The 71,001-nt window shown below is 40.6% G+C and overlaps 5 protein-coding genes across 5 annotated transcripts; 3 read left to right on the top strand and 2 right to left on the bottom strand.

Annotated features, from left to right (window-relative positions):
• Window positions 1-1,581: 1,581 nt before the first annotated feature.
• doc2d (double C2-like domains, delta) lies at window positions 1,582-38,789 on the top strand. The gene is made up of 11 exons (XM_033967751.2): window positions 1,582-1,757; window positions 3,464-3,857; window positions 4,839-4,918; window positions 5,336-5,410; window positions 8,934-9,043; window positions 17,086-17,212; window positions 17,421-17,471; window positions 18,244-18,368; window positions 31,935-32,016; window positions 32,206-32,302; window positions 36,091-38,789. Exons 2-11 carry the CDS (start codon window positions 3,482-3,484, stop codon window positions 36,228-36,230), a joined length of 1,263 nt encoding a protein of 420 aa, XP_033823642.1. The 5' UTR covers window positions 1,582-1,757; window positions 3,464-3,481; the 3' UTR covers window positions 36,231-38,789.
• A 39-nt stretch (window positions 38,790-38,828) lies between these two features.
• serping1 (serpin peptidase inhibitor, clade G (C1 inhibitor), member 1) lies at window positions 38,829-42,429 on the bottom strand. Its single transcript, XM_055223641.1, has 11 exons — window positions 42,321-42,429; window positions 42,105-42,149; window positions 41,917-42,025; window positions 41,552-41,707; window positions 41,175-41,477; window positions 40,890-41,111; window positions 40,201-40,344; window positions 39,902-40,105; window positions 39,695-39,834; window positions 39,272-39,494; window positions 38,829-39,185 (listed from the first exon to the last, which is right to left on the bottom strand). Exons 1-11 carry the CDS (start codon window positions 42,321-42,323, stop codon window positions 38,938-38,940), a joined length of 1,797 nt encoding a protein of 598 aa, XP_055079616.1. The 5' UTR covers window positions 42,324-42,429; the 3' UTR covers window positions 38,829-38,937.
• A 524-nt stretch (window positions 42,430-42,953) lies between these two features.
• On the top strand, window positions 42,954-45,361 carry tmem134 (transmembrane protein 134). Its single transcript, XM_033968329.2, has 8 exons — window positions 42,954-43,192; window positions 43,553-43,813; window positions 43,896-43,963; window positions 44,054-44,140; window positions 44,219-44,295; window positions 44,727-44,771; window positions 44,961-45,014; window positions 45,088-45,361. The coding sequence occupies exons 2-8, from the start codon at window positions 43,601-43,603 to the stop codon at window positions 45,168-45,170; spliced, it is 627 nt and encodes a 208-aa protein (XP_033824220.1). The 5' UTR covers window positions 42,954-43,192; window positions 43,553-43,600; the 3' UTR covers window positions 45,171-45,361.
• Window positions 45,362-46,343: 982 nt separating this feature from the next.
• aip (aryl hydrocarbon receptor interacting protein) lies at window positions 46,344-51,364 on the top strand. The gene is made up of 7 exons (XM_033968285.2): window positions 46,344-46,524; window positions 47,935-48,117; window positions 48,426-48,614; window positions 49,123-49,299; window positions 49,376-49,517; window positions 49,717-49,946; window positions 50,031-51,364. The coding sequence occupies exons 1-7, from the start codon at window positions 46,426-46,428 to the stop codon at window positions 50,034-50,036; spliced, it is 1,026 nt and encodes a 341-aa protein (XP_033824176.1). The 5' UTR covers window positions 46,344-46,425; the 3' UTR covers window positions 50,037-51,364.
• On the bottom strand, window positions 50,801-54,268 carry cdk2ap2 (cyclin-dependent kinase 2 associated protein 2). Its single transcript, XM_033968296.2, has 5 exons — window positions 54,185-54,268; window positions 53,417-53,572; window positions 51,876-51,967; window positions 51,560-51,680; window positions 50,801-51,345 (listed from the first exon to the last, which is right to left on the bottom strand). Exons 2-5 carry the CDS (start codon window positions 53,469-53,471, stop codon window positions 51,278-51,280), a joined length of 336 nt encoding a protein of 111 aa, XP_033824187.1. The 5' UTR covers window positions 53,472-53,572; window positions 54,185-54,268; the 3' UTR covers window positions 50,801-51,277.
• Between the last annotated feature and the right edge of the window lie 16,733 nt (window positions 54,269-71,001).

The raw sequence follows: 71,001 nt of genomic DNA on the forward strand, positions 1-71,001 counted from the left end.
CATAAAATCTCATATGTCACCAGGTTTGTAAGCATCCTCACCAAAGGACGACAGTAGCTCAGTTGGTAGAGTGTTTTGGCCAGCATAAACATCATCGATCGAGCGGTCAGATCCACTGAAACACAGGTGGTGGTGCAATTCCAGCTCCCACAGATGAGTACTCTCGTTGTGTACTTGGGCAAGACACTTAACTCTCCTTGAATAGGTGTGTGGTTCCGTGATAAACCGCTTTGAGTTCCTTGAAAGTGGAAAAAGTGTTATATAGAAAAAAAAATCTGTGTGATCAGTTTAATTTATCTTGGTCCAAATAATGGTCCAAAGAAGACATAGCCTGGTTCGCTTCTGAAGTAAATGAGAAAATATTGCACAAAAAAGAAGTTCAGTATATAAAAGCAAAGTATATATTTGATTCATCTGGATTATATTATCTGCTTCTTCCATTATACACCAATATCATCCAGGCTGTTCGTCCTGTTGTATGACCATGATCACATTCAAAAACAACTTAACATTTTCACAAAAATAACCAATATAGCCACAAAAATAATCGGCCTGCCAACATTCAATAACACAGGACCACACTCACCCGCTGCACCGCTATTTCACCCACTGCTGCCCTTCGGCCGACGATACAGGACTCTCAGAACCAACAGAGCATGCTTCAAAAGCCATTTCATCCCCACAGCCATCAACAAACTGAACAGACTGTAGACCATGTCCTCCTGTTCTCTTCAGATATGTTTTGCTTGCTTCTCTGTGTGATTGTCCTTTGAATTGATGTTTCTTTTGTACAACTGTGTAACTGACGAACTAATTTTAATTCAGAGGTGACCCAGCGAACCAGAACCAAAGTGCTTTGCCTTATTGCCGTGACCGCACTGGGCAATGGTGCTGAAAAATATCACCCAGCAATACAGCGAGTCTTTGATTGTGAAGGTGTCCTCTGCGTTTGACCCGTCGCGCACCCGTCAGGACCAGCCCAGAGCGCAGTGACCCCTCTGAAAATTTGAGTAAGGATTTTGGCTGTGATCTCCTCATTGAGCATACTTTGCGTTGATGGGGCAAACTGGAGGAAAAGGAGGAAAGAACATCCCGATCTGGGATCTGGGTCAGAATCAAACCCAGAACCTTCTTGTTGTGAGGAAAGAGGACTAACCACTGAGCCACTGTGCTGCCAGCTGTGCTATAAGCTCACAAATTCAACACAGGCAGGAGTCTTTGCCTAAGTGCTTTTAGTTTTTTAGTTCACAAAGTTCTTGACAATAATCACAGTTAAGTAGAGCTGCAAATAAAATGGAGGCTGATTTTCAAGAAGTGAACTCCACATCTTCACAAATAACATATAATCTCACATTTCTAGTCAGACTCTTGCTCTGACATTTCATTCATAACGGATTGATTACATTTGTATTTTGAAATTAACTCACTTGTTCCTTTTCCCATGTTTTCTTTTTTCTTTTTTTTCTTTTTTCCTCACTGTTTGAGAGTGTCAGATATGCACCGTCTGCAATTCACTGGCTGGGATTTTAAGTGGATACGTCACAACCGAGGCAAAGCGAGAAAGGGAGGGACAGCGGAGGAGCGGGAGAGGAGTGCAGGCGATGAACAGACACAGAAAGAGGGGCAGAGAGAGAGCGAGAGTACAGCGGCGGGAGATATTGACTCCAAGCTGGTCTGCATGCTCCTCAGTGTGTGGAAATCGGAGGACGTGAGAGCGGGCGAGATGCACGACTGGCACAGATGAAGACTGTCTCAGGGTACGTGGTCTCTCTCATTTTAAGCTGTGGTTGCGTGTACTGTTCTGTGTGTGTCCATATTTAGGACGCTTTGACTTTGAAAGCAACATAGTGTTTGACATGTGTAGCCCCGAGAGCATGTCTGTTGTTATTATTATGTAAGTATAATTGGGTAAATGATTGTAAGTGCTAAAAGCTTTTATGTTTGATGTGAGTCAGTCAGACAGAAGTGGAACGTTGAGGTATGTGTCCCAGGAAATGCAAAGTTTAAGGAGTTCAGCCTGCTTGGATATTTTTGGATACCCTCTTGGATCATGATTGCTGTAGATCAAAAGAGTTTGTTTCAGCTTCTGTTTCAGCTGCATGGTGGGATTTGTGTAATTCAGAACAGTGTGTACAAGATGACTTATGGCCAACAAGACGTCAAGTGATCTGGAAAAATATTTCAGAACTTGCCAAAATTAGGAACATCTTCAGCGTCTGATTCATCTTTGATCAGCTACAGCCTGCAGCAGTTGAGTTAAACATTCAATCTCATCAGCTCCTGACTTCTATAATTGAATCGTATACAAAATTTAACAAACAATCATTACGTACTGCAACCTCAATGGCTTGGTTTCCAATTTACTGCTTGTAAGCATCATTGAACACAAAAACATCAGATAATTAAGTGTCGCCACACTAGTTTATGGCATAAGTCGAGTCATTTATGAGAGGTAATCGTCTCAGTCCATTTCAATCCCTTTGATTTCTTCGTTGTGGATTCGGTCAATGCGGTACTACAATTACAAAATCAACTCAAGCCAATTATAAAGAGATGGGATAATAGGTTCTTACTAATATATGAATTAATCAATGAGAGCTAAGAGGGTTGAAATTGTTGATGTATTGTTTATAGTATACAGAGTGTGCTTTACATTTAAGGTTTTGGTGTTTGATAGCATCTAAATTATTAAGGTGAAACTGGCGAGGCTGATGTATGATGCATGATGTTGTTTTATTGTTCATTCCTTTTAAATTCGTATCAATTCTGGTGTTTCTTGCAGTAGTAGAAAGTCTTGCTCAAAGCTGGAGACACTGGGAGCTGTCCTCACTGTGCGATGAGAGTGTGTCATGAGTATACTTTAAATAATACAAACTCACTGCGGCCTAATGGAAGGATAAAGAACAGTCTCTTTTAGTCTGGGGAAGAACCCTGTCAGCCTCTAGATTAGAGTTTGGTTAACTGTTTATTATGTTTCATTAGCTGACAAATATGCTACGGAGTGAAGGCTTCAGCCGTATTATGCAAATACTGTTGAGGGGGCTGCGGATGTGTAAGAAAGAAGAGTGAAAAAAAAAAGATAAGTGTAGGATTAGAGTCAAGTGAGCAGATGCACATTCTGACTTTACTGCAGTACGTTTGCACACTGATTCACACGGTCTGTTCTGCTGACACAATGAGTGAGTCATTTTAAAAGTGCAAATCGTTTTAAAGGAATTCAATTTTAACTTCCTAGAAGTTGTGATTGCGTCACTGCGTCAACCTTCTACTTTCTTTAGAAGTGTTGTGACTGGTCCATTTGTGGACTTGTTCATTTGTTGTTGTTTTCAGATAGTTGTGTCCTTTCTGCACCTTCTGTACCAACTTCACTTGTGATTTTGACAGACAGAGTGATTACTCTTGTGCTTTTGCCCTTTTGTTGTGCCGTTTTTTCATGCTGCTCTTACTCATTCTTCTCTTGCAGCCGCGCTCCAGTGTCCACATGAGTGTTTCCAAAGCTCCTCCACACCCCCCCACCTCCCACCTGGCCCTGCCCCCCTCCTCGTCCTCATCGTCAGCACCCTCCTCCTCCGCCACCTCTCCCTCAGTGGCCGCGCCCCCGCCTTCGCCCGTGAAGATCTCTATGCAGGAGCACTTTGCCATCAACGTGTGCCCAGGGCCCATCCTTCCCATCCCGCAGATCTCAGACTTTTTCCCTCGATTCCACGACTACCCCTGCACCCCCCCACCTCCCCGGGAGAAGAAGATCCTGAAGGAAGAGACTTTCAATGGTGTGACCGGAGGGTTCAAGGATGGAGAGAGAAGAGCAGAGAATGAAGGCGACAAGGAGGAAGTGTTTGACTCTGATGATGAGGACAGTGAGTAGGCCCACACACTAGCACGAAAAACAGCACTGTCATTAAATATCACATTTTATTCATGAATTTGTGTACATTTCTTCTTGAATTAAAAATCTAACTTCCTAAAGTTCTAAATAAATAAGGCTAAACAATATTTACATCAGAGAAAGGGGTTGGAACAATAACTGATGTCAAACTCTCCCGTTAAAATGCCACAGTATCCTGACTGTATTGACAGAGGTCGTTTATTTCACTGGGTCTGTGGAAAAAGTAGCACTCCTCATGGCCCTGAGTTCATGAGTACATTATATTTGGTCATCATATACAAATCTCCAATAATAGTCTTAAGTCTATTTTAGTCGCAGGCCTATTTTAGTGTGAAGTCTATTTTAGTCCATGTGACGTTGTGCCTATATTATCACTGTGGGCTCGGTGACTTTGTTTCGCCCTGATAATTTCGCTAAATTTCTGCATAGCAAAGTTGGGTATTTTTTTTATCATACCGTTTAAATATCATACCGTCTCATTCTTTGGATCAAAGTATTTTTTTTCCGTTTAATTAAAAGCAACCATCTGGCAATAATCTGGAGCATGGTTGTTGATGGTAATTGTTGCTGGATTATCCCAAAAAATGATAATTAGTTTGAGCTAATTTAAACAATTATAGAACTGAAATATTCCTTGTTTTCAAAAATGTCTTCCTCAAGAAAAATAAAGTGTGTTTCCAGGGTAACTGAAGAGCATTTTACTAAAACCATTAGTCACTCCCACATTTGTGTAAAACAGTGACGTTGTAGATTTATCATCCAGGTCTGCAGTGATGCAACACGGGCTTTTCGGTTGCTTCCCGACCAGTAATCAAACCAGACAGATCAATTAATATTAGGTAGCCTAGCTTTAGAAGGCCATCTGCTATCAACATGACTCAGAGCTTTCAAGTGTGCATGAGTGAGTGAGTGCCGTTTACTTCCAGTAATTGTTGTGCTTATGTCTATGCAGCATACTTGGGAACTTTGGAGTTCACCCTACTCTTTGATCAAGACAACAACTGTCTTCACTGTACAATTCACAAAGCAAAGGTACGAAACACTTACACTCTTCACCTCAGTAACTTATTGTATTTGTCTGTTAGACTGAATCACTTTTTGTTGTGCTTCCTTTCATTAGACTCGCTCGCACTGAGTCACTGTTCAGTTGTTTAAGGACATGAACCTTCAATCACATGGCACTGTGATATGTCATTAATTATGTAAAATGTGTATGTGCACTTCCCTCGAGGACGCCACAGAGGAGTGGACGAGAGCAGAGATGTGACATGAAAAGAAATGTCTGGGAGCAGTGATATAACTACAGTAGCCCTGTCATATTCGCTGTCTTTTCCTGACCCTGTCACCGTGTGATGTGTTTTGGGGCTGCATGACGTCACACTGTAGTATAAATGTGTGTAGACTTTTGGTTTTGTGTGTAACACATGTGTGTCCTCCTTTTGTCCACAGGGACTGAAAGCCATGGATTCCAACGGGCTGGCCGATCCATACGTCAAGCTTCATCTTCTCCCAGGGGCTAGCAAGGTCACTGCTCCAGCCTTACCTCAATGGCAATTAGTGCAACATGCTACCAGATTGGATAGCGCGCACTCTGTCCCAGACAATGACACTTTCTGATAAAGATCTGTGGGTTTTTAACTCAATGTATAACCACGAGACCAGCTGAATAGCAGTATGTAGCTAATGTAATGCATTGTTGCAAACCACTGAATCGAGTGCCTTTTTGATTGGTTATTGCTTAATGTGGCTAGTCCAATGCTGTGCCATAGTGAGCACAAGCATGTTCTGGTCTGCTGCTCTGCTCCTGTCTTGTCTTCTGCTCAGTAGATAAGGATTGCTTCGAAAGGCAGGACCTACAGCTATATCAACCTGTTTTGTGGTGTCCGCTGTGCTGAAGGTTGACACAAAACGAGGTAACGATAAGAGGGGTAGAATATTTGACCAGAAAAAGACAGGTTGCCTGTCCTGGGTCCACAGTGCTAACAATAACAATGTCTGGGGATTCTGCGTCCTCCAGCTTCCCTCTGCTTTTGTTCATCACTTTCCTTTTTGCCCACTTTTCCAGCCTATCTGCGTCTGTATCTCACTATCTGGCTGTGACCCTCTGTGACCTTGAAATACCAACAGTGTGCGAATAGAAGGAGGAGCAGACAACAGGGAGGAAAGAGGGAGAGACGGAGGGAGGAAGGGAGGGAGTGGTGAAATGGGGAAGGAGAGAAGGAGAGACGGATGAGAGGAGGACAGCAGCAGGTGGTTGTCATGGAAACAGGGAGGATTGTTACACGGCTCACGTCAACAGGCTCGTGTTGATGGGTGAGCGGGGCGGCGGTGGGGGCGAGCGTCAATGAGTAGGTAAGTACCCATGAACCAGAGCTTGTTAATATCCAGCAGACAAAGCCGCGTCACTCGAAAGTGGGAGTGTGCGTGTATGCAATGGGCAAAAGCACACGCCTCCAACTCTTCAGTGCTGGGATGAGTAAGCTGCCGTGCATTAGACCTTGAGTGTAGACCACAGTGAGGAGATGGATTTCACTTCCACCCTATGCTTTTTGATTTCCATATGCTCTATAGTAAAATATGCAGCGAGCGTGACGACATGGAGAGCAACCCCAGCAGCTCATGGTCATGCATCTATGAATGACACATGAAGGCTGTGAATCAGATCTTCTTAACTAGGTTCCTGCCTTTCACACATGCTGTTTGGTTGGAGATAGTTTAACCGGCCATGGTATGTTAAGTCAAAAGCAGCCATTTTCTCTGGTTTCTAGTTATTTTAAAGGCCCCATGTTATGCTATTTTCTATGTTATAATGTTGTTTTCTCATCACAAACAGACCTGTTTTGTTTCATTCACACATGTTTAACACACAAACCCTGCATATTTAGCGAGTTCTTCTCTCAAACTGAAAACACTCTATTCCACCTTGTGATGTCATCATGTTGTAATACTGTGTTTTTAAACTCCACACACCTTCATTTCTAGAATCATTTGGATCATTTCAGACCTGGAATTACCAATCTCTACTGAACTGAAGATAAATGGAGCTGGTAACTTGAAAACTACCACTTGATGACATCACAAGGTGGAACAGAGCATTTTGAGCTTTGGAGATAATAAAGTGTTACTCAAACATGTGTGAATGAACCAAAACACAAGTCCAGGTCTGTTTTTGATAAGGCAAGAACAGTATGACATGGCTTAAATGTCACAAGAGGCTATTTTCTTAATATAGGAGCTTTAATGTGGCATTAATATAAAACTCTCAAACTCTCCGCACCAAAACATTGCTAATTAATGACCTTCCTTTTCCTCTTGCAATCAGAACTCACAGCCAAACAATAATCCAGCAAATGTGATTGTTACCTTGAGACTGAGACAACTGGCCTACGGGCGTGCTTTTTAAATCAGTGATTGAGATTAAGTGGATTTTGATCTGTTAATTTGTTTTGTTAATTGATTTAACCTAAAAAAATCAAATATCTGCTGCTTGGAGAGTAAGATTTTAACATTTTGAGAGGAACAGAGCAGATAGACTGCAGAGATGTAGCCGACGTGCTTGGTAAAAGTCTAAAGCTCCACAGACGGCACGTGAGGTTTACAGACTTTTCCGACTATTAACGAATCAAAGAACCAACAAAAGGAGACACTTGTTCGCTTCATGGATCGAGCTCTGGAGGAGCTGAGTCTGACTGATAAGCTCCCAAGTTCCCTGCCCAGAACGGAGGATAAAAATGAAACATTGATGGGGAATGTGGGAAAAAGAGGACAGGCATGGCAGCCCAGGCAGAACAATGGGATGAGAGGAGAGGGAAAGAGAGAAAAAGAGACAGAGGGATGCAAGGGGACAGAGCCTGGCCCGGGGCGTTATGTGGCCTGAGTGTGGTGGGGAGGTGTTATCTTCAAAACGTCAGGCCCTGCAAACTGAACTCACAGTTCATTTAAGAATGTTTTAAGAGAAATATGTTAATCGTGCAGTGGTTGGAATGTGGCCTGGTCCTGACAAAAGCTCTCAAAATTATAAGGATCTTGCACAAAAATGAATAAATGTACAGAAGAGAGGTGCTGGTAAACAACATCTTCATTGAAAAGACCATTTAAACTGTCTACTCACTTGTTCCTGTCCTAATAAAATAAGTAGCCAACAGATAAAACATTTGGTCAACTAATTAATGCACCAACTAATGAAGTGACAACCGCTGTACAGCGAAACAGTGATTACTAAAATTGATTTGTGATTTTTTTTTTTTTTTTCTTTTACAATAGAAGTTCTTGCAGTCTATCAGTGAAAAAGTTATTTCGACCTGATGTTTTGGAACAATTACTTTGCTTCTGCCTCTGGCTTTACATGGTTTATTAATCTGCATAATGTTTTTTTTTTTTGGGTTGCTTTTTTATTTTTATTTTTTGCCAGAGGTTTAGATTTTCAAGGTTGAGCTGGGACACTCTTTATTTTGAGTGCAGGGGAGCACATGGAACTGGATGTGGTTGGGAGTTCTGTCCAGTCCCTGAAGAACTTAAGATAATAATGTAAACAGAAGTGAAAAAAATAACAAAAACAAGTCACCCCAGTAAATCTAAACCAATTACGGCAACAGGGACGCAGAAGGCTACAAACCTTATGAAGTCTAAATGTGATCCTATATGATTTTAGGGCATTTTGTTTTCTCTGGGAAGGTTTCATATTTCATTACAATAGTATTATGCAGTTTAATTGGTTGTTGTGCAGCCTTGGTAGAACCTTTATGGGATGCTGGGGTGTTGGGGGCTATAATGTTATGTTTAGGGGCAGCAGCAGACGCACAGGTGAGGGGAAGGAAGCATCCTCTCGTTCTCTTGTGCACCCAGCAGCAGATGTCTGGCATCTCCTCAGGGACGCAGATAAATGATGTTTTCCCTCCCTTTCTCGCTCTACTTCTTTCTTGATCTTTCCGTGTCCCTCACTTTTTCTCATTTTTCATTTCTTCCTATTTCTGATCTATACTGTCCTCTTCTCTTAGTTTTTTTTTTCTTTTGAAGTAAACGTTCCTTTTTTTTTTTATGGCCGCAGGCAAACAAGCTTCGCACAAAAACCTTGAAGAACACTCTGAATCCAATCTGGAATGAAACTCTGGTGTATCATGGCATCACCGCAGCCGACATGACCACCAAAACGCTCAGGTAGGAGCTTGTGTTTATGTTTATTTGTTTATTTATGAGGGATGGTGCACATAAAAACATTAACCTGTACAAAGAGGTAATATGTTTGCGCCAGGTTAGAGCAAAATGTCCAAATTCATCGGTCAATCAGTAAGTAAAACTAGTTCTATTTCGAAATCACCACATACATAACATACTTACATGGTCAGCAATAAGCACTATTCCCTAGACAGTTATCAGGCAAACGACGTGGGCCTGCGCTTCATACTCCAGGTGAGCCGGCTCTTCCCAGTGAGCTTTTCCTGGTAGTTCATTATCGCAGTGTAAGCCAATGGGAGCGAGCGGTTTGATTTGCTGCTTCATCATCTCTATCTGGGTCTTTTTCTTTCCTCTTTTGAAGAAATCGGGGTCACTTATCACCAGGGTTTCTCGATTATGGGAAATTATAATTAGTGCTATTTGGGTCAAATTTGTAATTGCAATTGTAATTTGGAACAGTTAAACGGGCAGAGGAGATATGGACCAGTGGTGTAGAATTATTAATATCAGTTTTTTACAGGGTTTCTCACAGTTCACACATGATACAGGCTCTGGATCATAGTGCAATATCATAATACAGTTGTCGTTCACTATAACATGGTTTACCTTCATGGCTTCGTTGTTTCGCTGTTTTTTTCACAGTGTATGAACGTGTGTTGTGTTGTGCGTCCTGATTGGCTAAGGGACTGTAGACCATTGTCCATCAGTCTCCTCCATGCCGTGTCTCCTGTACAGTGCAGAATGTGTTCAGACAAATTTACATAAATGTTGGATCCCAGTGTGAATCTGAAGTGCTGTATGTTTGCAATTTCTCCCCGACAAAACCCACAATGTCGATGAAACGTTCTGCACCGACAAAGGCGTCTACAAAGGTTTGAACTTTGAGAGTGTTTAAACAAGAGAGAAATGTGAGAAAATGTTAAGGCCTGTGTGAGAAAAGTGTATGAAGTGTGTGGTGAGGGGTTTTACAGCAAAAAACATATAGAATAACTGTAAAAAATAAAGCTGACTGCGTTATTTTTAGAATGTAACGAGGGACCACTCTGGCAATACTGCAGAAAGAAGCGAGAAACACATGCATTTTACAACAGCATTTCTTTGTTATACCTCTATCTACACAAGATTTGTATAAAACACACGTATAATTAAAACCATGAATACATCACATGTGTTACAAGCACAATGAAGGCGTACATGTACAGCATCACCAAAGAAAGTGTCACAATTAGTCAAGATTTTCCTGCTAATCTTTTTATTTATTGTCTTAAAAGTAAAGATTATACAAGTTCCAAGATCCTACACTTTCCATATCTTTCAAATTATCCGACTTGCTCATTTTTGTAATATATTTGAGCCATTATTGCAAACATGACTATACATATATATATATAAATAAAGTTGGATTCACTGCACGACATCCACTTGTAGCTCATCTCTCCTCACTTCAAAACTGGAACATTCAGCGTGTTTTCCTCGCCACATTTGTTACAGGATTTGATGGCATCGGTGTTGATGTTACGAGGAAACATATAGCACTGCACGTCACATATCATTGGAGTGTAAGGTGTGTATGTATCTACATGTCAAGGGCAATCACCGGCAGACCACAACAACAGGCATGGCACCTCCTCTGTACATCGAGAGGGTGCCTGTCCTTGAGGCACAGCGCACGCATGTTCAGAAATAGCATTTACTCTGGTCCAAAAAGAGACACATGTAGAGTGCCGCTTGACGAGGGACCTCTTTAGTGGTTAACTGGAGGATCCCTACTTGACCTCCAGCCAAGGACGCAGCCTGCAGACGCGCACCGGCAGCATGCGCACGGTGGGCAGTGAAAAAGCGGGAGAAAAGGAGGAGGCGCGTCAACCAGGAGATGAAAGAAGAACGAGGAGGATGCCAAGTACAACCTGGCAGAATAATGAATGATACAAAATGCATAGAGGCAGAAAAAGGGAAGAATATGGACTATATGGACAGAATCCAGGGGTCAGGGCACAAACGGATAATGTGATGAATGGAGAAATCTACTTATTTCCGAGATAAAAAAGCCCAGCACTGTGCCAAAGCCGGGTTTACTCCAAGGAGAGCCAAAAGAACTAATGAATGAGGACAGAAAGGAATATGGGAGTGAATAAAGCAGTACGTGACGAGACAAGGGTTGTCAAAAGTATCGAAAATAAGATACTAATTGATGCTAAAACTAGTAACGAAACTAGATACTCATTTGAGCTGCGTGGATACTAAAGACGTCACATTCACAGGACAGAAATTAACTGTTCCTGAATGATCTTGAGCTGTATCAGAGCGAATATAAGACACATAGACGAGTATATACGCCCATGGACCACTATGGAAACTACCTGGACTCTGAGGGATTAAAATAAAATACTATGATTTAATGCTGAAAATAACATTGTATTGTTGAAAGAAAGAAATGTGTATCGTGTCTATTCATTTGCATCGAAATCGAGCTTGAAATGTAAGTGTCGTGACAACACTAGACGAGACAGAGCAGAGCAGACGGTGCAGACAAGTAGAAATAAAACAACCTCTGATTCCTTCTGCGCTCCGATCCCGGCTCCACACAGCAGCCAGTAAATAGACTTTGTTCTCATTACAGCACAGAAAAAGCAGGATACCCCAGAGAGATGTTCGTACTCGCGGGGCTGTGGCCGGTGTGCGTGTGGGCCCCAGCAGGAAGAAGAGCAGGCGATGCTGTGAAGGCTAATACCTGCTTCGCTCTCTGCTTCACTGCTCTCACAGTCTCTCTGCAGACCGTCTGTAGACATGCAGCCTCGGGGCCCATGCGCTCAAAACTTAGATAATGGTGTAATTAGGCTAGTCGGCACTAAAGGACAAAAAAAGCTCATTCAAATAAAAAGAGGAGACAAGTGTATTAAAAATGTCCTAGGACCTACTTTATATAGCGTCAACCTTGTACAGTGAGAGGAGAAGCATCTTTTTGAGCAGGAACATTACCCAAGGCTTTTTTTTTCCCTTTTTCCTTGAGAGGATTACGTAAAAACTGCTGACCGTTTTCGCAGACATCTCTTCTGCTCCAGCGTTTTTCTTTGTTGCATGTGGTATTGTCATTTCTGATGCAATTTGTCTGAAACAGGATGGAAATGCAGTTTGTAGCAGAAGGTCCTGTCACTGACCAAACCTATTGTAAATGTATTCTTTTGCTCCTCGCGTCCATAATCGATCCATATGTGAATCACGGAGCAGCAGAGGGCAATAGTGTGTAGTGGAGAGCTGAAAGTAGAAGTTCTCAGAATCCTTTCAACAGTCTTCTAGTCACTTGAGTCATTAAAAGTTTGTGGGATTGTATTCTTTGTAAGAAAAGACTCTTTTTTCCAGTGGGCGTCAAAAGGCTTGTGTTTACATAAAGTGCCGTACGACTTTTTCTTCACATCCATTCCCTCATTTGCGGTTCCACTGATTATATAAAGCTATTATGCTGTAGCAAAGCGCACTTAATGGCTGAATATGAGTACGCTGCATACAAAAAGCCTCGGATGAATAAAAAGCTCCCTAAGTTGCGTACATGTTCCTCTAAGTTGTTTTCAATAAGCCCGTTCCTGAGTAAAGGTGGGCAGTACTCAGTTACATTTCCATGTCCATTTGACGCTTTTTTCACCTCTTCATTTTTTGTCCTTTTTTTGTCCATTATTTAATATTTCCTTCCAATCCTGAATCAGATGTTACATCCTAACAGTTACTATTTAAGTTACTCTTACTTGAGTAATTTCTTGGACCACTACTTTGTACGTCTACTTGATTAATATTATGTTGAAGTAACCGTACTCTTACTTAAGTACAGTTTTTAGCTACTCTACCACTTCTGTTCCTGAGTGTGCCTGTTTTATTTCTCGAGGCCACTTGGGGTCTCAGCACTCATAAAGGCCGGCCTCGCTGTGCAAACGGACGTGTGCACTCAGTGAAGACTTCACGCTTGGTTTCATACTGACTAATCCTTTAATTGTTGTGCTGGGACTGCTTTAGTTTGTAGAAAGTTCCAGTAAAACAATAAGAATTTCTTCCCATTTTGTACTATTTGATTTTGCATTGCTGATTTAATCCAGTCTGCTGTGCTGTTTTTGAATGCACAACATATGCTGTTCCTGATAAAGGCTCTTAGGACATTTTTTCTTGTTGTTTATTGATTTTTTTTGTTTTTGTTTTTTTCTTTTTGTTTAAACAATCCTCATCTACTGCTGGCTTCACTGGCTTTTGGAACTGTTCTGATGCTGAGCAGTTTGCAGTAAACCCAAAACATCTTGACATGACGTATCCACAGCATATGGTGCTACCATCCCAGGTTCTATTGGGGTTATATTGCTGTTTCTAATCAGTGGGAGCACATGGTACAACTATTACATTTAATACTGTTGCATCCATTGTAATTCAGATGTTTGTGGCTAATCTGTTGACTCAAACTCAAGAGAATGTGCTTCAGTGGGCCGACAGCACCAGTCTAGTCTCTTTGTACTGTTTCTCCCCCTCTCTCTCCATCTCCCCCTGCCACTGTCTGGATTTTGTAATAGACTCTTCAGCAGTTAGGGGATTGGGACAAAGAGGACTTGATTTAGTGGTGAAAGGGCGAGTTAAGATTGGATGCCTTAGGTGAGCTTTAGGTTAGGCTGCTGAAAAGAAAAAGCTCTTTGATCTATCGCTGTTGCAGTTGAAATAGGGAGGAAATCTTTTACTGGCTGTCGAGGCAGATATTGAAATGATGAAAATTGCAGTTTAATGTTAATTGGAAGCATGGAACGCGTCACATTAAAGATACCATGTGCAGTTAAAATACATTTACGCATAGTAGCTTTAAAGCCTCCAACTATTCTTAAGGTTTTATGGTTGTTGTTTTCCATATGGTTGAGTTTTCTTACGCTCTAAAATTGCTTGTTTTTGCAGCTTGAAAAATAATACTTTCAAATCAAAATGCTATAAGAAAGAATTGATTGGTTTTTGGTGTGGGTCCAAAACAAAGTCAGGATTAGGTCAAAGATACTAACTCCAGCACAAACGGTCAATAAGGGAACAATTGATTATTTGCCACAGTGCAATATAAGGGCTTTTGGTCCAATTCACCAATGAACTAGAAGAGTCTTGGGTCAGATGTAGGTCTTAGAGGCTTTACCTTAACAAGGATGTTGATTTTTCCTCTCATCTCCCAATTATCCTTTTGATCCTGTTATGTTTTATTTGTTCCAGTGTTTACACGACTTTTGCATCAGAAGATCCAATTGAGTTGTTATGACATTTTGTGAATCAGGCAGCACAGGTTGACTAGGGTCCACTGGCATCTGTTCAGTTTGGAGAGGATTTCTAAAGCTGGATGTTTTAGTGGGAGAGTACGTGTTAAAGCATCAGAACAGAAGGTGATGAGTTTGGCCAAAAGCTTCATGTGATCACAGGCAAAAACACACAGGTCATGTGACAGCGCTGCCCATGAGTCAGGGGTTATTTGAAGAATCCTCCCAGAGATACTCATCGTTCATGAGCAAAAAGCTGGAACCGGCGCGTCAAACATCCAAATGTCAAAGGAACAGGATGCAAACGGCAAGATCAATGAGAGAGGGAGAGAGAGAGGAGTCAGGAGTGTCCTTGTGGGAATACTCAAACACACAGGGATTTCTGCAGCAGGTGATGGCTCTGATGGAATATTCACCCTCCATTGAATTTCAACAGTGCACTGCGAAAAGGGTTTGACAGAACCACTATAGCAGGAGAAATTATATTGATTCAAGTGGAAGGAGAGAGAGAAAACACAGTCCTGGAGGATCAGTGTTAACTTTCATGAACTTTTACTACATCACAGCGTCAAACCTTAGAAATAGTGTAAATTCGGACTTTTATGGTTGGATGAAGTAGGTACAGTACCACACTCCTGAGTCATCACTATGCATGATGTCAAATGTAACCTCTTTGTAATACGATTACTGACCCAACTTTTCATCCGGAGTTTTGGATTTTTATTTTTAGAAAGTCTCAAAATTGTTAGATTAGCAAATGATTTTATTGATAAGATAATTCAGTGATGACTCATTCAAACTGGGGACTCCTTTTTCTGCTCCAAGAGGATTGTTTGGCTGGATGCTTCAATCCTTTTTTATCACATGAAATTTATAAATGAAAAAGTCAGAATAAAAATGAAAATCACACTTAATAGATCTTAATTATAACATACTTAGCTTCAGTTGTTGTGTTTTTCCACTGGTTCTTACACACCACAAAGCCATTTAGTGTGTGTGTCCTGCTGCTCTCAGTCTCTGGTGTGAAGAAAAACTGGCCAGTGTTACTTCAGCAAACTGTTAGCTCCTAGGGACTTAAAAACTAATAATTTGAAAGAAAAAAGAAACAACAACAAAAAACAAGTTATAATCACTGTTTTCCACACCAAGAGTTTGGATCTATAATGTATGTCAGTCAAACTAACAAAGTACAGTTCTGGGTTCTGGTTCATTAATCGGCTTCACATGGATCACGTTAACGACGGGAGTGCGTGATGTTACACTTTTGCCAGCTGACCTTTAAAGATGTCAAAAGTTATAACTACTTGAGTTGGTAGTTAGTTCTATTCTGGGACAGTGCTAGGTTACGTTGGGTCTTAAGGTCCTCTTCTTGGTTAGGTTCAGTGGTCATCTACAGTGAGGTGGATACAGTGGGTGCAGTGCATGTATTAGAAACTCCTCTGTCAGGCTCTCTGACAGATTGAGGGCATGCACACTGAAGCTGTAAGAATAATCACAATCAAATCGACACCATAGTGGTGGCAGTTGGCCCTGTGCACAACGGCTCCAATCAGAGGGACGGTCGGCACGACCATTTCCAGTGTAATGCAATGTCTATGAGGTTTTTGCAGAGTGGAACTAAAGTACTGACAGATGAGGCAGTGGACAGGGAGCTGTGGGTGGATGTCACTGACAACATTAAACACTTAACAAATGCAGAGAATTTCACCGGAGGACACGTTTGCTTTTGGACAGGTGCGTCTTTGTGTGTCAGGGCTAATGCTAACTTCTGTTAAAACGTTAAATGTAACATAACAAAAAAATATATTTGTTGTAAGGATGAACCAATTATTTTTCAGTGTAGATTATTTCAGTCAGTGCTCTTATTTAAACATTTATTAGACTCAGAAATTAGAATTAGCCCAGACACACAAAGACGCACCTTCATAAACACAAAAGTGTTTCCCCCACATTTGTAAAGTGTTTAACATGTTATCTGTGACATCCACCTGCAGTTTCCTGTCCACTGCCGACCTGTCAGGATTTATTGATTTTAGTGCCACTTGGCGAAAACCTCATAAACATTACACCGGAAATGACCGAGACAACTGTCCCTTTGATTGGAACTGGCCGGCTACAGTTGTGCACAAAGCCAAATAGAAAATTAGAATGGTAATTTTGGTAAGATAATATTCTGCAGAGAACAAAATCCCTTGTCTTCTTCATGGTGTCTAATTGATCAAACCTGCAAACCCTCTTGTTACAAACAAACACTCCTAAATGGGACACTTTTCTTGTTAAAGTTGGCTATGGCTATTATATTTCTTTCTGAAACTGTTTAAAATGGGCACTGTGAACTGAATTACATTTGTCAGAACAATCACAATTCAATATTTTTCTAAAATCCTTCAGCTCTCATAGACACCAGACATTAAAAGGAACTTGTATTATGGCGGTTAAAGTTCAGTATTTTCATTAATAGAAATAATGAAGTTTAAAGTATTTTCTGCTTTAGTTAAGTGAGCAGATGGAGCCACAAACTCAATTATTAAGCGCCCTGTCCCGTGGAAGCCCCTGCCCACTCTGCTGCTCACACAAACCCTCATCATTCATGAAACTGTTCATGTGAAGCCACCAGGACGTCATTCTGTGTTAACACACCGGGCGACTGACTGATTGTTCAACTGCTCTTTAGATATATTTGGCTCTGCCGTCTACAATAATCAGTGACGTGAAGGTCTCATTTATAACTTTCCGTTGACGCATTTTTCTTTTTCCGTCCAATAGGCTCTGCGTCTGTGATATGGACAGGCTCGGACGAAATGAATTCATTGGGGAAGTGCGGGTTGCTCTGAAGAAGCTGAAGGAGGGCGAGAGCAAGCGCTACAACATGGGCTTGGAGAGAATTGCACAGGTGAATTCAATACATCACATACAGAGGAAATGGATTTCTGTCCACGTAACAGCATATATCAAGATGTGTCCAATTGTCTTTGTGGCCCTTCTCCTTGAGGGCAATATGGAATCAATTTGAACTGTTGTGTTATATCGTGCAATGGATAGTCACCTGCAGGCTCTTTAGAGTATATATATGACGTGTTTGTGTGCCTTTGTGATTGCAGAATAAAGAAAGCAACAATCAAACTGTGGAACAGGGAGCGGAGGAGGAAGAGGTAACTGTATTATCTCAACTCTCATGACTGTCATTATCAGTCTTATATAGCAATTTCGACCAAACATAGCAGTGCAATTTCTGCCATTTTCTGTCATTTTCGCACACACAAGATATTCACTTACCTTTAAACACGTTTGAAAGGAATCAAATTTCCACTTGGAGTATGGTTCATTGGAAACATTTGTATAGGTACATGTTGTGTAGTAGCACGACAGCTGAATGTCTTCTATGGCAGCACAAATTCTGATATAGCTGCAAAGAGGGCCAATGATATTCTATTATTTAAACACGACACAGTAAGCCTCAGGATTAATATTTTATTAAGTTTGTGGACTCAAATCAAACAAAAATAATAAGTCTTTTGAGTTCAGATTCTTTGTCCAAAATGTAATCTTATTCAATTGTGTATGAGGGAGTCTTGCATAGTCTTTCCTCTTGTGGCCAGAACTTTTGTGATCTCTCTGATTTTCAGACCAGCGGGTAATAGCATTTTGTTCATGGTTCATAATGCAGCCTTGAAATGAAATGCAGCCGAGGCCAGTGTTATTTTGCAAGTCAGAGATAAGGACTTCTTTAATTACTGACTTCCATTTAAACACACAGCCCAGCCGCACACTCAGAAATCACAGAGGCTTTATTTGCATGTATTATTTAAGCCGATGCATTTTTCATGGCGCGTAAAGAAATGGAGGATTCCCACAGTGTGTCTTTATGAAAGGACAGGGTAGAAGCAGGTGCAGCTTGTCTGATGCTTGTTCCTGTGTTTCTAGCGTGGCCGCATCCTGGTGTCGCTCTGCTATAACACAGAGAAGGGCTGTCTACTGGTGGGGATCATACGCTGTGCCCATCTGGCCGCCATGGACTCCAACGGATACTCCGACCCCTTTGTCAAAATGTAAGTCACGTCACAAAACCGTCCAGCGACTTATCTGGCTAATTGTACCCAGCTGCACACCACTTTGGATTTGGCATCCAGGAAAAAAAATTATAATAATAAAAGATAACGGTGTTGTGGTCTCACTGCTTTACAGGGACTGAAGTATACCCCAATAATATTTCCTGGAATAGAGCACAAGCTCTCACTGTTCACAGCTCTCACAAAGTGGCAGGTCTATTAGTAAGAAGCAGGTGCAGAAATGCTGCAGATGCAGAAAAGTAAACATAATGTAAAGTCATTACTTTTTTAAGTCTTGTATCTTGTAACAAGGAGAGGAGAATCCGACCGATAGTCGAACCTCGGATTCAGGAGGAGCAGTGTGGTTTTCGTCCTGGTCTCGGAACACTGGACCAGCTCTATACTCTCCATCAGGTCCTTGAGGGTTCTTGGGAGTTTGCCCAACCAGTCCACATGTGTTTTGTGGATCTGGAGAAGGCATTCGACCGTGTCCCTCGTGGTGTCCTTTGAGGGGTGCTCTGGGAGTATGGGGTCCGGGGCTCTTTGCTAAGGGCTGTCCGGTCCCTGTATGAGCGGAGCAGGAGCTGTGTTCGCATTGCCGGCAGTAAGTCAGACCTGTTCTCGGTGCATGTTGGACTCCGCCAGGGCTGCCCTTTGTCACCGGTTCTGTTCATTACATGAAGGGGGGCTGGAGGGTGTCTGGTTTGGGAACCACAGGATTTCATCTCTGCTGTTTGCTGATGATGTTGTCCTGATGGCTTCTTCGAGCCAGGACCTGCAGCAGGCACTGGGGCGGTTTGCAGCCGAGTGTGAAGCGGCTGGGATGAGAATCAGCTCCTCCAAATCCGAGGCCATGGTTCTCGACCGGAAAAAGGTGGTTTGCCCTCTCCGGGTAGGTGGTGAGTCTCTGCCTCAAATGGAGGAGTTCAAGTATCTCAGGGTCTTGTTCACGAGTGAGGGAAGGATGGAGCGTGAGATTGACAGGCGGACCGGTGGAGCATCTGCAGTGATGCGGTCGCTGTATTAGTCCATTGTGGTGAAGAAGGAGCTGAGCCAAAAGGCAAAGCTCTCGATTTACTGGTCAATCTACGTTCCTACCCTCACCTATGGTCATGAGCTCTGGTTAATGACCGAAAGGACAAGGTCGCGGATACAAGCGGCTGAAATGGGTTTCCTCCGCAGGGTGGCCGGGCGCACCCTTAGGGATAGGGTGAGGAGCTCGGTCACACGGGAGGAGCTCGGAGTAGAGCCGCTGCTCCTACACGTCGAGAGGAACCAGTTGAGGTGGCTCGGGCATCTGCTCAGGATGCCTCCTGGACGCCTCCCTAGGGAGGTGTTCTGGGCATGTCCCACCGGGAGGAGGCCCCGGGGAAGACCCAGGACACGCTGGAGGGACTATGTCTCTCGGCTGGCCTGGGAAGGCCTTGGGGTCCCACCGGAGGAGCTGGAGGACGTGTCCGGGGTAAGGGAAGTCTGGGAGTCCCTGCTTAGACTGCTGCCCCCGCGACCCAGCCCCGGATAAGCGGAAGAAAATGGATGGATGGATGGATCTTGAAACAAGTTTTTTTTTAAAACTTCATGTGCAACATAATGTTGAGTTTTACTCTTGTTCCTTAGGTCCTTCTGTTAAAAAGCTTCAATGAAAGTCCCTTTGCACTTAAAGGTGAAGCCAGTTTAATTTATACTTTAATCCTGTACTTACAGTCATCATCTAGTATTATTAAACTGTATTCGTATCCCAGCTCAAAACAAATGTGTCAAAATAACTTGATTAAATCGTATTAAAACCACTGTTGACCAAGGCCACTAAACTAAAAATGAGTCAAATCAACTGTTTTAATATTCCATTAAGAATATTTGAGATTAAGAGCAGTCCTCAGCTCTCAAAATCCTATGTAACGATTTCCATGACAATTCAAAAGTTGACACTAGTGCATTGTGTTTACAATTGACATGGGTGTATTTTGCTGTCACACATCACCCATTCAGTATGAAGAGGGTTTGTTGGGAAACTAAAGTGGTTGTGTTCAGCAGAGTGAAGCTGCATCCATGGCCTTTACTGTTGACTATAAAAACCCACACAGTTTAATCTTTGATGTGGCCAGTGTGCTTAACCTGCCTCCACCTGAGCAGTGGGAGGACAGACACAGAGCACCCTGTTTGTTGTTCAAAAGGATTTTTAAAGTCATAAAATGTAGCCATTTACATCAAACTTTGTACAACTTGATAACTATGTGTTTCAGATGACAGCACCATTTAAAGGATCCATAAAAGGCTATTTTCAGGTTCTTGTTATAATGTTGTTTCCTTGTCACAGACCTAGAGTTGTGTTTTATGCCACCTTGTGATGCCATGTGCTAATACAGGAAGTGCTCCACTGTGTTTTTAAACTCCATACACCTTCACTTGAATCATTTGGATAATTCCAGCACTGGAATTGCCAATCTTTACTGAACAAAAGCTAAAAGGAGCTGTTAATTGGAAAACTACCGCTTCATGATATCAGACGGTAGAACAGAGCATTTTGAACTTTGAAGATGTAAACAGACTAATAATAAAGGATTACTCAAACATGTGTGAATGAAACAAAACACAACTCCAGGTATGCCATACCTGGTAAAAAACGGCTTAAAGCTCACAAGAATCCATTTCGTGTAATATAGGACCTTTAATGTTCTGACATTTTATGGATTCTTTGGAAAATGCTCAAATTTGCTTTTTTCATGATACACCCACACATTTTCTCAGACACAAATGCTGGGCTCAGTTGACAGTTGTTTGTTCTCTGTTCTGAAGGCATAAACATACTTGGTAGAGCAGTCAGATCTTCTGAGCACAGGTGTGTGCATACGATGGTGTATGAATGTGTGTGGAAATGATGAGTGGTTCCTTGAATGAAAGTATTTTGAGCCTTGAAGGTAGAAGAATGCTATATAAAAATATTACCATTGCCATTACCATTTTACCATTTGTACTACTAGTAAAAGTACTCCTTCTAGCGTATAATTGTTGTTTTCTCTACGTACCTCTGAATTATGGAATAATGTTCAACCTGATCAGAAATAACTGTTAGAAATTCTCTTATACACTATCCTCTGACTGGTTTACTCTGCACTCTGATTGCCTTAAGTTGAAATGACATTAAACAAAGAATGAACAGAACATGACAGAATGAACTATCTGTATGGAACAGGAAGGTGACTGGCTGCAGAGATAGGACCACTTTGACCGACAGAGTCACGTTCTAGATCAGAGAACCAGGGATGCACCAATACCACTTTTTCCAAAACAAGTACTTCATTTTGAGTACTTATCGATACAGAGTACTGATACCAGACATGATTTTAATGGTTATATTACAGTGGTAAGACCAATTTATATTTCATAATTTATTATTCAGTATTAATTATTTCATTACATAATGTATCTTTATTTATACAAGGAGAGCCCAATCAGAGTACCAGACAATACAAACAAACAAAACAAATAACTACATAGGTCCATTAAAAAACATTAAAACAGGTACAGATGTAATTATAAATGTTCATCACTAGATTATTAAAGTGCATGATGTCCTTGAAATGTGCTCAAAATAACCAAAAGCTTTTTCCCCATTTCAGTCCTAGTGCAGCCATTTTTTAGACATAGAAATCATGGCATCTAACTAAAGTTCAACAAGCAAGTAAGATATTCAGACAGCCTGTTAAGTAGTCCCTTATAAATACATTTATACAGTGTTGTTCTCTTCTGACAGACAGTGATAGCCAAACTACTTTTTCATAATGCACTGAATTCATCAACTGTGGACTGAGTAAAAGAGTGTATCTAAAAGTATTCTCCATATTCTAGTTCAGGAAGAAAGGTTGCTTGAAGAATTTCTGTGTTTGTAATTCAATGGGATACAAGAGTTGTTTTATAATAAAATGATCATTTTCATTTTAAATTGCTAAGACACATAACTCTGTATTTAAAAGGATACGGTTCTGCCAAACCAAAACTTTTATAACATATTTATAGATGGTGACTCTTTCAATCAGTGTACCATTAGTGTAAGATTTATAGCTTGCACATCACTTAAATATTTTTTTGGAAAAAATTATTTACTTAGTTTTATTTGTATTCAATGATAATTTGAGACTTATGAGGGAATTTTGGATTTCATTAAAATCTTGCATTTTTAAAATCACCTGATCACCAGAGGGAGCACTAAACAGCACAATCTGCAAATGTATGAGGCATTCTCTTAAAATGCAACCAATGGAATTAACAATAATGCCTTACACTTGTAATGCACTTTACAGGCTTGTCAACGCCTCTCAAAGCTCTACATTATAGTCATTATTCATTCATTTTCACCCTATTAAATATAGTAAAAAGTAGTGGGCCCAATACTGAGCCCTGGGGCATTCCTTTGCATAAATTAAAAAAATATATATATAATAATAAAAAAAAAAAAAAGATTTATGGCCTGGGTTCTGTTTGAAATATAATTTGGGACCCAATCACATGCAGCATTGTCAAATTTAATATTCTTCAGGTGCTTCAAGAGGATTTTATGATTTACTGAATCAAAATCAATAAACAGAGCTACACAATCTTGTTTGTCTTCAAGAACTGTGAAAATGTAATTTAAAATGTTTGTGACTGCAACGACAAATGTTTATTTTATTTTATTATTATTTTTTTTTTTAGTACACGTACAATTTGGACAGTAGTGTCCAAATTGGTCACGCTCTGGAGCCCTGGCAATTTTGACATCACTGGAGCAAACATATTGGCCTGGCCATAGTTTACACTGCTGCCTATACATTTCTCTGTCACTGGTGACATAATGTCCAGGATATTTGATCTCATCTGTGAGTTGGGGGGCATTCCCACACAGAGAGGAGACAGGAAATATAGCCTCTGGTCCTCTTTTGTTTTTATAATCATAATGGAACTTTTGAGAACATTGTACTTAATCTGATGTTCAAAGCCATTTTGGGAGCAGATATTTAGAAGCTGCTGTAGGCATGCACTGGAAGGGAAAAGCACCACCAGATCATCTGCATACATGATGGTTACACAAATAATCTTCAACAAAACATCCAGTTTCCAACAAAACATCCATTCATTAAGCTGCACAAACAGGCCATCAACATAGATATTAAACAAAAAGAGGAGACAAGATTGCATCCTGGCAAACCCCGTTACTGACCCTGGTTTAGCCACATTTCACCTGCATGCACTGACAGGAGTACCAAAAAATAAGTATTTGAGTAAGGTATCCTGAAAACACCTTGGTTTGATCATCCGTTTAACAATTTTCCATGGTTAATCCAATCAAATGCTTTAGAAGAATCCAAAAAAACACGTGAATATAGTGGACCTATGGGAATTACGTTTATGCAGTATCTGCACCATGATACACGTGTCAGTGCCACGACCATACTTAAAGCCAAACTGAATAACCACGGGGTACAGATATATTTTGAGTCTGGTTAACAGAATCCTCTCTAGCCCCTTAGATAGTGAACTAGTTAGTGCTCTGATAATTGTTCATGTCACTAAGTTTACCTGTTTTATTTTTTGATTACAGGAACCAAAACAGTAGACAGGAGAAACTGTGCCAAAAGGCCACCCAGTAAAGGAGATGGCTAGGAGCAGCTACAGCTTAGTACTTGCAAACTTCAGGTTTTCAAATGTTGCTTGGTCTAACCCACTGGATTTGTTTTTCTTCAGCCTAGAGACACCATCAAAGACCTCTTGGGGAGTAACTATCACTCCTGCGTGGTTTTCTGCAGCCTCAGTCACATTTATACTGCGCTTAACACAGTTAAACAGGTCATAGTAAAAATTCCTCTATAGCTGCCAAATCTTACCACGCAACATTAGATGGGAGAGAAGTTCTATATCTATTCAACAATCTGACGTCTTTCCAAAAGTCAACCATTAAGGTATTTTAGTTCCTCCTAATATGTCTAAGAGCATTAACCTTTTTTACAGACAAAGACAGGTTCATATGTAGGCCTGCCAGGTGCAGCCCAGGCCTTGAAGGAGTCCAGTTCAAGCCCTCAGTGAAAGCCAGAATGCATGCCAGGCTATTTAGATACTGAACATAGTTTCCTGCACACTCGGTGTATATGCATTCAAAATGACCATCAGTTACAGTGAAAATTCAAAAGCAGTAGCTCAGTCTACAGAGTCTCAGCACCTTAACAAAACAGTCACAACTTTTACACCAAAGTTTAAACACAAAAAGTGACCTGCACACCCCTCGGTTGTAGCAGTTCATAGTAGCGGCATATGTATGCTATTTGACAGCTCCAATGACACAAGGTCAAAATGAGTGGCAAACAAACTCAGGACTCATGTCACCAAAACATTCTTGTCCACAGCAGGCTGGAGCTGAGGCACATGCTTCATGCACCAACCCTCTTTAGGCATGGCTTTCAGCAAGAGCATCATCAGGTTGGTCCAGTCTCCTCACTGGCACCATGAAACCACGCGCCTTCACTTCTGCTTGAGTTAACACACACTCTCCGGCATTCACTTCAGAAGTAGCCTGGCTTTGCTTGATCTCAGCAACACTATGATCAATTGCCTTTGTAGACGTTTTCAGATTCTTGTAAACATTCATTTGCGTTTGGAGCGTTGTTTGTGTCCAGCATTCAGGCTAAGTTTCTCCACTCTGCTAAGGAGCTCCATGCTTCCAAATCCGACTGACGGCAAATCAAACAGTATGACACAAAGCATGGGATGTTTCCACCATATTCATTTTGCACTTTTATGCATGCTTTAACATTATTAATGTCCTTCTGTGGGCCCTTGTTGTCAAACTTCAAAGAGTATGTTTTTGGATTCCTCAATCCGTTCAGAGGAAAGGTTCTTAGTGAACAGCAAAATAATTTCATCCTGCGTCAAAGTATGCAGCTTAAAACCAGGAAGTTTAATAGTTCATCTTTGAAAATGACATTACCATCTGAAGTTGAATAAATCTGTTTTTTTTTCATGCCAATGAGCAGCACATGCAGCAGGCTCCACTTTTCAGAAGAGTTGTGTGTGAGATTCACGCCAGGTCTTTCAAAGCCAGTTAATATTTATATCGCCCATTATTAGGACCTCGTAATTTTCCAGTTTAGAAAACATTATGAACAAATCATTAAGGGGATTTTTAGGTGCTGAAGGTGCATGATAAATACCAGCAAAAGACATTTTTTTATCAAAATCATTTATATAGCTAACAGACAGAGACAGATATTCAAAACATTTTTGCTTTGAGCAGGAGAATGGCCCACAGACAGGTGATATTTGACATAAATGGCAACACCACCTCCTTTAGATTTCCTGTCACAAAGAAAAACGTTGTCATTTTTAGTACTGATTACCTTATCCTTATTACTGAGTAGCTTATCTCTCTATATTATTTGATTTGATTTGTTTGATGTATAAATATATCTGGGTCAGTTTAACCTGCCCAGATTTTATTGTAAGCTCATTTAGATGTGATACAAATAGTCTTGTCCTGTCAGATAGACCTAGCTTATTAGAATAATAGTCTTATTTGAGTTTGACCGGGATCAGTTTGACGCCTGGGATCCAACTACACTTCACCAAAAGAGGAAGTTGAAATTGGACGAGACATTGCCCATTGTTTTCCGGATTTAGCTTCATAAACGATTTGAAGTTACTTTCCATCACCTCAGACTGTTTTTACTGTGGTTTAATGTCATTGGAACGAACCAATGAGGAGCGGGGGGCAGGTCTTATACAGCGAAGGCTCTGTTCCCTTACCAACTGAAGCCGATCTGATTGATGACTTTTGACCTCTTTTACATGTTTTGGAGCATCTTTATGGACATGGGAATCACTCAGATTTTGTTGTTGTAATGCAGTGGGTGCTGTTGTGATGGGGGTGGTAGCTCCTCATGACTTGATAGACATGAAAACTCGCTCAGATGAAGAATGTTAAATCTATTTTACAGTTCCAATGGCTGCCTCTGATTAGGACTTGCATGATGATGTGAGCTCTTTCCCTTTTGTTTACTATTTGTAACGAAGGACCAGTTGTGCATGGGAGTAGAAGAAGTTGGACCCTTTGGTTTAGCTGCACCCTGACAACCCCATGTATCATGCGAACACGGGTAGAGGGTCACTGACACTGGGAACAGCTGTGGTTGTATCTAATTCCTTCTTCATGATGATGGACATGTACTTAGATTTGATCGAGTCAAGGAGCTGCTCCTGAGACTGGCTCCAGGTTTGAGTCAGGAAGGAGATGTGGTTCTCTAGTTCTCTCATCCTCGCTTCCAGGAGTAGATAGCTGTCACAGTATGTCAAGCCGGCAAGCAACGCCATACTTCGCACTAGGCCCAAAGAAAAGCCTTCAACCTCCGCATCCACACAAGGCTAGAGCAATGGTGTAGACGACTGCCTGCATCACAGGGACAGCCAGGAGCAGAGGGGACATTTGGAGCCCAGTTTGTCCTGAAAGTGTGCCGCTGAGCCGGATTGCACAATGGCAAATTGGGGCATTGGTAACAACAAGCAGCAGCAGCGGAGCCGATGGAGCCAGTCCTGCCTGCCAACTCAGACAGTGGACTGAAATTAGGCTATACTAATTTCATTCTAGTATAGCCTACTTTTTCACTTGAATATTTATTTGAGTGACTGTTTTGAATTTCCACTAAAATCACTGCAGTTAAGTATAATTCCAATATGATTTAGAGAAGTACCTTTAATACTTGGTCTTTGCAGACTGCACTCTGCACTGCTAACAAACCACATTTAGCATACCAGTGAGTGTTTTCTTACTTTACCATGGCCACACTTTGACCAGTATGGAAATGCAATACCTCTTTTAAAAGCTCTGAACTTGCTCTATTCAGTTTGTCAATTACAATAAGTCACAATACATGCAGAAGCAAAGAATCGTCAGTGCCACGTTAGTCTACTCCTTTCATAACCACATACATTGCACTGATGTCCTTTGTAAACTATAAAAACCCTAAATATTTTCATAGTTCATGTGACAGTCACAGAAGATTTAAGCTTAATGTGTAGAACAGTTAATGTGCATTCTTTATGATGAACTCGTCCCTGCTCAGAGTGCACTGCTCAGCTCAGAGGTGAGCTGTGAGTGTCATGTAAGATTCAGAGCAGGTTCAGTCGTATCGGCTCTCGATATCGGAGCACATTGACGAGTATGAGTACTGGCACCTGGTGTCAGACCGATATCAGCGCATCCCTACAGAAAACAAACATCTCAGCTTCATTAGGAATAAACATAAAGGACAAAAAAAAGATGTAGTCTTCAATTGATTGTAATTGAGATACATTGTAATTGAGATACATTGTAGAATTGGATGTGTTAAAGCTGAGAGGAAAGCTGTTGTTTTGAAAAAGAGAAAAGTATAAAACCAAAGTCTTTCCCTCTAAACACACTGAGGCATCTTTTTTCATCTTTCCTAGATATTGATTTGCTCCTCTAGCGCCTGGTCCTTTGTGAGGTACAATGTTTTAGAGAGGATTTCTTAACTTACTCTGCCTTCTGTAACTTCTGCTTGTCTTTGTTTGTAACACACTATGCTGCATTTTTAAAACAGCCCAAGGCACTTCAATCGCCTTAAAAGACACTGCACAACATATGCAAATGAATCAATACAAGGGCCTTCATTTGTTTCTGTCTGTCTCTGCCTGAAGAGCTCACCAGAGAAAATCTAATCACCTATTCAAACCCATCTCCTGCGCCTTTTCCCTCAAATGAATTAGTCTTTTAGGGAAGTACAGCAATGAAGTAAATTATTAAGAGCTTGTGGAATCTCCAGTCCACTTGAGCACACAATTGCTCATCATTCACAAGGCAGTTCATGTGAAACTACCAAGAATTTATTCTTGTACCCCAGGAAATGGATGTAGAGACTCTGTGCTTCTCTTAAGTCAGCCCATCTTTTCTTACAATCTACAGTTGTCTATAGTAAATTCTAATATTATATTTTGTTTCAAGCCTATTTCTGTCACACACAAAACCACTGCATTCATTTGCAAGCTTTGTAGAGTCTCCGTCTTGTTCATTTTTCTCTTACTCCCACTTTATTTATCCAGCACAGGGGTCTGCTTACAGCTCCTTACTCATTCTGTCACAGTGTTTACTACAATGTTATTGATTACCATCGCAGTTCTCAAACCACAACATCAATATCACATCATTTTGTTTCTTATTTGTCTGTTTACTGTTTGGAATGAAGTGGCTATATTAACTGCAATTGTAGTGTTTGAGAATCTGAATGAATGTGTTGTGCTGAAACAAGCTTTAGTTAGATAGCAAAGATATATTCACCATGGATTTGTTATGCTGACATTTAGAATACATCCTCTGGTTTTAGCTGTTTTGAGTTGCCAATGTGGTTAGATTGGTATTTGTTATTATTTATGGATCAAGCATAGAGTGACCAGACGTCCCTATTTAGCCCCATGTCCCAGTCTCCCAGCAGAATTATCTAAACCATTGATTTGTCCCAGTTTTAAACAAGAAATGTTCCTATTTTTGCTAAAATACAGAGTACATACAATGAGCATAAGCAAAAAATGCATCAACTGAAGTCCCTCATGCACTGAACCACAAGTAAATCGAGAATGGACAATGTTACGTGTTCTTTTGACTGTTTCAGTTATACCAACCATCCCAACCTGAATGTGTCCCAGTTTTGAATTTTGAAAATCTGGTCACCAAGTTGTTTGGTAATGAGTGTCGTTTCAGTGCTTTTCAGAAGTAAATATTAGTTTGTAGCTACTTAAGTCTGCACATTTGTTATTCATGTGTCAGTTCTCAGTTAGCACGAGATGTCCTGCAGCTCACACCAGTCTTCTCTGGTGCACATGTAGTGACTAAACTGATCTGGTGCTGATCTGTGTTGCCTGCGCTGCTGTGTCTGTCCTGCAGGCTCCTCTCTCTGACTCACACTCACTCCTCACAGGCCATCAGCAGTGACAAAAGGTCAGAAATATCTCCATACTGTTTGTTTAGCCCTAACTGAAAACATGAACATTTTAAAATCACTCGAGTCTAATGGACTTCTTTCTATCCTTTGCTCCCGTCCGTACTGTGAAGTCATCATAAAAAAAGGTTATTCTGTCAAATTTGACATGTGAAGGGCAGCAAAAGTCCAGTCTTTTTCCTGCTGACCCAGCACCCCTCCTGCTCCTTTCTCTCGCTTGTCGTCTGAATACTCATGAGAAATGAAATTCATGAGTTGCTTTCTGTGCAGAGCATATATTTAGCGCCTCTTTCTAACTGTCACTCAACTTATTTTTATCACTTTGAAAAGCATGTTTCGGCTTTGTGCTGTTTGTGGTCTGTTTCAACTCAGCCGCGCTCATTGCTTCTGGGCCTGTCATTTTGTCATTTGGATTTTTCTCACTCACGTTGAGTTCACATTTTTGGACATTTATTGAATCAACGTTTTTCTGCTTCATGTCCTGGTCTGCTGCTTTACACCCAGCATTACTCAAATACTGCATTACTCATAGTCACAAACTTAATCCCAGTGCAAAAAATGACAATTCCACAAGTATATTAACCTGATATAAATCATGAGCTAATTTGTGTTTGTCAGATTAACTCTTTTATTTTTTATGTTCATTTTTTTAGGCTAGTTGTTGTTGATGTTGTTGATAATGTCTTACAGGCATCTTACTCAAAAACGCTTTGAATTCAATTTTTTTCTCCCTTTTGAACAACCTTGTGGTCTGAAGGCAAATTCATACCAAAGATGCCACTGTTGCCTCTTCCACAGCATGTTAATGGATTACTCTAAGAAACATTTCCACTCCAGAAGTATTTCTATGTGGTATGTTTGCTGTCAGTGTTTATGTAAAAAAACATGCAAAAGCGATTAACTTTTGGTCAACACATTTAGGCACAGTTTGTGAATCTTACTAAACTGTATAATGTAACCACAACAGCACATTTTTATAAATCCAAAAGTGGATAATCCCTCCTATCGCTGTGCAGCAGACAGTGCTACATTATTTTTCCCACTGAAATCAGTACAGTAATCAGACACAGTGGGGCTGCAACAGTACGGGACTATTTCTCATCATGATTGTAAGCGTTGCTGTCAAATGATGTTGTGTTCTTGTGGAAAATGGGGTTCTCTGTCAGTGCTACCTGTAATGTGATTTGGCACAGCACGGCTTGCCCGGCGTCCCTCGGGCTCTCACCTTCTCATAGGCGCCTGGTCAAACTCTGCCTTTGTTTGGCTGCTCTTCACCATTGATCCCTCTGGTCCCACCTCCCCTTCTGCTTTCTTCTCTCTGAAGAGACAAAAGGCTGTCTGAGGCACAGGGTATTTTCGGATAAGCTTTAATGGCTCAGGGTGAAAGTGGTCATTTTGTACACATTATAGGCAAACAGCTAGCCTTTGGTCACACTAGAGCTTACATGTCAGGATGAGTTAGATAGTATCCAGGGAACCACAGTCTAACTGATTATGAACAGTACAATTTTATTTCATTAGATATCGCATACTACGGGTGTATTATTTAAAGCTGATTCACTAAATGTAAAAAGTGGCAAGCAAACCTTGCAAAGGTTGGACGGTAAGGATTTTTTTAATATTTAAATGCTCCTATAAAAATTTTTCCATTTTCATTTATACCTTCAAGTCCATTAACTTCGATAACTAAATCATATGGACATAAACAAGATTAGATGTTAAGATTTGTAGAATGAAAAAGGCAGTTGAATATTATTTATGTGACACCACATTATTTTGTCAAAACACTTGATGTGTGGATTCAGGGACATTTCTCTCAGACTGCTGTTTCCTGCAATTATTTAAAAACCTGCACATCCATTTGCCTGTGACGCGAGCCGCAGTAGGTTGTGATCACCATAAGTCAAGTCAGAATTAATGACTTCCTACGCTGTCAACACAACTACACATAATACTACAGCCGCTGCCTGACAATTTTCACATGGCATTTCCTGGACTGTGGGTTAATATACACAGACTTCACTATCACTCCCTCCTTCCCACCTCCATCCCCTCCACCTTCTTTCTTTCTCTTGCTCTGATTTGGGCTGCACACTGACAGCCTGGAGCCATCTCAGCATCAGCTGTCAGGCAGGAACTTGTCAATGGTCCAGGCGAGGCTGGAGGAGCCAGATATCTCACTCCGAGGTCCAACATCTTGATTCTGAATATATGTTGATGATGACTCCTGTTGCCCTGGAGTCATCTTTCAGAAACCTTCTTTTTCCACTGACTTGGCACAGTTCAGATGGTGAAGTCTATTCCTCCTTTTGCGTAAAAGTGTCTGTTTTTACGCTTCCATTGCATCTGTATATCTCACTGAAATAATGAATCTGGGTTTGGTTCTCGTCTTAGTATTATTGTACATATCACATGTTGTAAATATCTCTGAAGCTCTTAAGACATGGTTTTGTATTTTACCTCTACACACTCTCAAAGATATAAAAGCTTGCAAGGTTGTGGGAGCTGCATTGTAAAGGAGCATTCAGTGCACCTTGTTACGATTCCTCTTCATGGGCTCCGTGCTAACCATTTTTTATTTATATTCCAGCATCTTGCAGCCAGATATGGGGAAAAAGTCAAAGTACAAAACATCGGTGAAGAAGAAAACGCTCAACCCAGAGTTCAACGAGGTACCTCTTGACTTCTTAGCTGCACGACGCTCCTCTTATACGTGTAACTGATGAGCAGCCCATCGCACTAACTCATTCATTTACCATTTTTTCATTTGCCTTGAGATATTCTTGTAGCATTATGCCTCTCCTTTCATGTGCCGATGAATCATTGATACGAATATGTTCTTGTGTGTACCACCTGCACAGGAGTTTTCGTATGAAGTGTCCCTGGACCAGCTGGCAAAGAAAACCCTGGAGATCAGTGTGTGGGACTACGATTTGGGAATGAGCAACGACTTCATCGGTAGGTCGTCTGATTTGCCCGGGGGTGGAATAGAGAAGATAGTGTATTGGAAATGTAGTGTTTTTCAATTATGTACTTTTGCAGAAAACATCCGAACGGGGTGGGTTGAAGGCATCATTAGGGATTAGGAAGAGGAAGAGAGCGAGAGGAGGAGGAATAATTATGAGATTCAAAGAAAGTGGGTATCTAAAGCCAAATGGTTTTTCACTGTATCTTCTCAGTGTGGTCCTGGCACTACAGCTTGCCGCTCCACCAAACTGCTAAACAGCTTTGGCCCGGCCCTGTGCGCGAGCAAGTAGGGCACCCGCGGGAGCTTTAAAGAATGATGGGAAGCTACTGGTGATGCGCAGCGGGAATGGATTACCGGCCCGCACGCTTGAAGGCCCTCAGATCAAAGTCCTCCGCGGTTACATGTTTCGACCGTTTGATTGGGCGGGTGGGCATCGAGTTCAGTGGGACATACTTACGTTAAGATAAGCCCGGTGAGTTATTAGCTCCACTGGCGAGAAAAAGGCCATCAGTTGAATGCAAAGCTCCAGATAACAACCGTTTCCCCCGACTGTTATCATTACAGGTCTTGCTCCGGCCGTCTGCCAGTTATGTTAATTGGGACTAGGGAAAGAATGACGCAGACACGGAAGAGAAGAATGGTGGGAACGAATTGATAAAGGACAATCTTGAGAGTGGAGCTATGCGGACAGGCAGCACTAACAAGCACACTAATGGGCTGAGCAGACGACACAGAACATGTCAGGCGGTAAAGGTGCGATTTTGGAGATAAGTAGAGGAGAAACATGAATGCAAGACAGGGCTAATATTGAGAAAAACACAGGAAATAAATGACATCATGGGGCTGCAAAAACATGAAAGAAATTGTTTTTTTCTTTCTATTCTAAACCCTTTCAGTGTTTCCTGCAATGCCTTAGTATTCATGTATTCAACGCCGAAGGGCACATTACACAAGCACGGTTCTCCCATCTTTGAAGGCTAATCTCCTTTCCTTTGAATTGTGGAAAGTAAAACAATTGCACAGTGGAAGATTTACCAGTGTGGCATTTCATTTCACGCATTTGAGAAGCAGTCGCAACATGTTTACGCTATTGTTATGGTGCCTCGTATGTTGACATGTTTTCTCTAATTGGCCCGTTTACGAGGTCAAAGCCTGACTCATAAATGTCATTATTTAGTCTTTGATTTTCAAATGATTAAAGATTCACTTGTGCAAACTGTTTTATCTCTCAAAACCCAGGGAAATCTTTGGGGCTTTGCATGGATGATTAATTTGTTTATTGCAAATAGACATTGGGAATGTGTAGCACTTTGAGTTACTGACCTTCAGGGAAGAGCGAAGGCATGTTTCCCATCATACAAAAGGAATGTGGTGATATAAACATTGTAATTACACTGAAACTGAATGTATTATGAGGGTTAATAGGGTTAATGATCTTTACGTACAGCAATAATCGCTTAAAAGTGAATTCTATGCTGAGCAGCCCTGCTCAGTGTAGCATACATACACAGCATTATAATTAGACTGTGATATTGTATAGTTTTCTTAGCTAGAATTTGCCTGGGAACCTGTGAACCTCCCCGTTTTCAAATGGTCGTGATTGACAGGTGGTTTCAGCCAATCAGGGACAAGCACTGGCAGTTCATATTGGAAAAAAATAAAGGAAAAATATCACAGAGGGCTGAAAAACAGGGCTGATTTCTGCAGAATCAATAAATGAAGCTCTAAGTTTTTAATCTGAGGTGAGATAAATCAAAAGTGACCAATGAGCTCCTTGGTTTCACATGTGTCACTGAAAAAAATATTGATCTGTATCAAAAAATACAGAGAGATATCAGTTTGGATTTGTCAGGCAAGGCTAGAATGCTAATATTGGACTGTATTGGAAAATAAAAATAAACAGTACACTTTTCATTAATGATTTTGCTGGAAAATTGTATCACTTCTCATCATACCTACCCCAATATATAATAATAATCTGATAATCTGTTGAATAAAGTAACAGGAATTCATGATGCCGTACAGATTGATTACTAGGGCTTTAAAACATGCTAATACGATATTATCTGATACCTTAATGTAAGTAGTCGAGCTTATATAACTTTTTTCCTGTTACAATACATCTGCAATATATCCATGGGTTTCACAGTGATGAAATCTAGCACCGTTGCCCTAGCGATTAACAATTCAAAAACTAAATTAAAACAAATCTTTTTAAATGTACAAAGTTCTCAAATATCACCTACAAACATGAATCTGAAACCCATGAGTTGTTCCACCCTTTTACTGTTATTAACATTCAATAAGAGACAACAGGAGACAGCTTCTAGACCGCCACCATCCACCTGCACACTCCTGTCTCATATATCTGCTCTCCATCGGAGCCTCATCCCTCTGCTGTCCCCCCACATGTCTCGTCACGTTGGCTGACCATTCGTTTGTCACTCGCACCCCGTCGGCTCAGGCAACACCTCATCGATCTCGTCCGTGAATGTGGGAGCGCCGCGGGGGCACGGGTGAAGGTGACGCACGAGTCTACGTGATCACCCTGTCAAAACTCTGAGCGGGCCACACCTGCACGGTTTAGCCCCGTGTGAAGAGGAAAAAGAACCAGACATACTATAAAGCCGGGCATAACTCATTTTGAAGTTTGATATATTAATACTACTATACTAATGATAATAACATGAGCTGCAACAAATAAATAAATAGTAGAATGAAACACTTTAGTAGTTAGTTTGTATCTATATACACATATTACACTATGTTCTGATCTATGTTAAAATGTTGTTTCCTCATCACAAACAGACCTGGAGTTGTGTTTTGTTTCATTTACACATGTTTAACAGAAAAAAACTGCATATTTAGGCTCAGTTCTTCTCTCAAACAGAAAATACTCTGTTCCACCTTGTGATGTCACGATACAGGAAGCACTCCACTGTGTTTTTAAACTCCATACACCTTCACTAGAATCATTTGGATAATTTTTTGCCCTGGCATTAACTTGAAAACTATTGCTTTATGACATCACAAGGTGGAACAGAGCATTTTGAGCTTTGGAGATGTAGACAGAGTAATAATAAAACAATAAATAAAACAAAACACAACTCTGGTTAAAACATTCTAACATGGCTTAAAGCTCACAAGAGTCAATTTCGTGTAATCTAGGACCTTTAAACAGTAAGCCAGTACAGTAAAATATTGTGACAGGGCTGCTACGCCTACAGCTGCTCTCAGAGGAACAGGAAAGCTCCCATGAATCACAGATCAACAGCCATGGCATGTGTGCACTGTTTGCACGAGCCAATCATTTCTGAGGCACCAATGGCAGCTGAATTACCAAAATAATGTGTTTAAATCTTCTTGCCCCATTAGGTGCCCAATGGCAGCCCAGGGAGTAGTATTGTGATAATGTCAGCAGGCTAACTGCCGTGCTTGTCCTTGCTCGACAGTCTACAGTTTTGTCACCTCCGTTCCCCTCAGTTTGAGTCATATCCTGCTTCTCTGCATAGGAACAGACCTGACATCAATCCAAGTCAATGGCCCTGCTCTTTCAATAAATCTTTTGCTATCGCAATCTTTCCTTCTACGTGCCTGTTTATCATTTTTGAAAATGTCCACTTCTGCTGTCAACTCTACATTTGTTTGTGGGTGGTGCTTTTTGTGTAAACAGGTGTTGGAGTTTTTGTTTTTCTAGCTCATCTTCCACCTACATGAATGGAAAGGAAGATATCAGGAAGCCTTCTTTTAATATAAACTTTTTTTCTCTTTTATGCAGGCGGAGTGGAACTGGGGATCAATGCAAGTGGACAGAGACTCAGACACTGGTTCGACTGTCTGAAAAACAAAGGGAAGAAAGTGGAATACTGGCACACACTGACGCAGCAAGGAGCCCCCAGCAATGACAAACCGGACTAGATAACGCAAAGAAAAACCCACACAGATGCACACATTGACATATGTCCTGACTAAAAGATGACTGAAAGCTCTGACCAGGCACGGCAGAAACTGCAGCAAAACTAAAACATGCAATAATGGTGGATATACAAGTTGTCATTTATTGTTATGCGTACTGGACCAAGTATTAGTATATGGTATTGATACTAATCTTAGTCTTAGTGGTAAGATATAATCTGAATATATTTTTAAAGGTAAACAAAATCGTGACAATGTCCCCGTGAGAAATTCACACGAGATTGTGTATAGTGGATGTCGCTCATAACTCTGCCATTCTTCACCCAATGAAGAACTCTGCAAAACCAGTTCTCAAAGTGAATTTGGGCCAAGCATGTGTGCATCCCCATACTCCATGATGTGGTCTATAAGATACAGTATGCGTATAGGGTACATTTGAGATATTTAGTGGTTGTTGACTTGATGCAAACAACACCATTATAAAGCACAAAAAATCCATTTTGTGGATTTGTACCTTTACCTGTCTCAGTATTCTTGTTCTTATGTCTTTCATTGTCTTTAAGTGACAGTGGCTTTCTAGACATCCTCATGTGTGTGTGTTGACGTTTCTATGTGTATGCGCACAATGGACTTTTAGCAAATATGAGTGCCTACATTGTCTGTGTAGTTTTGTCTGTTTGGATTCACATCGGCTCCATTTGGAAACATCATGTGTCCATCTTTGGAGAAAGGCACAAAGGTGTGAGGGAATAACAAAGGACAAGACAGACAAACATTAAAGTCCCTTTGCCGTCAACACAACCCTGTGGTCCTAGTGCTGATGTTGGGAAACACTGACAAGCTGTCCATCATCTGTATCAGACTTTTGTCCATACCCAAGCAGATTCAAAATAGCATCCACCTTTATGAATAACTCACCAGTGTTTTTGACCTGAGAATATAAATAATGAACATTGCTTTTCAACAATCAACGTTGGTTTGCCCTAAATTTTGTAAAATGCATGTAGAGATTGAAGTTTATTAAATACTAGTAATTTACTCAAGTAGACCTTTTGAACAGACATACATTTAGTGCATACAACCTGTAGAAATATTGACTTTTTGCAGATTTCAAGCATTTTAATCCACATCTGTTTGCATGTGCAGTTTTAGTCCTCTATTCTACCCTGACGGTCACATATAAACCTGTAAATTATTCCTCTGGGGAAATATCACCTAGATTAATTTGAAAGATAGCCTTTTGATTGGATAATAATCATCTGTATCCAGCCTTAGATACTCTCCTGGGAAAGCGGGTGTGGAAAATTAACATGAGCTATCAGTGGGAGCCATTGTTGTGATCAATGTTCCACTCGCTCCATTATTTCTGACCTATTAACATCAATGTGTGTGGCTTATATTTCATGGTCTGGACAGAAGGCAAGAGTAGTGGCGGGGCGAGAGACATTGGCAAGATCATGTCTGCAAATCACTTGGAACAGACAAGAAAGGTGTAGCCTGGAGAAAGATAACCCCTGCAATGCAACTCCAGGAGGTAAAGACAAAATCCACATATTAGCCAGCAGGGAGCACTGGGTAATCACAGGTCAGACTATTTCATTATGTGATGTCTTATTCCATTTCGTTTGTCACTACTGCTTGGCCTGGGTAACAGAAAGGGCATGTTATTTCACAATTTTGAACCAATCAGTTACTCATATTTTGGAGTCTTGGAGTCCTTCTAACACTGTAAATGTGTTGTTAATTAAGCAGAAAACTGTATCCCCTATGTGTTAAGAGTATACAAGGGCTTATGTAAAAATAGCTCATAACACATTCCTTATTCAAGGCTTGGATTCTGCTTTCTCTATGCACATCTAAACTCCGAGCACGTCAGCAATGAGATAATCAAACCAAAACAGCAACCAGTTATCAGTGCATCAGCAGCACATTTAGGGGAATAATTTAGCTGTTCTGGTTCGGACTGGGCGACAGTGATTAAATTGAGCTCATATTTCTGCTCAGAGTGTCGTCTATTTCTGTCTCTGGGCTCTGCTGGATTTGTGGATTTGTTTACAGACACCAAATATTTCAGGCTCTTGTCTATTAGCCCCGCTTTGCTTATGTAATCTTTTTATCTGCAAATACAGCCACATGTTTTGCAATCATCAGGAGCTGTTGTAAAAGAGTGCAACCTTGGCTAATCCAACAGAATGCTCATGTGTTTACACACTTACACATTCTCTCTCCTGCTGCTGCTGCTGCTGTGTAATGGACTACATCAGTTACTACAATGAATCAGGGTATTTACTTCTCTGCTTGAGCCTACAGAGTGAGCTACTGCTTTAACAACCTTTTCCTATGGTCACAGAAGTTGACACTTGTCTTTCTTAAACTGGTATTGATCATTAGTGGCAATGTAGAAGGTCAACGATGCAGAAAATGAATACATGAGAAGTTATCATTACAGTTTGTGTATTCACTGTTGGTCAATCACACAGCATGGCTGCCATCATGTGGCCAGTTTGTGTAGTACTTTGCAAAATAAATCAAGTTGTTTCTGTGTTTTTGGACTTTCTTTCACTTAAAAGTGGAGTAGGAGGCAGACTAGGAGAAGTAGCATTGTTTTAAGTGTTTTAATTATAATCTCATGATGTACGATATTAGGGCGATTACTTCGCAGACAGATACACATTCCTATTGGTGTATATTTTCTTAAACATCAGGACCCTCATGGCTCAGTCACTCTGCCGATAAACAGAGGCACTTGAGCTGTGTCGCTCCACAGTAAGAGGATGAAGGGGCGCAGGGCAGAGAAGGACGGATGAGATCGGGAGAATCCCATAACAGTGGCAGCAGCTGCCTCCACTCCCTCCTCTGTCAGTGCCAGAAAGGCTTTATGCTTGGCTTCATCCAAGACCAGGGGTTGCTCAGCATACAGGCCACAGAGGTTCCCACCTTCAAAGAGTGAAAACAGCCCTGTGGTGGAAAGAAGAATGTAAAATATACATAGTGAGCTATGTTTTGATAGTGGGATCAGATTGAGAGGGACATGAAAATCCAACCTAATTTCTTCATTATGACATTCATGTCTTGTTCACTTTTGAGCTTAATTTGGGGCAGGATGACCTGGATACTCTGTGGAACTTCTCCTTGCACTTGATCTATCATCTGACGCACAGCTGCATCTGTCAGCCTGGACTCCACCTGCTGCAGGTCACTGGCTTTATGTGTCTGAGGCAGCAGGATATACAGACTGTTGTTTCCCGTCAGCTCAAACCTCATCACCTGGAAACACAAACAACGGAGGTGTTCTGCCAGAGGTAAATAAAACCTTGTCAGAGATTAGGTTTGGCCATGACAACATTCTGCACTGACCATACTTTGAAACTGAAGTTGAGGGATGGCTAATGTTTGTCTTGAAAATGCTATGTACAACTGGTTCATTACTTTACTTTGTTCATATGAATCCTTCTAACACATTTTACCTGTGTTTTCAGCTGTGGGACAAACGCCATAGATCCTTGAAAATCGTCATTTCTTAAAACAGGCACTTTTACCATGTCACCATCCAGTTTTGTAAAGTATCCTTTTGAGGTCTTTTCATCAAACCTTATGGTCCACATCCCTGAAAAACACGCACACTTTTTATTTTTAAGCCACTATACAAACCCTATAATAAAGCACTCATGTACCACTAAAGGACACTGCATTGAGAAGCATCAGCTGAGTGCTCTGTGGAACATCCTTCACCAGTTCTCTGATTTTATCTTTGGTTTTGTCCGCCACCCAGCTGTTGATCATCTGAACATTCTCCTCACTGTCTTCTTTCAGCTTGACAGGCTCTGAGTCATAAAATTCATCTGACTGCTTTAGAAAAGATCTGCTGAGATTGAGTTCTACGAAGAGAAAATATTGATTAAAAAAAAAAGAGCACAGAATGAAAAGCCTGAACTATGTACTGTTGCTATTTTTAGTTTAATAAAAGCAGTACCTCTGTTGTAGTAGATCTGGGAGGCCATTTGCAAAGATCCAGATAGCTTCTCTCTGAGTCTTTTCATCTCGGAGTGAACACAGTGGAACATGGGAGGGAGTGAGAGAGCCCCCTCGAGGGCTGCACGGGTTTTATTTCTTGATCCTAGACGTCACAAAATCAAAGAAACACTTTTGTTGCCCCAGTTTTACGTTTCAAAAGGGGTTTGAGTGCACATGACAGGTTTTCATGTTTTTCTAATTAGTACTTGGTTTGGTGGGATACTACCTGTGGTAAATATGTATCCTGATGAAAAGAAAAGTACTGAATTACAGGAAGTAGTGCTGAAAACCTGTATCTCCAAAAAGCAAGAACAATTTATGCACTTAGAACACAGTTTTCTGACAATTTAAATATTGATTAAACAGAATAGATTAGTTTTCATCTGTTGTATTAGGCTAATCATAACTATTGTGTGACTTAGTTTTGGCCCTTGTTAGTTAACATTATGGTTGCTAGGTATGGTCAAAATGACCTTTTCTTATGCCACATCTGCTGCACATATTATTTTTATGCACTGTCCATATCTAACCAATAATCAATAAATATATGCTGTTAACTATGATTTAGTAGGTCATATGTATTTTAAGACAGATACAAATCTATGTGAAATTTGTATCTGCCTTAATTAAGTATGCTTATTCTTTTACCTAACAACAAATGTGCCAAAGCTCCACTGATGCTTATTGGTGAGTAGAGAAAGTTGTTCAGTGGCTTGGATTCTTTGAAGGCCGAGTATAGTTTAAATGCAAACTCAGTCAATGATTCCTTCAGAACAGAGCCAGTGACGCGGGTGTTTTCGTGGTCGCCCTCACATTCTTCCCAGGGGGTGGTAAAGCCTTCACAGGAGTGAGGTGGAAGGGTTGGAGCAGCTGGAAAATGGGCATCGGATTAGATAAACATTTTTTATATTTTGTTGCATAAAAATACCTTACATTTCACAATAAGTTCAACCGTGCTGAGTCTGGCTCCATCGGGAGAATCACAGTGGTACAGCCCCTGGTCCTCCATGGTCACATCTCTTAAGCTCATGGTTTGGTCATGGTCCATGGGGTAGAGCAGTCCCGCTTTTCCATCTTCACTCATTGTATGATCAGCGTGGGTCAACATTTTTATTTTATTGTTTGCCATTTCTTTGAACCACAGTGCGTTGCCTTTGACTTGATGATCAGATCCATAATTGCAAGGAAGACGGGCATTGGTTCCTTCTGCGACCAGCATGATATAGCTTATGAATCCTGCAGAAAAAAGATAAAATGTTTAGAGTTAAGTTCTATATTATAAAAAATATTCTTCAAAAATGATAGCCCACCTTTAACGATCACAGAGTAAGTTCTTCTCATCTCAAAATTTTGGTCTGGGTCCATCGCAGAACACACATACTCGCCCTGATTTTCAGTTTTTACTGGAGATATGGACAGATGTGTGGCATTTGTTGTCACAGAATCCGAGGAAATTATGTCAACACCTGCATTGTACAGTGAAAAACTATTAATAATACAAATAATACTGCAGTTTATGTAAGACACTCAAGGTCACATACAGCATATAAATACAATATACAATAAAACTAGCCTAATACCAGTACTACTGCTACTACATCTATTGCTGTACTTTTGTTTACTAAATATGTGTCTAATAATTAACTAACTAAATACGTGTCTAATAATTAATCACCATTGAATTTCCAGGAGATGGGCGCTCCTGAGAGTTCTGTTAGGAATGGAAAACATGGCAGGTTCAGTGTAGATCCAGTCACTACTTCGACATGTGTGCCTATACACAACTAGACAAACAAAATTATAATAGAGAAATTTACTGAGAAATGCATCATTTATGTTAAATATTTAAATATATAAATTTACCTTGAAAAGGAGCTGCAGTATAAGACAAATGATCCACTGATTCATCTAAATAAATAAGATTTTCAACACATTTAGCAAAACTTAACATCAGCAATATTTGTAATACTTATATTGCAATCTTGCAAACTAATATTGCAATCTATTAACAAGCATATAAGCAACATATTGATCATTTAAGGAAAAAACTGGTCTACAGATGGTAAAATGTTTTCATACCATCACAGAATGTTGTGTCCAGGGTCTGTACAAGCTCTTGAAATTAAGTAGGCTTAATCCTGCTCTTTTGTCTCTAGTTACACTGCACTGACCTATCTGTGCCAGTGATTGTTGGTTTAGACATGTTTGTTTGCATAGTGTGGTGTTCTGACAGTCTGGAAATCACATGATTTCTCAATTCAGCAATTTATCACCAGGATATTTTGTAATTCTATTTAGAATTTCTATTGGAGTACTTAAAATAAAATAATGAATTCCATGGGTTTTTGCCACACCCCCACAACCAGGTTAGCTTCTCTCTTGAGTTGTGGAGTTTTTATTTTTTTGATTGATTGATTTTATTTTTTATTTTATTTTTTTATTGATTGATTTTATTTTTTAAGGAAGTATAGGATAGTTATTGTTTTGTTAGTATGTAAATGTTTGTCTGATTACCAAGAGAGGCCATATAAATTAAATACATTGAAATTATACTGAGATGTGGTTGTTTTAAATCAATCTCCACAACACTTGGTAAGCATAAATATTTCGATTTTGTCTAAGTATATTAATAGCTCTATCATCCATAGATATTTTTGCCGGATGCCCTAACTTTGGTCGATCAACTGCTCTGTGCTTGATTGGATTGGCTGTAAGGACTTTGGGCGGAATCAGGCATTAGCAATCGAGAGCCGGGAGTTAAAAAAAACTCACCAAAAAAAAAAAAAACAGAGGAAGGCAGCAAACTTTTGAAAAGCTCTTTGTCGACGTTAATAATCCTACATTTTTATGTTTTTAGTATAGTGCTAACTGGGGCGACAATCATGTGAAGAACTAGTAAATAGAAAACAGATGGATGTGTCCGTGTTGGAGAGAGGAGTCCGTGTAAAACAGTAAGTTGTGAGACTTGTTGGTCATCTGACCGACTAGCGGAAAAGAGGACAACAATGGCAGAAATCTACAACAACGTAGCGATATTGACCGAGTTCTATATTGACTAAACTTTAAAAAGGACATTGTTTGCATTAGTTCACCACTCTAGGGTGTTTGAAATGGCTTATTTAAAAACAAAAGGAACTTCAGCCTCCAAACTTTCACATAACGCGTTATTTAAGAATGAAAGCGCAGCCGCACACACAGTTTTATAGTCAGCCTACATGATCACATATGTTCCTGTATGTTTGATCTTTGTACATGTCCCAGAGTAGCGTGCCCATAGTCTAATTGTGCGCATGTGTCTCTTTCCGCTTTAGTGCGCATTAGCCCTGGACCTCAGGAACCCGGGGTGTGAGGATATCACCATGGCGACGCAGTTCAGCATTGATGACGCCTTTATGCTGGAGGGCGACGAGGAGGGAGCTGTGTCTGATGGAGAAATGCAGGCTTGGAAAGGCAGGGAGAAGGACAGAGAAGCTGGAGACATGACGTTTGGTCCTCTGTCCTTTTCTAAACCACAGAACACCCCCTCACCTGCCAGTACTGGGCCCCCAGAGCACACCAACCTGAAGTACCAGGTAAACAAGAGGCCCAACATGAATCCATCACTTCATGCACATGCGGATTTTTTTAAGTGTCATTATATGTTTGTCTTTGCAGAATCTGGAAAATGAAGAAACATTAGGCAGTAATGGAAATTCCACTTTCAATAACTTCTTTAAAATTAGGTAAGTTAAAATGACTTACACATATGTATTGGGCTGGTATAATACCTGGGTGCTAGTGTGCTGAGGTTTTTCTCTTATCTTTATGAACAGTGATCCTTCGACCCTGTCCTACTGCAGCTCTCAGTGGTCTTTCAGCACTTTGAGTTCTGTTACACAGCTCTCTGCACACTGTTGCGGGTAATTTCAATAACATTCAGCAAAGATCTCAATATACCGAACAGCAAGTAGTTTGATTTGCCTTGACATGTTTTTTAGGTGGGTCTCTCACCCGCTGATCAAAACCAATAGAAAAGTTGTACTCGCCTCATTTCTTCTCCTCATTACTGGAGTTGGTAAGTTTAAAAAAATAAAATAAAATATGGCCATTATCAAATATTTTACAGTAGAATGCAACTGGCATTCTATTTTTTTTTCTCTCTTGATTTGTGGAGGTTTTATTTTTGATTGATTGATTTTATTTTTAATTAAGTATAAGATAGTTGTTTTCTTATTGTGTAAATGTGTGTCTGATTAAAATGCAGTTGGCATTCCACTTTGTTTAATTATGAATCATGGGTGGATAGCCAAAGACAAATTTCCCACTCATGGGACAATAAAGTTAATTTTGAATCTTGAGTTTCATCTCTAAAATGGCTAATTTATTTAAGAGGTTAACAAACGCAATTATTTATAATGAATTTGGTGGAGGCAAAGCCGTTCTTTATTTGTAGTACTATTACAGCCAATCCAGATTAAGAATTTAATTTATTTTGTTTTTTTTAAGCACTCATCTTCACTGGTGTTGTCATACAACTGAACCCAAAAGCAGGTAGGAATAAGAATTATATTGGTGATTACATGGTGTTGTTAAGCCTTGTAGTGTTTTGACAATACGCTGTATTTCTGGTGTACAAAGATATTGTAAACACAACTCTTGTGAAGTACTTTGTTAATAAATACTTATCTGTCCATAGTATGTGTGGATGTTAGCTCACCACTCATCATATTTCTTTTGCAGGTGTTTCAAGTGCCATTTTCTTTGTTCCTGGGTTTCTCCTTTTTATTCCTGGAGGTAAACATTTTAAACTACGTTTTCTCCATTTCTATTTATACAAATGTAACAACATTGTTGTCTTTATGTATAGTGTACCATGTCATTTACATAAGCTGTGCTGTGCGGGGACGAAGAGGCTTCAAGTTGTTCTACCTGCCTTATTTTGAGAAGTGATATCTTTTGATTTGATCTTAATAGCCATTTTACCATGTATTTTATGTGTGGCACTGGTAACAACCACTACAAATTCAACCACTTAGTGCATTTTATGATGTTTCCAACATGAGTTCTCTACGTGTCTTTTTTTACTTATTTTCTTTTGTGTAACTGTGAAATTACAATAAATTGTGTCTATAATATCAGTGTATGTATGGCCTACAGTGTGATGGCTTCTTTCTTCAACCCTCACTTGTGGTTCGTCACATTTTACGCACTTTTGTCTTTTCATCTTTCAATCATTTTGTATATCCAAATGGCATGAAATTTGGTGAGGTGGTGGCTTTTTGAATGACATTTAAACTTTCTCCTCAACAACTATGTCAGACCATCCGTACACTGCACACTTTGTTGATAAAATGGTCATGTTTATGTTAAGTGCATCAAATGTGAAACCAGGCTCAGTGCAAGTGCATCTCAGGCACAGCCCAGAGCAGTCAGGGAGTGTTCTGTACCTTAGAGAGAAAGGTTTACACCACCTCCAGACTCTGGCTGCCACATCTAAAGAGTCCTCAGGGCTATTTTATGGTCATTTTCTACAGCCTTCTTTACATGCACAGACATGCACGTGCACACGCGTGCAAACGTACGTGCATGTGCTTGCGCACGCACACACTCACTCACGCACACACACACACCCCCACACACACACCACACACACACACACACACTAACAAAACAGCAGAGTGATTTTCGTCTCTGTCGGTGCATGTTTAGTCTCTGTGTGCTCTTTTAGTGTTGTGTTTATTGTTTATTGATCAATTAAACATGGACGCTGTCGGTTTAAATGAGGGAAAAAAATGCACAAAAAAGCACAAAATCAATTAATTTGATCGATGTTTACGATTAATATTTTTTTTAAATAAAAAACAAACAAAAAAACCAAACAAAAAAAAAACTATATAGCGCTGATTAAGTTGAGTTAGTTTTTCATTATTCCATGGGTAAATATAGTGCCACTCTCAGTTAGGTTAAAGATGCACTTGTTTTTTTTTTTTTTAGCAATATCAGAGGGTTAAATATGCACTTGTATGAGTTTTTAAAATTGTATTTATTTATTTATTTATTTATTTTATTTTTTACCTGAGGGTTAAACATGTCCAGTATCTAAAGGGGGCGCCATTGAGCTGACTCCATCCATGGCTGACTGTAGGCCCGGGCGGTGAGAGTCGTCAATCATCGTCATTTGTCGTAAAATCAGATACGCTTAAGGATGGAGGAAGTAGCACGAACGCTTTTGGAAGAAGGGATAATAAAGAAACTAGTCAGTCCCGGCAAAGGAGAGCTACCTGAATTTCCTAATGGGACCAAGGTAAGAGCGGAGTCAGTCTGATCAGTGCTCTATCAAACGCTAACGGAAATAAACCACGGAACAAGCTAGCTTATGCTAACACAAGACATCCTGGTCTGTGTATTCATTGCTGAGGTTACATTTTGCACGTATTTTACATTTAGCGTTACAAATGGCACCGTGTATGTGATATATAAACGTGTTATTTGTGCTGTGACTGGTGTTGTTGATTTGTTCGATTTTACCCTTTTTTCTCATCTATAGAAGAAAACGTGTGGGCGGGATTTATGGGTTGTTATTATAGCGCTGATTGGACCGTGGCACATGTCAATATATTTAGGCGAGCTCTTATTGGTCAAAATCGTTTTGTAGATTGACGTAGAATCTTTTCTTTCCTTCGTTTACAGTATAAACAGCGGCGTTAGTATCAAATCCTAAATAAGAGTACTCGTCCTAACTAAAAGTCACTGGAAAGCTAATTTTCTCAAATACCGACTGGTGTACTTCTAGTTAAACTTAGTTGGTAGAGTAGAGGAAAATCATACACATGACACAATCTTCCCAGTAATCTAACCCCCCCCAGATCAGTCACAATCAGTAGCGACAGTGGAGTGTTTGTCCTCTGATTCGAAGGTTTGTAGTTGGAGACCTGCTCTTAACGTAAAAAAAAAAAAAAAAAAAAAACATTGGTTGAGTGGTCAGACCCACTGATCCACAGGTTGGCGGTGTCCTGCTCTCACAGGTGAATGCTGTTGTTGTGTCCTTGGGCAAGACACATAACCTACTTCGCAAATTGTGACCATTTACCACTGCAATAACAAACTCTTAAAGTCACTAGTGAGAAAATCATCAATCCTGTCTTAAAAATATATAAATACAAGAAGAACAACAACAACAATTTTTAGGCTGTATTTGACTATCCAAAGTGTACATAACTCTGTATGTAAAGTAAAATATGCAGTTACGTGTGTATTCCTGTGTATGGATAAGTGTGTAGGGACCATTTTTAAAACTTGCCTAATTTTATGCTGAAACTGGAAACCAACATGGATTTAAAGTGATGTTATTTTATATTTATCAGTGTTAATTCTAGGCCTGTCACAAAAAGTATAATATCGACTTATCAGTCAATGTATGACAGATGGAATGATTATCTTTGGGGGTTAATATTTATTGTGGGTATTTTTTCTGTGTGGTAGTGGGAAACTTTTTGTTATTTTTCTGTACCATGATGAGATTTGAGCTGCAGAGCATTGAGTACATACCTTCTATGACTCACTAGTTGTTTCATTTATTAATTGCAGCTCATGTTCATTAACAATACTATATGTAGAATATTTTTTTGGTGGGGGGGTTGTGGCAGAAGCATAATGGCATTAAATATGGTTTATAATCCGTTTCTTTCTACACTGTTTGGTATTCTGTTTCCAGGTGATATTTCACTACCGCACGAGTCTGTGTGATGGCACACTGCTGGATGACTCCCGGACCATGGGGGGACGTAGTAAACCCATGGAGCTAATCCTGGGCAAGAAGTTCAAGCTGGCAGTATGGGAAAGACTGGTCATCACCATGAGACCAGGGGAAATATCAGACTTTACCTGTGACAGTAAGGTATTGTGATGCCGCTAATTTATCCGATGCAAGTTGTCACATACAAAGAAGTGGCAGCCTATACATGTGCACCATTTGCTGACAGATGCAATGTTCTTACTAAATAAAGCTTTTAAACATTTCTATGCTGTATTTAATTAGCTATATTTCAGTCACATATATAAGTGTGCAGAAACTTTGGCAAGAAGTAAGCATTGCTGAGTCCGTGTTACGGATGTTGAACAGTGCAATGAATTCATAGACTTTGACCACTTTGTTTAAATAAAGTCTGCCTCCTTTAATAATCATTTCTTTGACCTCTTCATCAGCATACAGCTCTTTACCCATTGGTGTCCCAGTCCCTTCGGAACATCAGTGTTGGTAAAGATCCACTGGAAGGACAGAGGCACTGCTGTGGCATTGCTCAGATTCACTCCCATCACTCTCTGGGCAACAAAGACCTGGACGATCTTCAGGCACATCCGCAGCCTCTTGTGTTCTCAATAGAACTTCTGGAAGTGAGTTAAAGGTCCTATATTACACAAAATTGACTCTTTGAGTTGTGTTTTGTTTCATTCACATATGAGTTTGAATAATCCTGCATCATTAGTTGGTGTACATCTCTAAAGCTTAAAATATTCAGTTCCACCTTGTGATGTCATGTAGTGGTAGTTTTCAAGTTAACAGTCACATTTTAGCTTTAGTTTAGTAGAGATTTCAGGGCTGAAATAATCCAAATGATTCTAGTGAAGGTGTGTGGAGTTTAAAAACACAGTGTAGCACTTCCTGTATTGCCACATGACATCACAAGGTGGAAGGGAGTGTTATTAGTTGAACTTAACCTAAATATACAGGGTTTGTGTGTTTAAGCATGTGTGAATGAAATAAAACCAAACTCCAGGTATGTTTTCGATGAAGAAGCGACATTATAATATGGATCAGAAAATGGCCTTTACAGTTTTTTTCCTTATTAACATATTTCCAGTTGTAATACATTCAGCATAAATCTTTCCTGAACTTCCTTAGGTGCTGCCTCCAGGAACCTTCCAGATGGACCTGTGGGCAATGACAGATGAGGAGAAATTAACATTTGTGCCTCAAATCCACGAGCAGGGCAATCAGCTGTTCAAAGAGGGGAAAATAGCTGAAGCCTCGGAAAAGTACTACAACGGCATAGCCTGTCTGAAAAACCTACAAATGAAGGTTAGTTAGTTATCCTTACTTTTGTACTTGCTGTAAAGCACTGTATTATTAAAATAGCATTCATTTTGATTTTAAGGAGCAACCAGGTGATGAGACTTGGTTTAAACTGGACCTGATGATCACGCCTCTGCTCCTGAATTACTGTCAGTGCAAGTTAATGCAAGGACAGTACTATGAAGTCATTGAACACTGCTCGTCTTTGCTCTTCAAATATGAGGGTACAGTCAATCGTCCGCTGCCATAGCTATAATCAAGTGTTTGTTTTCTATATGTTTTAATCACTTGCTAGTTTAAACTTAAAAAGGTATAACAATCAAGTAATTTTTATGCAGTGATTTATGACCGCTCAGTTGTAATATATTTTACATGTGTATTTTTAAAGCAGTATTGTAATTAGTGTAATGTCATTTACATCAGATAATGTGAAGGCCTTTTACAAGCGAGGAAAGGCCCATGCTGCAGTGTGGAATGAAGCAGAAGCTCGCGCAGACTTTGCCAGAGTTTTGCAGCTGGACCCCTCGTTGGGACCATGTGTGGCTAAGGAGCTGCGCGCAATGGAGGAAAGGATCCGCACTAAAGAGAAAGAAGACAAGGACCGGTATAGAGGTCTATTTGGCTCCAACGAGGCACCTGCCACTGCTACCACGGTCAGTACTTAAACATGGTAAAATTTAGGAGGTGCTGAAGCTGATTTTTAATATACAAATTTTTTGTTTTGTTTTTTTACACAGGGTTAAATCTGAAAACTGCAGTATTTCCACAAATCTCCAGGAGAACATTATGCCGCTGGACTTTTTGTTTTGTCCTCCCATCTGACCTATAGACCTCACTGTCAGTCGATGCTGTCACTACATTATGCAGATGTGACGTGCATTTGAGGTTTTATGGCCATTACAAGACTTAATTCACAACATCCAAGCAAAAACATTGACCTGCTCTATAATGACTTACAGCTTGTGGCTCAACCTTAAGTAAACTTGTATGTTTTTTATCTATAGGTAATATGAACATGTATCTATTTGCAGGCTTTAAGAAAAGCCTGTTTTTGTTTTAAGTGTAATATATCATTTTTTGTTGGTTACAATTCTATTAGATCACCCATTCCCAATGCGCTTAGCACACTGCGACCCCCTTATAGATCCGAGGACCCCACAAATGTGTTTCAATAAACATACAAATTTGGAGCCCCCCTGCTGTGTTTGAGTGCCAACAGGGGGCCCTCATACCTCAATTTGGGAACCACTGAATGGAAAGAACATCTCAAATAGTCTGTATTATATAATTGGACATAAACTTAATTTCACCCATTTTCATTTATCATTTTGTTCAAATCCATCTATACTAGTCGTCAATAGACACCAATGAGTTACAGGGTGGCCTTTGTTTTTTTTTTTAAATTATGTATGCAACATGTTAAATGCTTTGCATTTCCATATGGTATAATCTACATGCTTAAAATAGAGAATGTGACATGTATTTCTTTAATAATCACACACATAATTTCTTTTATTTTATTAAACTCCATACTGAACTGCAAAAATCTTGATTACAAAATTTGTATACTTGCAAAATTATTTGATGTACAGAATTGACAGTATTACAAATTTCTCAAAAAAAAGGGGCACATAAAATGCAAAAACAAAGCAAGAATATTTCACAATGTGCACATGAGAATGCATAGGACATCACAATGATAGCATTACATCTATTAAAGGTAAAAAAAAAAACAAAAACTTGCAATCATCATAAATACGCACTGGATGTGCCCTTAATGATTAAGTGTGCACTTCATTGTGTATTTTTGTTTTTGCTAAAGCCTGAAAATGCAACACAGGTGAATTGGCATGCAATCAACAGTTTCAATTATACTAATAAAATAAAATACCGACAAAGGAAAAATTGAAGTAAAAATTTGTAAAAACTGAAGTGGCATTTTGATGCAGAATTACATGGGGAAGGTGATGGGAATCCTTAAAGGTTACGTGCGTGCACTTCTCTCAGTCTCTGCAATACACTCCCTCACAAGAGCACGGGCATGAATGATGCCTGCAAAAATAAAGAAAAATTCAGTTTTTAATTCTCACAATCAACAACAAAGGAACCATATTTTATGTATTTGTTGAAACCTGTTACTAAACACATGTTGTAAACACACCGGGTGGTAGCCATGGGCCATTCACCCTCAATCATACACCAGAGTACAGTCTTTACTATGTTAGAGCTATGGAAACCATTCATGCGACCTGATATGAGTAAATACCTCTTTTTAGTCTTTCCATAGCACTTTTGCTCCCAGCATATGTAGGCCTGATTTCACGACTCATCTCCTCGATTACAGACAAAAGTTCACTGTATGTTGACCCTTGAGATACTTTTACGGGCTGTGAGAACAAAAACAAAACAATAGATTTTATATCAATGGTCATTATTTATGGTTGCAAATATGTATACTAAACTGAATAGTTCTAGCACATTACACATCGCATTATTCTTGCAAAATACACTGACAACATTTTCAGTTCAGTGGACATTCAAGACAATCAGAAAAACGAAGCTAAAACAACAGAGATTCATACCTGAACAAATCCCATCGATGGTGGACCAAAGTCACTAAATGCTGGTCTAAAACTAGAGGATGATGGTAAAGATGGAGATGGCACAGAAGAGCCTGAAGGTGAAAGGAATCATCATTATTCACAAGTTTATGTTTTTGGAGTAAGAGGAGATAAACCTTTATGGAACAGTCCCATTCATTTTCCTCATAGTCTGAAAAAATAATATTTAAAGTCTGAAAGCTTGTTCAGGGCTGAGAAGTTATTTTTAAACATTTAGAGTCATGCCTTTTAAATGTGATTTTTGGATTTAAAGCTACCATCTGCAAGTTTATTTGTATTAGATTTTTCACTAATAGGTAGCAAATGTAAAACCTGACCCCCTCCCCTCACCTGGCCTTCAGACTCACTTCTGCTCTTCTTCTGTCAGACCAAAACTGGCAAACTGTCAAACAGAAGCACCGTAGATTGCATCTAATGGTGCTACATGAGAATACAAGAACATAGGAGCGGGCCGGCCGCTCTAATTACAGATGGTCGCTTTAAAACAACCGAGATATGGATATTAATTACCACATAGTTCGTTAGCCTCTGTTGTGTCTTTAAACTCTTAATATTTAAACTGTTTGATAAGTCTACAGGGAAAAAAGAACCAGAGTGGACTGTGAAGTGGGTGGGACTGTTTAGCACCATTTGTCCTACAGTGGTGAACAGTGTTGCAACAAAAAGTTCAAGAACAGAAGGTGAAAGAGAAACATGCAATCAAAATAAATAACTATTAAGAAGCCTCAAGTGGAACTAAACACTAAATCCACTTTTGCGTTACAAAACTGACTATATGGTATATATAGTAAATCCAAGTTTATGCTGCCTTCAGTGTGATTTCAAGTAGTTGGTGACATCACTAAAGACTGCCCTGATTTCCAATTAGGGACAAGAGAGATCATCGCCATGTAACCTATAGTAAAGAATGTCCAGATCTCACAGACATCTTGTGGGTGTAGGATTCTCAAAAACTCAGACAAACTAATAAGGAGCTGGATTTAAAAAAAAAAAGTCTTTTTAATACTTTGATAATTGAATGTTTTTATATTTGTAGTTTATCCTATTCCCATGTGCTGCCAGATGAATGTGAACTCTGATCTTATTTAATAAGTTATTTTTATAATAATAGGTGTGAAGTAAACAGAATAATTATGAAAGGTTGTGTATGTATGGTGTAAAACAACGTTTAATTCTACATAAAATGTAGATCGGTGCTACTTCTTTAACTCTAAGGAGAAAAAAAAAATTCTGACTGGGGCAGTTCCTGCATTATTTGGATCACAAATATACAATTTTAGGTCCATGTAAACACTTTATTTAAAGAATGTTCTGGCCTTGTTTTACATTAGATTTTTTCTCTCTTTCTTGTTTCTTCAGCAGCTCTACTTGAAATATGGTTGTAGGCAGAGTTTAGGCGTTTAGTTCGACTTTAACATTAGACATAAACCTACAACAACAATATGCCAGCAGTGTAAAGATATAAGGCTACAACACTTGGACATATATGTGCTCTGTCAAACCTGGGGGGGTGTGGTTGGAGCCAGATGGCGCAGGAGCGATAGGTTTGTAACTCATGACAATTTCAGCAGGCAGCTCCCCGTAAGACACGCCACTTCCTTCAGTCCCGTCGACCCGGAGCTTATACAGCTTTACTGTGGATGAAGAGCTCCTAAGAGCTGCAGGACAAGAGGCAAAACACACAACACCGCTTAGAACAACACAACTCACCGCTTATTCTACTGAACTAAACCATGAAAACAACTGGAAAATGACACAATAAAACTGAAAAACACGGAATGTTGCACAGTGTGGCATTAAACTTCTGATCGCGACTCTATTCAGTTTGTAACTCAGCCAGGTCATCTGCTTGTCTCCAGGCAAAGCAATAACATCCATGGCGACGAGCAGGTGACAGATCCTGCTCCAGAAAGTTGCACAGCGCATCTTTAATGATGCAGGAACCGCATCCCTGGACACACGTAAACGGCTCTTATTTTCATTCATACTTAATAAAAGCATATAATTTACACTTGGTCATCATATGAGGCCTTGCATGTGAAATATTCAGCCCGGTGTGACCCGGGACACGGATCAATCAAAAGCTGAGATGAGGAGGTCTTCATGCTAATGCTAATGCTAGCTCACCGGTTAGCACGAGTCAGGACAACACAATGACACATTTACAGCCAGGACAGGCACACACGCCAAAGATCGGACGTAGAGACAGTATATAACACATTTGGTAATTCATGATATTTACGATTGCTCAAAATAACGGGGTTGTTTACCTTTTTCTGGAGAATAAAATCCTTTGAACAACGGGAACCCGTCTGTTCCTCTGTGTGAGCCGAGTCTGCGCACTACATCTTTCCGAGCAGCGGCGCCGCGTATTTCCGGTGTTTTCGTTCTTCGCGCGTCCCGTTTGTGTCCAGCCCCCCTCCTCCCCATGACCACCATGCACCATCTGATCATGGAGGTGTAAGATCCATGCACCATCTGATCATGGAGGTGTAAGATCCATGCACCATCTGATCATGGAGGTATTTGGAAGCAAACTCAGGTAATGACACTGTGTATCTGACCCATTCATCAAATGGATGGATCAAATCGATCAGACCACAGTGTCTGTTCAAAGAGACCTGTCATCATTATGATTCATAGGCTTTAGTGGCTGTGTGTCGTAATGACCCTCTTATTCATACATGACCCTGTAGCCTACTTACCAGTTATTCAGGCTATTGATGAGCCTTTTCTACAGGTTGTCTCAGGACATTTAGTATAGCACTTTTGCAGGATTCACAATAAGGCAGTATTTGTGTGTCACCTGTATTTAAAGACTTGATCAGACAGATTTCATGTATAGCCTACTTCTGGAAACAAATAGGTCAGCGGGTCTGATAATGTTTTCAATAACAGGAACATCCATACTATTGAATGTAAACAACAGTATAAGCCACATTAAGGCAAGGTAAGGCAAGTTTATTTGTATAGCACAATTCGTACACAAAGTAATTCAAAGTGCTTTACAGGATAAGAAAGACATTGAAATCACACAAATTAAAACAAATAATCACAAATAATCATCATAAAATTACCATTAAAACAGTAGAGTGCAGAATAAAAACCTTTCAGTCGTATGCACAGATAAACAGAAATGTTTTGAGCCTGGATTTAAACATTGTCAAAGTAGAGGCCTGTCTCACATCTTCAGGAAGAATATTCTAGGTTTTAACTGCATAAAACTGAAAAGTCAATTCTCCATGCTTAGTCCTGACTCTGTGACCAGCAGGAGGCCGGTCCCTGAAGTCCTCAGAGTGTGAGATGGTTCATGTGGCTCTAACATGTGGGAGATGTTCTTTGGTGCTAGTTCATGGAGAGACTTGTTCACAAGCAGAGCTACATTACAGTCTATTCTCTGAGCCACAGGAGCCAGAGACCTGAGCACAGGACACATGTGTGAAGTACTTCCTGGTTCTAGTCAGGACCCGAGCAGCAGTGTTCTGGATGTACTGTTCTGTCTTAAGGCTCGTTTGGAGAGGCCAGTGAGCAGGACGTTATAGTAGTCTAACCTTCTGGAGACAAATGCATGGATAAGTCTCTCCAAGTCTGGTTTTGACAGTATACCTTTGATTTTTGCAATATTTTTAGATGGTAAAAAGCTGCAGATGTTACTGATTTGATGTGGCTGTTAAAGTTCAAGCCTGGTTTTAGAGCGAGAGACTGGAGGTGACTGCTGACACTTTCTCTTTGTTTCTGTGGGCCAAAGACTATGACTTCAATCTTGTCTGAGTTTAGCTATGGTATGGTATGGTATGCTTTTATTTGAAACAGGGACAGTGCACAACATTACATTGACCTTAAAAAACAGGAAAGATGTCTGGTGCCAGGTTATAGCATAAATACTAATTTCCACCTGTAGTCCCTGGACAGGCTGATGTTTATTAAAAATAAGTTTGGTGTAGATCACATGTGTCAAACTCAAGGCCCGGGGGCCAAATGCGGCCCACCATGTCATTTTATGTGGCCCGCGGCAAGGTAAATTTAAATGTATGACTGTCTTAAAATGTCAGTTTATCAGGAGTTACGCAGTTACACAGACATATTTTTTATATCTTTGCAAATTTGAGACGAACCATTTTGCTGATGTGGCCCTCGGTGAAATTAAGTTTGACACCCCTGGTGTAGATGGATGAGAAACCTGTAAATCTATGATTCATATATCAAATACAACACATCTCACATTCAAATACGACATTTCTAAAAACATTCAGCTCACACACAGACTTCCATACCAAATTATTCACACACACAAACACTGAGTTTCAAATATGCAGATACTCTTTCTTTCATACACATTCACTAATGAGTGCAAATTTGCTTTGATATTAGCCATTCCTTTGTCACCTGTGCAAACCTTTGAAAACTTTTACATGCTATAATCTCATTTGGCAAACTATTCCACTGACTCACAGCAACAATCGAGAAAGCCGATTTAGCAAAAGAAATCCTACATTTTTGAACGCTGCACTCTCCTCTAGAGGTCGCCCTAGTGACTCGAGTTGTTTTTTTCTGAGCTCAGTGAGACAAACCTCTTAGAGAAGGACTAGCAATACCATGAATAATTTTAAAAAGTAGACAGATGTTTGCATATATTAACAGATTATTAAAGTTTAGAAAAAACATATTTGGAGAGGATCTGACAGTGGTTGATACTGTCTGGATTTTTGTCATGAATCTTTAGCGCACATTTATACATTGATTCAAGAGGTTTTAAGCTGGAGAAAATTGTTTTACATCCACACACTGATCTGTTGGATTCAATTCAATTCAATTCATTTATTTTTGTAACGCCCAAAATCACAACAACAGTTGTCTCGAAGGGCGTTCATGTTTTGGTTGATGGGGGGAAACCGGAGTACCCGGAGGAAACCCATCCAGACACGGGGAGAAACATGAAAAACTCCACACAGAAAGGCCTGGTGACCCGGGCCTTTCTGTGTGGAGTTTTTCATGTTTCATGTTTTCATGTGGATGTAGTGGCAGAGTGAATCCACTGGTCACCTGCTGCAGTGAGACATAGATCTGAGTGTCATCTGCATAGTTGTGGTAGGACACATTATTGCTGCGTATTAATTGTCCTAATGGCAGCATGTAGAGATTGAACAACAGGGGTCCCAGGATTGACCCCTGGGGCACCCCACAGGTCAGGGACATTTTTATCTGAGACACATTTTCCAATTTCAACAAAGTACTCCCTGTTTTCTAGATAGGACTTGAACCAGTTTAGTGCTGTACCAGAGATGCCCTCTCAGTCCTCTAGTCTCTGTAAGAGGATCCTCAGATCCACATTGTCAAAGGCAGCACTCAGATCTAACAGAATCAAGACTGAGACTTTGCCTGCATCAGTGTTCAGGTGGATGTCATCTGTCGCCTTGATAAGAGCAGTCTCAGGGCTGTGGTGGGCTCTAAAACCTGACTGGAAAACATCAAAGGAGTTGTTCATTTGGAGAAAGTTAATAAGCTGTTGGTAAACAACTTTTTTGAGGACTTTGCCTAAAAACGGCAGATTTCAGATTGGTCAATAATTGTTCAGTATTGTGGCATCAAGACTCCTCTTCTTTAGGAGAAGCTTGATAACTGCGGTTTTCAAAGCTCTTGGGAATGTTCTAGACTGAAGTGACATGTTAACTATGTAAGTGAGTGGTGACTGCGAACTGTTGAGTACAGACTTTAGAAATTTAGTGGGTAACACATCGAGGCGGCATGTAGATGAACTCAGGCTGGTGACAATCTCTTGGACAGTTTTGTCAGTTACAGTGCAAAGTGATCAGCTCTAAGTGTCTAGGTGGCTGCAGGGGTGTTATTTGTTATGGAACTGATGTCATTTTTAATGCCCTGAACCTTGTCATAAAATAATACTTGCAAACTCATTGCACTTAGATGTGGAAATTTGTTCTAATGGTAGTAGAGCTGGAGGGTTTGTTAATCTGTTTACTGTTGCAAACAGGACACGAGAGTTGTTACTACAGCTTCCAATAATGTCAGAAAAATACCTCTCCCTTGTTCTATATAAACTATGGTTGTACATGTGAGCCTTTTCTCTGTAAATCTCATAATGAACCTGGAGCTTTGACTTTCTCCATTCCCTCTCGGCCCTCTGTCACTCCCTTTTCTGTGCTGTGTGAAAAGAGGACACAATGCATAATTACAGTGCAGTAATACCCACTCGTATTTCCTATCACACATTATCATTACCAGTAAATACATAGCAGCAGTCGTTTTCATATTAAAATAATGAAATTACAATGTTACCTATGATATTCAAATCAAATACTTCAATGTATCTTTTATTTAGCGTCTCTGTAAAAATTTTTCTCCCCATGGCTTTCTTTGTTTCTGTAAAAGCTGTTTCACATTTCAAATACACAATCTTTGGAAAAGAAAAAAAAATCCTCAGCTTCTATCTTCTCTCCGTTCTGCTCACATAGAGAGTCCCCAGTGACAAAAGGCAGTGCACTCGCAACTGTGTCCCCAAATTCCAAACTAATTTCAAATGGAACTAACCTTTCATGCAGTGGGCCAAACTGTATTTGATTTGTGCTTTTCATTTAGGATCCAGCTGATGTCTGCTATCTCATGCTGATGGCTTTCCTCAGTCCTGTGGAAGTATTAAAAGTCCTGCCATGTGAGATGTAATGAAAATGTTTTCCGCGATTACCTTCTTATTGGTTATGCAGCTGCTTACCTTGAGTCTGTGAAACAAACATCTCCATTAATGCAACAAACATTAACGCAACAAAGTAATCAGTAAGTCATGTGTATGCCCATCGAGTGCTGACCATGTAATTGATGTAATTATTTTAATTAAACCACCACCATGGTTAATATATTTAGGCTACATTATTATATACAATTATAAACCTCTATTAAAATAGCTAATTTAAATGCTTCACTGTTTTAATTGAATGCTTCCTTGCTGACAAACAAGCACAAGCAATGAGACATCCAGTTATGAGTAATGCTTTGCCAACAGTACAACTGTAACCATTCCAGACTACAATATAGACGCATTATAGCTCCCTAGTGTCACTCGAATGTGACTCATGTAAAATCTCGATTTAAGTTTTTAAAGAGACAATTCTCTCATTCACTTTTGTGAATATTTTGGATCAGATATGATAAATATATGTTGTGTGTTATTAGATCTGTCACAATAGTTTATATATATCTACTTATGGTCCAGTACATGAAGCTGGAACAATATTTTTGGGGGTCAATATTTATTATGTTACATTTTCTTTGCACTACTGTGAAAATTGTGTTTATTTTTTGGCTATATGATCCCATTTAATCCATAAAAGGTTGAATTGAAAACTTCTATGTCTCATTAGAGCAAAGTCAGAACCAAAGTGTTTCATTCCTGCTGTTATTTTACTGCAGCTCATCATTTTTTAACAATATTATAGATTTATAATAGTTTTTGTGGTTTACATCTGCTTTTGGGTTTAGTATCAGTGGCATAAATTAGTTTCAGTATCATCTTTTATCGTCTATATTTACTTCAGCAAAATATCAAACTTCAAAATGTGTCATCGTGACAGGTCTATGTGTTATTCTATTTTAGCAATAAACTGCATTCATCATATTTCTGAATATAAAGTATAAATATCCTCAAAGCCATATCATGTTTTGCTAGTAAGTTATTTTTGAGCTCTCCAACCCCGGCAATAGGCCTGCATGCCAATCAGATGAAGTAAATATTTAAAACACATACTTTTTTACAAGAAAGACAAATATCTTTGCACCTTTAGATAATATCTTGGTTTATTTAATCTCTCATTTTGCTAACTATTAATTAAAATACACTGAAATATCTTGACAGCAATGAAGCGTGTCAAGCATTTGTCAAGCTTTTGAAAATGTGTAATGTTGTGAATTAAATGCAGGAATAAATTAAACTTTTGCCTTTCCTTGATCAAGTGTTACAATGTAAAAGCAACAACTTTTATCTACATTTCTGTTTTGAAGCTCATGCAGCACTAATCGTGGCACAAGGTAAATCTGACTTTATCACTCACAGATTTCAACTGAAGGCGCTGTACAGATTATATAAATATGCATGCTGCTTTTCTAATAGTGTATTTTAACCTTAGGCAAGATACATACTCCTATAAGGCCCTGAAGTCACATGATGTAAGTCTTTGGTTTGTGAGCTTAGCTACTTCTGAACCAGGATGACACTTTAACAAGGCAACTTTATTAGCATAGTACAATTGGTGCAGTGCTTTACAGAATAAGAAAGACATCAAAATCACAATACAAACAAATGCAAACACAAATATTCATCATTAAATTAACATTAGAAGAGAAGAGTCCAAAAAAAACAACAACTTTCAGTCACATGCACAGTTAAAAAGAGCCATTTGAGCCTGGATTTAAACATTGTCAAAGTAGAGGCCTGTCTCACATCTTCAGGAAGAATGTTCCAGGTCATAAAACTGAAGTGCTGATTCCCCATGTTTAGTCCTGGTTTAATCCTGGTTTAGTCCTGACTCTGGGCACCAGCAGGAGGCCTGTCCCTGAAGTCCTCAGAGTGTGAGATGGTTCATGTGGCTCTAACATGTGGGAGATCTGCTATCTATTCTCTGAGCCACAGGAGCCAGTCCTAGGTCCAGTCTGTTCTAGGAGAAGAGAAGAAAGAGCAGAGTGATTGTTACTGTTTTGTATGATGACAAAGACAAACTTTGCAAAAGTGCAGATCATCTTGCCATTTGTGTTTCCATGTAAATTATGCAACGTGATTATGATTTGAAAATAATGGAACAGTTGTTATCTTTTTACAGCAGCAGACTGAAACGAGATTGCATAATTGCCTTGTGTCATTAATTACAATGGAAACAGTTTTGTTATTTCACCAGATTAAAAAAAATGTGTCGTCTGTGATATTCAAGAAGTTTGTTTTGTCAAATATTGCAGACACAGTGTGTGGGACTAAATGCAAAACTAAACCTGGACAAGACTAAGACTAAAGCAGGACCATCACACAACCAAACCCATACATGAGGACTGGAGTCAGCCAAGAACAAACCATGACTAGGCCTGGGATGATTGTGAAATGGGGTATCATGATTTTCATGGCCAAACAAATTGCAATTAACAATTATAACATGATAATTATTAAAGCTGCTGACAGTTTGAACATGTTCTGGATATGAATAATTATAATTTTAATATTATGAATAAGTTCCATGTTTAAACAACAGTTATGGTACTGTGCTTTGTGACTACAAAAGAGATTTAGAAGACCATCATGGAGAAGTACACACAAAATTTGTTCGTACCATTTGGTTAATGAAAGAAAAACTCATAATGGTCACAGAAATAACTTGAATCTGACAAAAATAATAATAAAAAAGTGAAAGTCAGACATTGCTTTTCAACCATGCTTCAACATAATTACTTAAAAAATAAACTCATGAAATAGGGCTGGACAAAAATGATGGTACCCCTAGAAAAGACTGAAAATATTGTGACCAAAGGGACATGTTAATCCAAGGTGTGTCCAGTAATTAGCATCACAGGTGTCTACAGTCTTGAAATCAGTCAGTGGGCCTATATAGAGGGCTACAGGTGGTCACTGTGCTGTTTGGTGACATGGTGTGTACCACACTCAACATGGAGCAGAGGAAGCAAAGGAAAGAGTTGTCTCAGGAGATTAGAAAGAAAAATTTAGACAAGCATGTTAAAGGTAAAGGCTATAAGACCATCTCCAAGCAGCTTCATGTTCATGTGACTACAGTTGCACATATTATTCAGAAATTTAAGATCCATGGGACTGTAGTCAACCTCCCTGGACGTGGCCAAAGGAGGAACATTGATGACAAATCAAAGAGACGGATAATACGAATGGTAACAAAAGAGCCCAGAAAAACCTCTGAAGAGATTAAAGGTGAACTTCAAGCTCAAGGAACATCAGTGTCAGATCACACCATCTGTCGTTGTTTGAGCCAAAGTGGACTTAATGGAGACGACCAAGGAGGACACCATTGTTTGAAAACAAATGATAAAAAAGCCAGACTGGAATTTTCCAAACTACATGTTGACAAGCCACAAAGCTTCTGGGAGAATGTCCTATAGACATATGAGACAAAAATGGAACTTTTTGCCAAGGCAAATAAACTCTATGTTCAGCCGGAAAAATGAAGCATATCAAGAAAAGAACACTGTCCCTACTGTGAAACATGGAGGAGGCTCTGTTGTGTTCTGGGGCTGCTTTGCTGCATCTGGCACAGGGTGAAATCTCAAGACTATCAAGTGATTCTAGAGAGAAATCTGCTGACCAGTGTCAGAAAGCTTGGTCTCAGTCGCAGGTCATGGGTCTTGCAACAGCACAATGACCCAAAACACACAGCTAAAAACACCCAAGAATGGCTAAGAGGAAAACATTGGACTATTCTAAAGTGGCCTTCTATGAGCCCTGACCTAAATCCTATTGAGCATCTTTGGAAGGATCTGAAACATGCCGTCTGGAAAAGGCACCGTAGAAACCTGAGACAACTGGAGCAGTTTGCTCATGAGGAGTGGGCCAAAATACCTGCTGAGAGGTGCAGAAGTCTCATTGACAGTTACAGGAATCGTTTGATTGCAGTGATTTGCCTCAAAAGGTTGTGCAACAAAATATTAGGTTAAGGGTACCATCATTTTTGTCCAGGCCTGTTTCATGAGTTTATTTTTTTATATATATAATTCTGTTGAAGCATGGTTGAAAAGCAATGTCTGACTTTCATTGGTTAAATGTAATAGATTTTTAAAATTATTACTTTTGTCAGATTCAAGTTATTTCTGTGACCACTGTGAGTTTTTCTTTCATTAACCGAAGGATACCAACAAATTTTGTCCACGTGTGTAGCTTTACTCTGCACATTCTGGAGATGTAATAGTCATTATCTTTGTTGCTGATGCTCACAATTATATAAAATTTCTCACAAATGATTCACAAACGATTATTGTCGACCCTTTTTATCACGATAAAGCAAGAGATTATTGTTCATTGTCCTATTCATAATTAGGACTGCCTGGGCTTTACAGCTACTTATATAATTCAAATAACACATGCTAGTTTATATTTTTTGTCACTTTTTTTTTGCTGTAAGACTATAGCCTAGAACAGTTGCTCAGGTGGGATCTAGTTGCATCTGTACTTACACAGATATAAGTATACAATAACACACATTGATCAAAGAGAATCTGATTTATTTCATTATTCAGTTTAGCTAATAGAAGAAAGTAGAGTTACATAACATCGAAGGGCAAGGATTTATTGTATCATTGAATACAGCTTTGGAAGCTAATTTCCATCTCAGGTAAAGAGGCCACATTGTATAATTACAGTGCAGAAATCCTCACGTGTATTTCCTATCACACATATTACCAGTAAATACATAACAGCTGTCGCTTCATATTAATTAGGAAGATGTTATCTGTAGAATAACTACAAGCAAAAATTAAAGGTCCTATGTTATGCAAAACTGACTCTCTCATGAGCTTTAAGCCATTTTATAATGTTGTTACCTCCTCAAAAACATACCTGGAGTTGTGTTTTGTTTCATTCACACATGTTTGAGTAACACATTATTATTTGTCTATTTCTCCAAAGCTCAAAATGTGCTTGTGATGTCATGAAGTTAACAGCTGTCTTTTACTTTAAGTAGTGTCAGTAGAGATTGTCAATTCCAGGGCTGAAATTATCCAAATGATTCTAGTGTGTGGAGGGTGGATAAGGTGTGTGGAGTTTAAAAACATAGTGGAGCACTTTTTGTACTACCACATGACATCACAAGGTGGAACAGAGTGTTTACTGTTTGAGAAAATAACTCTAAATATGCATGGTTTGAGTGTTAAACGTGTGAATGGAACAAAACACAGCTCTAGGTCTGTTTGTGATGAGGAAACAACATTATAACATAGATCAGCAGATAACAGCAGTCAACAGTGTCATATGAGCCTTTTGACACATGATCCGTTGTATCAGATCATCAATGTGACAGTGACTTGTCCCATCTTGAACCAGTGGAGTTTTAACTGGGCAACTGACAACGTCTCCTTTGGTAGTAGAGGTGGGAAATCATTTTAATAATAATACAAAAAAAAATTGAGTTTAATTTTTCAAATAAGCATATGTACTGTTATTTTGGCACTATTGGGCTGATTGCCCCTCCCCGAACCGCCACCTTAACGTGGTGGAGGGGTTTGAGCACCCGAATGATCCTGGGAGCTATGTTGTCGGGGGCTTCATGCCCCTGGTAGGGTCACCCATGGCAAACAGGTCCTGGGAGACGGGTCTGACTAAGAGCGGTTCAGAAGCCTCACATGAACAGACAAAGAACAAGGCCAGTTACGTCGCCCGGACTGGCGTTACCGGGGCCCCACCCTGGAGCCAGGCCTGGGGTGGGTGCTCGCCAGCGAGCGCCTGGTGGCCGGGCCCAGCCCGGTCGGGCCCAGCCCGAAGGAACGATGTGGGGCCGTCCTCCCATGGACCCACCACCTGCGGGAGGAGCCATGCGGGGCGGGTGCAAAGGGATCCGGGCGGCAGTCGAAGGCGGGGACCTCGACGACCGGATCTCCGGACATGGAGACTAGCTCTGGGGACGTGGAATGTCACCTCGCTGGGGGGGAAGGAGCCTGAGCTTGTGCGGGAGGTTGAGCGTTACCGGCTAGATATAGTCGGCCTCACCTCCACGCACAGCTCGGGCTCTGGAACCCAACTTCTTGAGAGGGGTTGGACTCTCCATTTCTCTGGCGTTGCCCGCGGGGAGCGGCGGCGAGCTGGTGTGGGCTTGCTCATTGCCCCACAGCTCAGCCGCTGCGTGTTGGGGTTCACTCCGGTGAACGAGAGGGTCGCGTCCCTGCGCCTTCACATCGGGGACAGGTCTCTCACTGTTGTGTCGGCCTACGGGCCAAACAGCAGTGCAGAGTACCCGGCCTTCGTGGAGTCCCTGGGAGGGGTACTAGACAGTGCACCAACCGGGGACTCCGTTGTTCTCCTGGGGGACTTCAACGCCCATGTGGGTAACGACAGTGACACTTGGAGGGGTGTGATTGGGAGGAACGGCCTCCCCGATCTGAACCCGAGCGGTGTTTTGTTATTGGACTTCTGTGCTAGTCACAGCTTGTCCATAACAAACACCATGTTCGAGCACAAGGGTGTCCATCGGTGCACATGGCACCAGGACACTCTAGGTCGGAGGTCGATGATCGACTTTGTTGTCGTGTCATCTGACCTCCGACCGCGTGTCTTGGACACTTGGGTGAAGAGAGGGGCTGAGCTGTCAACTGATCACCACCTGGTGGTGAGTTGGATCCGCTGGCGGAGGAGGAAGCCGGACAGACCTGGCAGACCCAAGCGCATTGTGAGGGTCTGCTGGGAACGTCTGGCGGAGCCCTCTGTCAGGGGGGTCTTCAACTCCCACCTCCGGGAGAGCTTCTCCCTGATTCCGGGGGAGGTTGGAGACATGGACTCCGAGTGGGCCATGTTCTCCACCTCTATTGTCGATGCGGCTGCTCGTAGCTGTGGTCGTAAGGTCTGTGGTGCTTGTCGCGGCGGCAATCCCCGAACCCGGTGGTGGACACCGGAAGTAAGGGATGCCGTCAAGCTGAAGAAGGAGTCCTATCGAGCCTTGTTGGCTCGTGGGACTCCTGAGGCAGCTGATGAGTACCGGCGGGCCAAACGTGCCGTGGCTCGGGCAGTCACAGAGGCAAAAACTCGGGGTTGGGAGGAGTTCGGAGAGGCCATGGAGACAGACTATCGGACGGCCTCAAAGAGATTCTGGCAAACCGTCCGACGCCTCAGGAGGGGGAAGCAGTGCTTCACCAACACTGTATACAGTGCGGGTGGAGAGCTGCTGACCTCGACTGGGGATGTTGTCGGGCGGTGGAAGGAATACTTTGAGGATCTCCTCAATCCCACTGTCACGTCTTCCGAGGAGGAAGCAGAAACTGGGGACCCAGATGCGGACTCGTCCATCACCCTGGCTGAAGTCACTGAGGTGGTTGGCAAGCTCCTCGGTGGCAAGGCTCCGGGGGTGGACGAGATCCGTCCTGAGTACCTCAAGTCTCTGGATGTTGTGGGGCTGTCTTGGCTGACACGTCTCTGCAACATCGCGTGGCGGTCGGGGACAGTACCTGTGGAATGGCAGACCGGGGTGGTGGTCCCTCTGTATAAGAAGGGGGACCGGAGGGTGTGTTCCAATTACAGGGGAATCACACTCCTCAGCCTTCCCGGTAAGGTCTATTCCAGGGTACTGGAGAGGAGAATCCGACCGATAGTCGAACCTCGGATTCAGGAGGAGCAGTGTGGTTTTCGTCCTGGTCGTGGAACACTGGACCAGCTCTATACTCTTCATCGGGTCCTCGAGGGCTCATGGGAGTATGCCCAACCAGTCCACATGTGTTTTGTGGATCTGGAGAAGGCATTCGACCGTGTCCCTCGTGGTGCCCTTTGGGGGGTGCTTTGGGAGTATGGAGTCCGGGGCTCTTTGCTAAGGGCTGTCCGGTCCCTGTATGACCGGAGCAGGAGCTGTGTTCGCATTGCCGGCAGTAAGTCAGGCCTGTTCCCGGTGCATGTTGGACTCCGCCAGGGCTGCCCTTTGTCACCGGTTCTGTTCATTATATTTATGGACAGAATTTCTAGGCGCAGCCAGGGGCCGGAGGGGGCCTGGTTTGGGAACCACAGGATTTCATCTCTGCTGTTTGCGGATGATGTTGTCCTGATGGCTTCTTCGAGCCAGGACCTGCAGCAGGCACTGGGGCGGTTTGCAGCCGAGTGTGAAGTGGCTGGGATGAGAATCAGCTCCTCCAAATCCGAGGCCATGGTTCTCGACCGGAAAAAGGTGGTTTGCTCTCTCCGGGTGGGTGGTGAGTCTCTGCCCCAAGTGGAGGAGTTCAAGTATCTCGGGGTCTTGTTCATGAGTGAGGGAAGGATGGAGCGGGAGATTGACAGGCGGATCAGTGCAGCGTCTGCAGTGATGCGGTCGCTGTATCGGTCCGTTGTGGTAAAGAAGGAGCTGAGCCAGAAGGCGAAGCTCTCTATTTACCGGTCAATCTACGTTCCTACCCTCACCTATGGTCATGAGCTCTGGGTAATGACCGAAAGGACAAGATCGCGGATACAAGCGGCTGAAATGGGCTTCCTCCGCAGAGTGGCCGGGCGCACCCTTAGGGATAGGGTGAGGAGCTCGGTCACACGGGAGGAGCTCGGAGTAGAGCCGCTGCTCCTACACGTTGAGAGGAACCAGTTGAGGTGGCTCGGGCATCTGCTCAGGATGCCTCCTGGACGCCTCCCTAGGGAGGTGTTCTGGGCATGTCCCACCGGGAGGAGGCCTCGGGGAAGACCCAGGACACGCTGGAGGGACTATGTCTCTCGGCTGGCCTGGGAACGCCTTGGGGTCCCACCGGAGGAGCTGGAGGACGTGTCCGGGGTGAGGGAAGTCTGGGAGTCCCTGCTTAGACTGCTGCCCCCGCAACCCGGCTCCGGATAAGCGGAAGAAAATGGATGGATGGATGGATGGATGGGCTGATTGCCATGTTGAGATGCTGCAGAAAATTTTCCATTTTAAACACAACAATTAACAAATGATGATTTCATATTGATTAGGATTGAGAGAAGCTAAGCCCAGGTAGAGAAGCTACTTTGTAAATGTCTGTATGTAACAGAAATAAAGCAGGAAGCAGCATATGCTTTGCTACTTGCCCAAAGGTGCATGGTATAATGTAGAAAATAAGATTTCAGACCTAAAACACAATGACAATGTTCTGTGACCAATAACACAACCACAATAACATGTGTGGTTTATATAATATGGAAATAATAATGATAATAATAATATTAATAATAATAAAAACTGCAAGCAGTGATAAAGGCCCTCGCCACCCCTTGCGACCATGGGGTACATGCCACCATGGAGTTCTTGCCTCTTGTTCCCGCTTACATTGCCCCTCCCCCCAAAATCAGCGACTGAGTAATACTACTCCATTCAGTGAGAGCATTTCTGGCATTTTCATGTGTAGCAAATTTCAATAGTTTATGACAAAGTCATTTTTTTAATCCCAGTTAACAAAAAACCCATGTATTTCAATGAGAAATGTCAGACGCACTTTTAAATGGAGCTTTGTTCTCATTGGATTTTTTTGTTCAGTATGGGAATGTCCGTGCCAAATTTCAAATGTTTTTGACACTGTAAAATTTTTTGGATCCCATGCACAATTTCAAGGGGGCGCTGTGGAGCAATGGATTTTCTCAGTTATGTAAATTGTATACCATTAGGTTCAGATCAACAGTGTTACCAAATTGTATTAATGTATTAATGCCGGTTTACAGGGCACAGCATGTTTAAGTTAAGTGCAAGTAAACACTAAACGCCATTTTTGTTTACATGTTGGCCACACCGACATTTTATGACTTAGCAAAATCCAAAAGAGTAGCCTATAATCCCACATGGGTCTAGTTCATTTTGAGCAATTTGCAAGTTTCTTGAATGAACATCCATGGCGTAAAAAATTCAAACATTTTGAAAAAAATGGGTTCCGCCCACAATGGCCCACTTCCTGTAGGGTTTAGGGTGGCCTTGACATGTTCTATGTTTGTATCAAATTTCATTTGTCTACAATGCCGTAATGTATTGTGATTTTTGACGTGGCGCTATTGAGTCATTTTGCAATATATAAGTATATATAGGTCCCTGAGATTATTTAGTGACCCACACGTGAGTAGAGAATAGAGAATGTTTAGTGCTCTTTTTACTATGTAAAACCATAACAACAAACCTAAAGTTAAATTTAAACTAAAACTGCAAGCAGTGATAAAGGCCCTCGCCACCCCTTGCGACCGCAGGCTAAATGTCCCAATGAAGATCCTGCGTTTCGTTCCCGCTTACCTTGCTCTTCCCCCCAAAATCAGCATCTCAGTAAAACTACTCCATTCATTCCAGTGAGACCATTAATGACATTGTCACGCCTGCACGGTTGGAAATAGAGGTATGTCTTCTTTGGCTTTTTTGATGAGAGGAATATGTGTTCCAAATTTCAGTGGTCTATGACAAAGTAATTATTTTTCATCCCAGTTAACCAAAACCCATGTATTTTAATGAAAGATGTCATTGCCATGGTAACATACTTGTAAATAGAGGCATGTTCTCATTGGCTCATTGTACAGTATGGCAATAGGGATGTCCATGCCAAATTTCAAATGTTTTTGACAAAGTAATTTTTTTTGGGTTCCATTAAAAATTTCAAGGGGGCGCTGGGGAGTAATGGAATATCTCAGCTATGTAAATTTTATATGATTCCATTCAGATGATCATTGTGACCAAAATGTATATTAATGCCAGGCAATAGGACATTGCTTGTTTGTGGAGCAATGTAATATTTGACTTATGTAAATTGTATATCATTTCCTTCAGGTCACAATTTTAAACAAAATGTATATTAATGCCGGGAAATAGGACACTGCATGTGTGAGTTATGTGCTTTTCTCTTTGGAGGCTGGCCACACCCACATTTTATGATGTAGAAAAATCCAAGAGAGTAGTCTATAATCCCACATGGGTCTAGTTCATCCAATTTGCAAGTTTCTTGAATAAAAATCCACAGTGTAAAAAATTCAAATCTGAGAGTGAAAATTTTGAAAAAATTGGGTTCCACCCACATTGGCCGACTTCCTATAGGGTTGAGGGTGCGGTCATAATGTAATTTTTTACTTGGCTTGACATGTGTTATGCTTGTACCAAATTTCATTTGTCTACAATGAAAATGGTCTCTCATTTTTGTAATGGATTTTTTTTTTGAGGTGGTGCTATTGAGTCATTTTGAAAGATACATTTTTTTGAACATCAAAATAATACATTTTTCACCAACCTTGAATTTTGGGTGCAATAAAATTGACTTTTCGTTAACGTTCAGGGGGTCAAAGGTGGCTTGAATCCGGCCACCAAAATAATGAAGAAGAAGAAGAAGAAGAAGAAGAATGACATTTCTTTCTCCTAAACCATAAAAGATAGAAACATGTGACTTTCTCACATTGTGCCCCATCACAAATAAGGCCACGACAAATAGATTGTCTTCTACGAATTTTTGAAAATGAAATTTGAAGAGGACCCTAGAGAGCCATTTTGTGAAATACGGCCACGATTTGCATATCATTGCGTTCAGCTCACAAATGTGCATAAACGCTGTATTAGCGTTTTCCCAACAAAAATATGCGTGAAAGAGAAATATTTTATTGAAATATTCCAAAAATTGGCAATTTTGTTGAAAATTGTTAGGCGTGTTCTATCAAAATGACGACTGGATTCGATCAGTTCAAATCTCAAAAGTTTATTCCCCTGACAGTTACAATCTAATACAGGACCCGGGGTCATATGATCTATCCCTCGTGTGTGCAGCAGGCGGTCTGTCTGCTTTTCCCTGGCCCCGTAACATAAAAATATAACATGAAACATGAATATGCAAATATTATGTTGAGTAGGTTGTCGCCCAGGTTCCTCCCTTCGGCCTCGCTCATCTCTCCGGGCTGCACCAGTCTATTTTTCCGGCCTTGAGTCTCATCCGACCACCCTGTAAAGGAGCGTCTACACACCCCAACAGCCTTCCCCAATTCATATCACACAATATTGCTTTTAGCATAGTTTCAGTATTATCACAAGATGCTCCACTCTAGTATAAACATCGTGGCTGTCAGGCGACATGATTCACCTCCTACAATGTTGCCTTAACTCGGTTAAAGGAGTTTCTGCAAGGGACCAACTGTCTCCCATAATTCACGTTTTACCTTTAACCTAATTTCAGTGTTAGTAGATGGTATTCAACTTTTAGTATGGTGCTTGTTAGACAACCTCCAAAAAGATACAACATTCAAAGAATATAAATTCAGTATAAAAATGGTGATTACATAATAATATTCAAAACTTATATGATTTCAGTATCAAAAGATATATATGTATATGTGATGGCCCTAAGAAACTTTATTCAATCAATATGCATTCCATATTTTTGATATATGTGTTTGTAATGCAACTTAAAAGCTTTATTACTTGACATACCCTTCAAAATG

Source organism: Periophthalmus magnuspinnatus, chromosome 1, assembly GCF_009829125.3.
Source record: "Periophthalmus magnuspinnatus isolate fPerMag1 chromosome 1, fPerMag1.2.pri, whole genome shotgun sequence".
Taxonomy (NCBI): Eukaryota; Metazoa; Chordata; class Actinopteri; order Gobiiformes; family Gobiidae; genus Periophthalmus; species Periophthalmus magnuspinnatus.

What these genes read in the sequence shown, in the direction of transcription:
- doc2d (XM_033967751.2), top strand. Translation starts at nt 3,482, where the DNA reads ATGAGTGTTTCCAAAGCTCCTCCACACCCCCCCACCTCCCACCTGGCC. An exon ending in GTACAATTCACAAAGCAAAG is followed by an intron (nt 4,919 to 5,335) that starts GTACGAAACACT and finishes TTTTGTCCACAG; the next exon opens with GGACTGAAAGCCATGGATTC. An exon ending in TCCGACCCCTTTGTCAAAAT is followed by an intron (nt 18,369 to 31,934) that starts GTAAGTCACGTC and finishes TTTATATTCCAG; the next exon opens with CATCTTGCAGCCAGATATGG.
- aip (XM_033968285.2), top strand. Translation starts at nt 46,426, where the DNA reads ATGGAGGAAGTAGCACGAACGCTTTTGGAAGAAGGGATAATAAAGAAA. An exon ending in AATTTCCTAATGGGACCAAG is followed by an intron (nt 46,525 to 47,934) that starts GTAAGAGCGGAG and finishes TTCTGTTTCCAG; the next exon opens with GTGATATTTCACTACCGCAC. An exon ending in ACTTTACCTGTGACAGTAAG is followed by an intron (nt 48,118 to 48,425) that starts GTATTGTGATGC and finishes CCTCTTCATCAG; the next exon opens with CATACAGCTCTTTACCCATT.
- serping1 (XM_055223641.1), bottom strand. An exon ending in TACTGCAGCTCCTTTTCAAG is followed by an intron (nt 42,026 to 42,104) that starts GTAAATTTATAT and finishes TTGTTTGTCTAG; the next exon opens with TTGTGTATAGGCACACATGT. An exon ending in GGTTGAACTTATTGTGAAAT is followed by an intron (nt 41,112 to 41,174) that starts GTAAGGTATTTT and finishes CCCATTTTCCAG; the next exon opens with CTGCTCCAACCCTTCCACCT.
- tmem134 (XM_033968329.2), top strand. Translation starts at nt 43,601, where the DNA reads ATGGCGACGCAGTTCAGCATTGATGACGCCTTTATGCTGGAGGGCGAC. An exon ending in TCTCCTCATTACTGGAGTTG is followed by an intron (nt 44,296 to 44,726) that starts GTAAGTTTAAAA and finishes GTTTTTTTTAAG; the next exon opens with CACTCATCTTCACTGGTGTT. An exon ending in ACAACTGAACCCAAAAGCAG is followed by an intron (nt 44,772 to 44,960) that starts GTAGGAATAAGA and finishes TTTCTTTTGCAG; the next exon opens with GTGTTTCAAGTGCCATTTTC.
- cdk2ap2 (XM_033968296.2), bottom strand. Translation starts at nt 53,471, where the DNA reads ATGAGTTACAAACCTATCGCTCCTGCGCCATCTGGCTCCAACCACACC. An exon ending in CATCGATGGGATTTGTTCAG is followed by an intron (nt 51,681 to 51,875) that starts GTATGAATCTCT and finishes TTGTTCTCACAG; the next exon opens with CCCGTAAAAGTATCTCAAGG. An exon ending in TATGGAAAGACTAAAAAGAG is followed by an intron (nt 51,346 to 51,559) that starts GTATTTACTCAT and finishes TTATTTTTGCAG; the next exon opens with GCATCATTCATGCCCGTGCT.